Consider the following 70,800-nt stretch of genomic DNA (forward strand, 5'->3'; position numbering starts at 1 on the left):
GACTCATCAGACAGGATGATCTGTATTGCTATTAGCATCACTATAGCATCAGCCTGGTGCTTTGTCAATGCAGCCTTCAAGAGGACCCAGCAGGGCTACACATGGATAGAATGGCCCATAAAGAGGATTCAGCTCTGACTGATTGTGTAATACAGGATATGAATATTATTACTAATTACCAGACATTCAGGTGAAAGCTTATTATAATGTCTAATTAGATATTTTTCTGTTGCAAATCAGAACAAAATTCAGCTGTGTAATCACATTTCCTGGAGAGACTCTGACAGAAGGCACCGGGCACAGAGACGGAAATCCTCTTGAATGTAATAGTTCTCGGGCCATTACCCATGAGTATTCTTTATTTATTATTAATGCAGATTGTTTCATGAGTGAAAGTGTAGTTTCTAATGAGGTCTGTGAGGATGAGAGAGAATGAGTACAAGATAAATATGAATGAATCATGAATGGGGCAGAACCGGTCAGCCATTATGAACATTTAGACTTAAATATCGTGGTTAAAAGGAGGCAAGAAGTCACATGTCAAAGCATCTCTCCTCTTTAAGGTCTTGCAGAAGAAATAAAATGTTTTGCAGTAATATGTTGATTCACACTCACTCTGTGTATAGTTATATCCGGGGTGAAGTCAGTTGACACTGTGACATGATGTCACTGCAGCATGATGTCTAAACACATACATCCAGCAGCACTTCCAGCTTTGCAGGACCAGCTCTTTTTATAATGTGGTTAGATGTTTACTGAAATGTGCTAATAAAAGCCACTGGGTTATGAGTGAGGCAGTGTCAACACTGCATTCAGCAGAGTGTAAGAAATATCTGCAGCGCCCCAGGAACGAGTTCAACACACAGATCAGTGTGCCAGGATGTCACAACAATAATAATAACATACTGTAGATGTGCAGCAGTTAGTTCTATTAGAGAAATGTTATGAAACTATAGTCAACAAAAGGGCGTGTGCTGTTAGTCATATTAAGCACTGACGGGGATAGTTTTGTTTTCAGGTTTCATTGTGGTTGTTGTGTATATAAAAATGTATTATGGGTGTAAATTTGGTTTAAGGTTCTTGGTTGTCTTCCATTAGGGTATGTTTGCTGTCATATCTCTTAATAAAGTGTAGTTTTCTAGTTTATTTTTCTGTATTTCATTTCAATATGTGTCCATTTATTATAGTTTGCTTAGTTATCATATTGCAAAAAGCTAACAAACATATAACTTTATGACAATACAAGCAACAAGTGTAAAATAAATATTACAAATCACCTCAGTCTTTCAGAAAATTCAAATTTCTACACCTTGACGAATAGATCATTGATAATTGTATTATGTATGTTCATTTGTTAATCATCTTCCCACCAAGTTAATATCAGTGTATAGATTTTAATGACATCCTCATGCAGAGGAAACCACCACACTACAAACTGTCAATCAAATTAGGTCTTTCTTCATATACAGTATACAGAGTGCAGCAGTCCTGATCTCACCCTAGCTACAGTATTTTTACTGCTGCCGATCATACATATTTTATTACTCTACACTTAACAAAAGATTAGTTGCTGCACAAATGTATGTAAACAGTAAACAAGTATGTAAACATGTTAATGTTTAATTTATGGGGTCCTTCTGCACACTGTGTGCTCAAGTCAGGTTCATAATGTGAGAGTTTTTCCACAGAGGCCACAGATCCATTCAAACAAGAAGCTGTGTGTGTAAACTTTATCTTTAGCATGCTGGTGTAATAACACTTAGGGATAAATATATAAACAGGGTGAAGGCTGTATTCTCTGTATGATATATAATGTTCCTTTCCTTTCTTCACTATACCTTTTTTGTTAATGGTCGGCTACACTTGCTGCAGTCTGACATTGAGTTAAAGCTGCAAAGACACAGAGCTCACTAGAGTGTAAAACAATATGTTGTACTTTCCTCTGTGGAGTAGTATCTGAACAGAAGGTTATTAAAGAGGAATGAGAGGTGGCTTTTTTACAATACTCAGACTACTGTAGCATGGCAAAGATCTCTCACACTGAGGTGTGTGTATCACAGGGTCCTCTCTCCTGTGACCTTCAGCTCTTTGGTTAAATTGACACTGATGGTAAACCGTCTTCACAGGAGCGACAACATGAAGCAGGTTTGTAGTGTGGACTGATACAGCAGTGGGAGCAGGAAATGTGATTATTTTGTCTGAATCCCCCCCTCAGGTCCAAATGTTTAAAAGCTGTCAATAAGTGGAAAGCAGCTTGGGTAAGTTATACTGACCTCTGACCAAGCCTCAGGGCAGTCTCTGTAAATGTGGCCTTTTGGTTTGAAAGGTGAGGATTGACCCAAGATTTAAATACAACTTTAATTGTATTATGGCAATTGGAGGTCACATTAACATGGTCGACTGGCACGGCGAGTCGTCATTTTACTTCTATCGCCTTGGTCTGTGGAACAGCCTGAGGACCTGAGGTTTAAATACAAACTCAAGACCTACCATGGCTTTTAGTTAAGATACATTCATAGCTTCTAAATTCCTTTAATTATCATTCTTGTATAGTTTAACTCACTAGATTTTATTAATGTAACTGTTTTAGGTTGTATTCCCATTATCTCAGTTTCCTTGGTCCGTTTTATCCTTATTCGTGAGAGGTATATGTGCGTGGGTGTGTGTGTATTTGGTAGGATTGGACAATGTGGTAAAATGGACAAAGTTTTGTATAAAAGGGTGCTATATAAACACAATATGTATTGTATTATGTATTTATTATTGTATTTTCCACCAACTGCACATACAAATAATTTTAGTTTTACATTGATCTCTGAATGTAATGTCTGTCTGTGTTGGTTTTATAGTTGTCTAAAATATTTAAAATAAATGCAGACAGAAGGATTTTTATAAATAAATAGGTCAAATGTATCCATAAACAAAGTTATGTGCTTAATGATATGATGATATTATGATATTATGCATATACAATATGTATATATGAAACTGAGAACTTCAAGCCACCTTGCAGCCCACCTCTTCCTCCTCCTCCTCTCTGGACTGTGTCTGATTTCATCAAGATCATATGTGTGGTCAGTGATGGCTGCTCTGTTCTCTACCTAAAGGCTCTGTGCTGCTGCTCTGTGCATTCATGGAAAGCCTAAGGCAGGGGCCTAAGGCAGGGGCCTTAGGCTTTCCTGAATGCACATTGAACTGCAGAGATGTGTGCTCCCCCATAGACTGTATGTAAAAGATGGATGAAGGTTCATGACATCACCTGAGAAGACTTTAACTGATTGATACACATCATTTTTAAAAAGCAGGTGGGGCTAAGATTAGTTCACAGCATTGTAAGAAATCTGTTGATATTTTAACATGGAGACTGAATTGCTTATGGAGGCTCCCAGGACAAAGTTATACAGCCACTCAAATACAAATTGATTTTTTCTTAGACTGAAGTAGTCCTGACTGAATTACCTAATGCTTGCCCTAACTGAAAAATACTGCTGCATGACTCAGTGGTGAATGATGCAAGTTTCTTTTTCTCTGAACATCATATTGTTTAAATCAATACGAATGAGCGTGACTGCATACAAGGATATTTATACTGGCTTCAAGATCAACAACAGTTTGAAAACAACTTTTCTTCATTTTTTTCCCACCATAACTTCATTTTTTGATAAATTAGTGCTGACATATTTGAGTTAGTCTGGGCTATTTAGGACAAGTATTAGCCATTCCGCCAAATTAATTTGAATTTACTGATGTAAAACTTGCAGATCCTCCTCAGGCAGAGTCGGTTTCTGCCAGTCTGTCTGAGGAAGATCTCACTGCTGCATAAATACAAGAAGAAGTGATGACATAACATTAAAATTACATCAAGCCTATGATGAGACTGTGGCCTCCCCACTAAGATGATGTTTGAAAAACAGTCCTCCATTGTGTTGATGAGTTGTGTGTATGTTGTCCAAGTCTGCCCTCAGCAGATTATGGAAATGAACATGAAATTAACATACACATGTATTTTACAGCCTTGTGTAGCTTCATGTGGGATGTGCAGTCTGTACCTGTTCCCCCCTCAGGCACCATTGGAAGACTACACATTGCCGCATCAACAAACACGTTATGTGCAGCGGGGTCTGCTGACTGATTTCATCTATCTCTGAGTTCCAGAAAGAGACAAAGTTACCGTAGATGTATGCTGCGCAGATATGAATCAAAGCAGTGTTAACTGGAGTGTGAATGTAAAGTGTCTGCATCACTCTGGCTGTCACACTTTAAATAATGAAATGTCAGATGTGTGTGTGTGTGTGTGTGTCTTTGCAGTGCTGCTGCTGAATCCAGAAGGAGGAGGGGACTGTTGGAACACAGTGTATTTTATTTCATGTGCAGTTTGCTTGAGAAAGAATAGCTGCCTAACACATTGTTCTCAATCTAAATTTCAAGAGTACACAAATGATAAATCAGTATTATTTATCAAAACAAAAACAAAAAAACAACATGGCAGGGACTTAATGATTTGCAACATCAGCCTATGACATTAAAGTTTGGCTTCTTGCAAAGACTGTGCTTCAGAACATAAATGAGTCTCTGAGTGCTAAGCCCAGTGGCAGTGCTTGTTAGCAATGTTATGAAGTGTGTTGGTGCTGATAGAGCATCCGTGCCCAGTTTTAATGAGTCCTTCTGTCCTGTGTGGTAGATAAGTGGTGCGTCACATTGGTCTGGTTTCAGCCTGTGATTATGTGTGTCATTAGGATAGTAGTGACATGCAGGTTTGCTATGACCTGACATCAAATACTAATCATGGATAAGCACACAGATAGTGTCGTGTAATTTTTGAGTCTCTATTATAAAACTGAAGACTGGTGTGTGTTTTCATGATCATTTCCCAAGATACACCTGCCTTAGCATATTAAATAAGGAAGTTTGAAGTTGGAAGCATGTCTTAGTCTTCTGTTTAAAGGGCCAGATCTCCTTATCTAACCATCTTTGCAATTTTCATCCTGTCAACTGATTGTTACAGTCTGCAGGGAGTGCTACATACTAACCATGATCAAACAGGCCCTCAAACAGAAACTGTCAGTGTTATCTCGTGGCACTATGTTAAAAGTTTTGAGGAGATTAAATGAGCAGCCTGTTCCTTAATTTAGCTCGTCCTCCCCAAGAAAGTGGCAAAGATCTCTGTAGAAATTAGTTATAAAACCTGCATTTGTGCATCTCCTTTGAGGTTTATATATATGTTTAAATAGCCAGTAAGTTTGTCATTTACACACAATCTCTCTAGAGATTTCATATTTATTCAGCAGTCCTTAAATCTGTTGCTTGAGGTGACTCTTTTTGTGTCCTAGGTGTGTTATTGGAATCCCTCCCTCTCAGGCAACTTAACAGTGATCATAAAATAGATAAGATCAAATAAAACGGCAGGGATAAGCCTGAAATGTAAGTACGTTTTCCATGTGGTTAAAAAGCAATCATTCCCAGCTCTAAGTTATCAGAAAGTCTGAGACGAGTCAAGGGAAGGTTTCGTACTTCTGCACTGGCAGTTAAAAATTAAGTTAAAGTTAAACTAAGTCTTTTATTGTATTGTTGTTGAAGTGTTTTACAGTTCCATGGCTCTGGAGAAAGAAAGTGATGGACATGACAATGTTGCATTTGATGTAAGTATGACATTTAATTCACGTCACCACACATGTGATCTCTGTTGTTCTGTATGGACAGCATAACACTGGTGAGCAGTGATCAATATTTGAACTTGCTGGAATTATCTTAAGAGGAAAAGTATCAAATAATATTTATCATGTTTGGAATAAATCATTTTTAAAAACACGAAGTTTAATGTTTCCAGCAGAAAGCCAGTCATGGTGAGCTAATGAATAAACAAATGAACTATGTGTGAGGTGGACTTTGTACTGAGATTACTGGTGTGAATAATCTTTATACTGTAGCTCAAAATGAATCCCTCACTGCCTGTTGCATGTCTCCATGTTTTTCATATGGTACTGCAGATGGATGAGCCATTCAGTGATCAACAGGCAGGGCAGAGTGGTAAGACTTGTGTGGCTGAAGAGGACAGAAACAAGCCAACATACTGTGTGACTGATGTCCCTCCCTGGTACCTTTGTATTTTTCTGGCCTTTCAGGTGGGCGTAATCATGTTTTGATGATTTTGTTATCGCTTGGCTGGCTCGTACATTTGGAGAATAAAATGGGCAATAAAATACTGTTAAAATACCTTCATCATGTAAATGTGTAAACCAGAACATCACACTCATCTCATCCTGCAGCATTACCTGACAGCGTTCGGTGCCATCGTCTCCATCCCTCTCATTCTCTCAGAGGGGCTGTGCCTGCAGCATGACAGCCTAACCCAGAGTCGACTCATAAACACCATTTTCTTTGTCTCTGGCCTGTGCACTGTTCTGCAGGTCACCTTCGGTGTCAGGTGAGAGTGGGGGTTCATTCCACCAATCAGTATCTGTACAGGTTTATGGAGAAACTGGAGCTGACACAAACTCAAGTTGGGCCCTGGTACAGTCTTTACCACATTGTTGTGAGTCTGGAACACCAGAAATTAATGTATAAAGTATATATATTAACAAATATTGCAAAATCTAAGCCCCATAAAAAGGACAAGATAAACAAAAATATGGATTTTTATGTCTCTTTGTTGGTTTTTGTCTCACTACTGGATCCAGATCCATTATATGTTTTCTACTCTCTGACACTTTGTAGCTCTATGGTTAGTGCACCCTAGTAAACATTAGCATGACAGGGTTAGTGTGTTACCATGCTTAACCTAGTGTTGTGTCATAAACAACAGTTTAGGCCCACATATAAAAAAATAAAGAAACAAAATCACGATTATGTCACACTTCCCAGACTTCCGATCCTACAGGGAGGTACGTTTGCCTTGGTGACCCCCGCCATGGCCATGTTGTCACTGCCGGAGTGGAAGTGCCCAGCTTGGACCCAAAACGCCAGCCTGGTCAACACCTCCTCGCCTCTCTTTATAGAAGTGTGGCAGACCCGCATGAGAACAGTAAGCCAACACAAACATGGTGGACCCACAATTTCCTGATAAAAAACAAGCCGACAAAGACCCAAAGAAGCACTTCTGTGGAACTCATGATTAATTCAGTCGCTCGGCCAAAGAAAGAGTGGTGACATTAATGCTAATGTGCTCCATTACTGTGTTCCTGCCCACAGCTGCAGGGCTCCATCATGGTGGCCTCCCTCCTCCAGGTCGTGGTCGGTTTCTCTGGCCTCATCGGCTACCTTATGCGCTTCATTGGCCCCTTAACCATTGCCCCTACTGTCTCTCTCATAGGCCTCTCACTGTACGACTCAGCTGGAGATAAGGCTGGTAGCCACTGGGCCATCTCCGCTATGTAAGAACAGAAGCATTGCACTGCAGATTTAGCACTGACCTTCCATCTCAGGAGGTCACAGTCTACAATTGCAATAAAAAATAGACTCTGTCCTTTCATACTGTACTCTACAGCTTGTCTTCACCATTGTGATATTCTTGTCTTACACACAGGACCATGGTGCTGATCATCCTGTTCTCACAGTACCTTCGTCTCATTCCAATCCCTGTTCCTACATACAGCAAAACTAGGAAACTGCACACCTCAAAGCTCTACATCTTCCAAATAATGCCTGTATGCTGTAAATTACTCCCCTTAATTAATGCTTGTCTTTCTGGAGCTATAATTCCATTTGTAATGATGATACTGACACTGGTACTAATATTAGATATTTATTAGATTCTGCTGGGCATTGCGATCTCGTGGTTAGTCTGTTACCTCCTCACCATATATGATGTCCTACCATCGGACCCAGCCCGGTATGGCCACCTGGCCCGCACTGATGTGAAAGGAAATGTTGTGAGCGAAGCTTCCTGGATCAGGTTTCCTTACCCTGGTAAGCTCACATGTAAACTGACCAATGCTGTGTTTATGGGCTGTTTGATAGTCACCTCTTTATTCAGGGCAGTGGGGTGTACCAACGGTGAGCCTGGCAGGTGTGTTTGGCATTATGGCTGGAATAATATGCTCCATGGCAGAGTCTGTCGGTGACTACCACGCATGTGCCCGGCTGTCAGGGGCACCCCCTCCACCCAAGCACGCCATCAACCGGGGCATCGGTGTTGAAGGGCTCGGCTGTTTGTTGGCAGGCGCCTTTGGCACAGGCAATGGCACTACTTCCTTTAGTGAGAATGTGGCAGCACTCGGCATTACCAAAGTAGGATATATTTTTAGATTATAAACTAGTTTCTTTCATTGTTTAACAGTATTGTTGTGTGGCAACAGGTGGGTAGTCGCACAGTGATTCTTCTAAGTGGAGTTGTCATGATTTTGATGGGGATGCTGGGCAAAATTGGAGCCATCTTCACAACCATCCCCACCCCTGTGATAGGAGGGATGTTCTTAATCATGTTTGGTGTCATAACCGCAGCTGGAATTTCTAACCTGCAGGTGAATAACCACATTAAATACACATATATTGGTAGCCATGTTGGTAGAGTGCGTTACTGACCTTTTCATTTGTCAGTCCACAGACATGAATTCTTCTCGGAATATCTTTGTGTTCGGTTTCTCCATGTTTTCTGCACTGGTCATTCCAAACTGGATCATGAAGAATCCTGATTCCTTAGAAACAGGTATGACTAACACAAAAAGGACATTTCATAACTGTTCAACAAGGCTATACTACACAGATATCTTCTCTTCTTGTTTTTTTTTTTTATCTCAGGTATCAAAGAAGTAGATCAAGTGCTACACATACTATTGACCACCCATATGTTTGTTGGAGGGTTCCTTGGCTTCTTCCTGGATAACACAATACCTGGTAAGCTAAAGAGGAAAACTCACACTGATCAAAACAGATTTTCACTGATGTGAAACCTGTTGGAGGACCCAAATGCAGACAAGCTCAATTGTTTGCATGTTAATACTCTTCTAATAGTCTTTACAAACACCTTTCAGGGACTAAACGTGAACGAGGCCTAATAACCTTTGACAAAGAACATCTTGAAGAATCAAGTGACACCTTGGAAACTGAAGAGGTGTACGACCTCCCATTTGGCTTAAGTTTTTGCCTCGGACACCAGTCCTGGGTTCGTTACATCCCTTTCTGTCCATGGAAGGGTCACAGATCTCAGTACATCTCTGAAGACAACAACACATCTCAGAGACAGGGGAGTAAACACAGCGCACAGGTCATTGAAGAATGCACTCTGTGAGGTCTTTGAAGGTCTATTTCAGGTCAGACCTTTCTGTCCAGCTTTCAACACGGGATGCCAGCCTGCAGTGGGTTTAAAAATAAATAAATAAAACAATATCTGAACGTGAACGTGCCTAGCAATGAAATTATGAGGAAATGCTGAACAATCAGTAGTAGATATAGCGTCACTACGTTCTATCATTACTCAGAATTTTTTCAATGCCTCACAGCTGGTTATGCAGTCCCAGAAAGTAAACTACGATAATGTGCTCTCCTCTCTCCTCTTTCCAAAGAAATTACACTCAGCCTGTGGATACATTCATTATCACACAGTCCTATCTCTACATTGATGCATGCAGCTGTTTAAAAACCCACAGCAGAAACCCCGGAGCTGTTTCCTTTCACAAAAACAAACACAGATAACACATCTTCTCAGCTTTCGCTTTCCGTGCTGTCATCTCTCTCTCTCTCTGTTCATTTCCTCTGTCTAACCGGCTCTGACGGGCAGGTACTATATGGTGTAATGCTTTGATCTGTGGAGCTTTCCCCCCTTTGGCTCATATTGACCAGTGGTCAATGGTTGGCTGCCCACAGTAATGTTATTTCAGGATGAGCTGCTGAGTGTAATTTGCACTTTGAAAAGCCCACCTCTTCTTTGACTGTCTGGATGGACCTCAATGAGAATACATTACAGACTATTACATTGTGTGAGGTGGTGCTCACTGTAGGGTTTTATGTAACACTGCGGCATTGTACTTTTTTCTTTCTAAGTTTTTTTTTTAATATATAATCTCTTATTGAAATCAGCATTCTGTTATCTATCCACTCAGCTTTGAGCCACTTCATGAGATCAATTGTAAGCTGTTGAAAGATCAAATCTGCCTCACCAAGTTCTTTTTCTGACATGAACTGTAAATGAAGATGAAGATGTGGATTCACCACCAGGAGGCACACTGTCCATCCATTCATTCAAATGCATGAATCATCAAGAAGGTGTAACATACGGTAAATGATTTTTCTGCTGATCTCACTTATTGGGTCCACATTCATTCTGTTGACATATTTTTATTTGAAAACTGTAATACGCATGGATAGGAACATGATTCATATCACTTGCCTGCCTCATGGGCTTGAATTCCATTATGACTGCTGCTTCTTTTTGTTTTGTATGTACCATATAAGAAACATACATTCTGTCCATTTTAACCCAACATTAAGAATACCCTCACACAACAACAGTGGGAAATCATCTAAACAAAGGCAGCCTGTTCATTTCCTGAGCTCTGTGGCCTACATATCTTGTACTTCAGTGTGTGGAGATGCACGATGATATCAGCCAATAATAAAGTCTTTTAAATGACACATCTCTATGAATGTTGACCTGCAGATAAGCTGAAGATGACTAATGCTCACCTCACCTCAGCTTATGAAGTTTTCTGTTTATCAGCACGTACTGTCACTCCATCCATCTTCTAAACCCACTGTGCCCTTTAGTGCAGGGTGACAGGCTCACACCAGGCAATTAAAAAGGTTTGCTGTGCTCCTGTTTGTATTAAGTGCTAATCGAACAGAGCTGAGAGTTTGCCCTGAACAGCTGCTTCTGGAGGCACAAAGGTTTTGAGGGTCACATCATCAGAAAGCCAACAAGTTTTCCTTCTAAATGAGCTAAAATAAACCAGGTGGGTGGTCTACATTATACTGTGATAACATCATTTAATCGCAGACAGTCTGCAGGACGACACAAGCAGGGGGTGCAAATCTCAGCAGGGTTCACTTTGGGCCTGCCGAGATTTGCATCCCCTGCTTAAATGTACGAGATGCCATCAGATAACCTCCACCATCCTCTTCACCACAAAACCCCAAGCTATTCAAAATCAAATCAAATCAAAAATAAAGCAAAAGAATGAAAAATAAATGGAAAAACAAGAGTAATTTAACACACATGTGAATGAATGAGCATAGCAGGCTGGTAAAAAATGATTCGTAATGAGAGCAGTGGCTGCTGAGAAATAGCCTGAAATATTCATCACGCTGCAGTGTCTCTTCTCACTCGTCGTGATTTTCTCTGTTTCCTTTTTCATCAAGTGCTCACGAATCCATCTCCAACCACCTCTTAGCATTGATCCACTGGTACAGACACACACACAGCCTCCAAACAATATATAAACAGAAGAGGGATTTTAACATTTAACTCGTCGAACAGCTATTTCTCTGGCACTGACAGACCAGAAATGACGTCTCATTCCAAAATAAAAACTCTGATTGCACTGATTAGCACTCTGCAGTGTCTGCCTCTGGAAGATATTGGATGATGCAGTGTTTCGTGCATGCTGTGGTGTCTGCAATTGGACACTAGGGGGAGCTACAGGCCAAACTCTGGTTTTGAGCTCCTGTCACATAACATTCATCAGCCAAATATCATCTGTTTCTCCCACTTTTTCCCAGTTAAATATTCACATTCCAGTTATGCAATAGGACGCTTTCGTGGAAAAGGTCTTTCCTGAGACATGACTCTACTTTTCGTGTGTTTTGGAAGTCGCAGCTAACGTGTGTTAACGTGATTATTATTATTAAAGATTTTCGCTAATGGTGTGTGAAGACTTGTCATCATTTTGTCGTTACGCATTGTCATTGTCTTCAACCTAACATTTGTTTCCTGAATCTGCCGGGGATGCCTGCTATTGCAAAACACATGCAGCTGGTGGTGCATTGTAAACACCACGTAAAACTGCTAATTGATCAGTATTACGATTGGTGCATCATCCTTTCGGTATTATTTTGGTAATAATATTTGTGAGTCCGTTTGGTGGTAAATAATAACAAAACTTACGCAACGTGCTTAAATTGATGGGGTCTATCCTAGCTCACGAAATTCACAAATTAGGAATTGGTGAGGCACATGGAAAGGTTGGGAAAAAGGGCTATCATGCATTTCTGTAGTTAGAAAATTTTTCCAAAAGTTTGTTTTTATCGCAGCACAGCAAGATGTTTTACAATTAAGTGTTCTTGTGCTTGTTGGGAGGTCAAACATGCCATCTCATCTTGTAATCTTTGTGTTTTCCAATGTACGTGAACGCACCAACGTTGACAACGGATCCGGAGCAAAGCGGTATGGACCAGCTTCGTCAAGCAGCTACCGGAAGTCGGAGCACAACGCCCAGTAGTCAAATTATGCTTTCAAAACAAAAGGTTACACTTCGGAGGGCGATTAAAAGATATGACACGCTCATGTTACCAGATTAAAAAACGTGCGTATAACGTTCCCGCTAAGGATGAGCCTCTATAAAATCTGGGAGCCTACAAAAAGTCAGACATGATCTATGTCTTAAACTTGCTGTCTCTGTCTTAAATGCATTATTTTTCAAATTAATATATACAGCGCACAGAACGGAATCATGGTCACTATGAACAGCTTTTTTATTCAATTTGCAATCTGACAAAAACGATTACTGTAACTGTTATCAGTGAGGCTTTATTTTGAAAGTGCCTCCCGGAAGTCACGATTCCACGTTGGGAACTTAACGCACCTGCCGTAGGGTTGTTTGTTGAAAACAGCGCTGAATCTTCGTTGAAGTTGTTTCGGTGATTTAACGTTCAGACGGGAGCCGTTTTACCGCATCACATAGGGCCTTGTACTTGTTATTACTTGTAACATATACATTTTTATGTAAGGTGAAGCTTCATATCTACTTTCTGTGTGCCTCGCTGTGCAGAAATGGCTTTTGTTGGACAGGCGGGTCAGAGGTTTTGCTTTTGCTCCGACAGATGCCCGTCAGTGGGATATGTGGAACCGGTTTTCCAGTAAAGTCTCGGCCCTCCAGCTTTCCAAGAGCCGAGGCATAGCTGCCGAAAATAAAGGTAGCTAATGTTTATTGTGTGTTTGTTTAGGTTTAGTATTAGTGCTAAGAAAACTATCCGGTTAGCGGTAGCTAAAATGCAGTTGCTTGACTCAGCTACCGTTAACATTAGCATTTCTTCTCATTTTTCTTCTCAGGTGATGCTATTTTGAAACCAGTTCGAGTCTTCAGCAGCCAGTGAGCAGACTAAGCACGAAGGTATTCTCTCTCTACCAGTATGTACTTCTAGCTTTATCTTTATGTACCTTTTTTTATCACTGGATGTCATATTTATATATACCACGTTGATGTCTTTTAGGTTGTTTACGCCGGTTTTATTTTTGTGTCAATTATGGAGACCACTCAGGTGACACTGTCTGTCAGGGGAGAAACATCTCCAGGTATGTCTGAAATTAACATAAAGGGATAGTTACTGTAACAAAGGAATGTACTTGTAGCTGTAGACATGGTCCTCCCATACACACACACACCTCAAACTGCTATTAAAAACAGGTAGCCAGTGTTATTTTCATTGTAAGCCTCATAATGTAAAACACTGCTTTAACCTTCCATAGGTGAGGAGATTGCTGTTGTTGGGAGCTGTGAAGCCCTGGGAAGCTGGAGCCATCAAAAAGCTGTGAGGTTACACCCTATGGGTGATCAGGGGTAGGTAAAACTTTATAGACAGTGCACCGCCTTAATTTAAGTCTGTGCATCCTGTGTAGCCACTGAAAAGCTGTAGATGGCTGTCCTCTAATTAGTTTATGATATAATCTTTTTACAGACACACCTGGACTGCTACCATCACTGTCCCTAAAGATGTTGTTTCCAAGTATCGTTATTTCAAAGGCTTCTTTCTGGAGTCAAAGGTGAGTCTCTTTACTGCGCTCTTGTGTAGCAAAGTCACCAATAATGTGCTAAATAACTGTCACAAACTCCACCTTTGATACTGGACAAGCCTGTAGTTGTTAAACAGATGAATGTAATCGTTTCATTTTGCTGTGCAGTTCTGATCACTGTTCATTTGCATCTTATTAGCAGAAAGGACAAACATTTTGTAGTCTTTTCCCCACATAGCCCAACGTCACCACAAACTGGAGTTCTAAAGGATTTATATTAGAAATCATTATTGGCCAAAGTTAAGGCTTTATGTAACTCTGCCTTTCATCAGTATTTCACCCTCAGTAACAGCTTTAGGTCACTGGTGTGGAATATCCAGACACCTGCCCAGCTAGCTTGCTCTAATTTAGCACATAAGCCTTTTCTGAACCTCCCCCGTGTTCTATATAGCAGTGTGTCATATAGTACCAGTACATACAAACACATTTTCCTAACGAAACATTTTGTTGTGGTACAGTTTCTGGTGACTTTGTCTAACCACAGGGTGCTGCTCTGTTCTTAGTTCAAGGGGTGGAGCTCACATTGTGTATGGCTGAATTGATTTGTACTGTACTGTGTTGTTCTGTCTTTATTGTGTGATGTTCATAGGCCTGTGCAAACGCATACTTGTCCGACTGATTCAAGACAGAACAAAGTTGGAAAACTGGAAAGTTTTCCAATTTCCATAATGATCTGTGTACGTTTTAATCATAGTTGAAACTTATAAGTTAATCATGTGCCAGTAGCAGCAACATTACTCGACTGGCCAATAGAGTTTGATTAATGCCTGGTACTGCAATATTCAATTGCACTGTTTTGCAATTTAAAAATTAATACATACATATTTGGTAACACTTATATTGTTGCTATAGTTAATGACCTCACTATAGCACTGATGTGAAAAGAGTCAATATATAACTAAAGAAATTTTTTCGTTTAACTAACAAATCCACTTTTCAGATTTCAACCCATGGTGGCTGACTGCCCTACCTGGGGATTGGTGACTATACCAGCTCTAATTCCTTTCTCACGCTCTGGTCCAAAGGTCGTCTTAGGGACCAGGCTGCAAAGCAGTGCAATGTATCTAATTTGAAATCCCTAACATTGTACCCAACATTGGAATTGCAGAGTGCAGGTGGTCCCTGTCAAGTGATAGTCAATATGTGGGAGACCCATCATCAGCCCCGCACGATGAGCCCCACAGGTATAAAACAAAACAAAAAATGGTTTGGTTAGGTTTGTGTGTCACACTCAACCCTCCCCCCCCATAGAGCTCCCATTCCCTGTCCTAGCCCAGTCAACACTAATGTAGAATCAGATCTATCCTGCTTTACTAAAGAGGGTTTGCAACATGAATCTCCATGATTCCTACCCCTGCAGTTTTCCTCCGTAAAGGCTGTAATTTACTGGTAGCTTCTGGAGCTTTTTGCTTATTTTGGCCTACGGGTATGTTTTTGTGTAAGCCCTTGCTGGAATAATCTATAAAGGAAACACTGCAGTTCAGTGGAGTCATGACCTGATACTGTAGATGGTGCTTTGTAGTTCACATGCTATTGTGTTACAAACAACAATGCTCATTCACAATGGGTTAGATTGTTACAGCCATGTGCACACCCTGCTTGATATCCTTTTTTGACCACTCTCTACCTTTGTTTTTTCTACTAAAACATTTTTATCCACTAAAACTTGATTTTTTTTTTACAAATAAAGGGTATATGTTTATGTTAGTTTTAGAAGTACCTTTTTAATTTCTTGGTAGTTTGAAACGAGCACATTCTATTGCGCTTGCTTCAATCAGAGTAAACCAGTGCAGGCTAAAATCTGACATGGAATTTTATGAATACTGGAAATGCTCTGGTTTGATCTGACTTTAATCTTTGTGTTGTTTTGAGCCATTGATCACATTTCTAATAATATTTTCTGTGGCTGCAGCACCACACCAGAACATTGATGATGGACAGTTTGGAATTCACAGTAAGTTGGATTAAATAACCATCTCAATAACTCTTAACCTCATGTAGGTTAACAGTACATGAAGGCTTGAAATGAATTGATTACTGATATAGATTACAGCACAGGTTTTGAGGTTGTTTCTTTAAAACTGAACACAGAGTTGTCTGACACCAGTTCTGCAGTCAGGATTCCTAAGAGTTCCGAAGTGGTCTATTGACATGCTTCCTGTGTGTCCTCTGCTTCTATAGATGGGGTAAATTGTGTTGATGCTGGTTGGCTGACATGCCAGACTGAAATCCGCCTGCGTCTGCACTATTCTAAGACTGCGCCAGTATCCATCACTAAGAAGAAATTCAAGAACTCTCGCTTCAGGTATGAATACGTAAAGACCAAATTTAACACAGCCAGAGAAAGCCCAGCCTGAAAGTGACAAGAGACAGATTATTACAGACAAACACTACTACTGCTACCTCAGTGTAAAAGAACACCTGCATACACAATTAAAATACAACAAAGGTAACATAATTTCATTTAAATAAGACTATGTCCTATATTTATCTATATAGGATCAAGCTGATGTTAGAGGGCATTGAAGAAGAGGAGGAGGAAGATGAGCTCAGTCCTTCATCTTGGCCCAAAATGACCACCACTTTGGAGATCAGTATGATCAGTCCCAATGGCTATAAATCACGCCACTCACAACCTGAGTGCGGATACGCACTGGAGCCTTCGCAGTGGACCGAGTACAGCATTCACACCATGGACCCTGACAACCTGGAGCTCACTTTTGAGTTCTTTGAGGTTGATCTCATTAGAATTCTGCCTTTAATTTTTCTGTTGAGTGACTGACAAATCTGGTTACATTTTGTCGGTGTTGTATCAATCCTCTCCTGTTTGTTTACAGGAGGATCTAGGTGAGCATGTTGTCCAAGGAGACATTCATCCAGGACATGTGGGCACAGCCTGCCTCCTGTCCTCCTCTTTTCTGGAGAGTGGAAAGGACATTGGTGTAGTAACACTTCCCATTATGAGCCGAAATGCTAGACAGACCATCGGCAAAGTAAAAGGTAAAAGTTTGTAGATATTTACTGTTTCAAATTTTGCTGAGTAGTCTGTGCTTAGAGTTACATACCTCTCACCTTGTGGTTCTGCTGTAGTGGATTACCTGGTAATCCGACCCATCCAGGGGCACCGGTGTGACATGAGCTCATCGTACACCAAGTACTGGAGGAAAAGAAGCACTGTAGATGTTGGTCACAGAGGAGCAGGCAGCACGCACGCAGCCAAGTGAGTCATACAAGCAATCTGTACCTGCATATCAGGTTAAACAGAAAGGGTTAATATAGTAGAAGCTGCAAATGAGCTGCTATATTGCTTATGTATACTAAGATAAAAGTTGATAATGAACTGAATTGTTTTTTGGTGCATCGTACATTTTGGACATGAGGGCAGTTGGCAAAACTCTGATGTGACATTATTATTGTTAAAATAAAATCTGACTTGTTTTAAGTGTTGTTTTAAATGATATTTTACAGGCACCACAGGATCAGAGAGAACACGATAGCCTCATTCAAAAGTGCTGCTAAGCATGTAAGTAAATAAGATGTTTATTACACAAGTAAATAGTACTTAGCTGTGGCATTAAAAAAAACCCTGCTTTACAGGGTGCAGCCTTTGTAGAGTTTGATGTTCACCTCTCCAAGGATGCCATTCCTATTGTATACCATGATCTGACTTGCTGCATATCCACCAAGAAGGTAAAGTAAAGGCGTGTTGTACGCAGCTCTTAACTTGGCTACTTTACTTATTACTAAGTTTTTCAGTAGTATAATTGAACAGGCCTGTTACAGTAAATGCACTAAATACACTACTAGGCATTCGTTCTTTGTTGTATTGATTATTCTTTACTAACTTGGCAGAAAAATAATGATAATAATGTGGAGCTCATCGAGGTGCCAGTGAAAGACCTGACATTTAATCAGCTGCAGCTTTTGAAGGTAAGTTTCACAAAGAGCCAAACAAACATACACACATGCGATTTTAGCAACTTGACCTCCTGGATACAGCCAATGTTGCAAAAACCTCCAGAACGGCAGTTTCTCATGTGTTGTCTAGACGTGACAAAACTGTAGTCTCAAAATGTGTGCGTGTGGCCCAGGGAAACTTGCTGATTCTAGTGGGAAACAGTCTGTATGTGTGTCTTAATCAGCTGAGACAGAATGTCTGACGTTTGTCTCTACTTGTTGATGAGGAAGTGGAATGCCAAAACATTTAGTTATGACAGTGCTACTGTAGACAGCTGGAGCTGAAACCAAACCTTTATGTGGATAGTAGTTGAATAAAGAAGCATTGAAAGACTTTATTGACAAGTCAAGTACGGTAACTCAGGTATTTTTTAATGTAATTATTAAGAGACCTAATTTTTGATTTGTTTTGTTGCTCAGCTGGCCCATGCCACAGCCATGAAAGGAACTGATCATAAAGGTACGCTTCCTTTTCTTTATTTATACCACACCCAGGACAGAGATTTAACTGGCTTTGTTGTAACTTCTTTTTTAACGTGATATGTGTCTTCATTTCTTTTTTGACACACATTCAGTTTTGGTACTTGGAGTATAATAGGTCTAGAGGAAATGTGTGTGATGTGCATGAGCAGTAACCCCTTTTTTATTGTTCAGATCTGCTAGAAGATGAAGAGGAAATTGATGAGCATCAGCCATTTCCCTCACTCTCACAGGTAAAGCACTTCTGTGATGATTAACATGAATTAAATATCATCCACTTCTTTTTCTTTTCATGTCACACTAAGACAATTACCTTTACAGATCTTTCATTCTATTCCTGAACATGTTGGCTTCAACATTGAGCTCAAGTGGATCTGCCAGATGAAGGTGAGTCTTCTAAAAGAAATATAAGTTGTGTGAAACTGCATTATCATTATCAGAATAACCATATGATTTTTTTTCTGTTTTGTCTTGACAGGATGGGTCATGGGATGGACACTTATCATCCTACTTTAACATGAACAACTTCATGGACATTGTCCTGTCCTGTATTCTGCAGGAAGGTGGAAAAAGACGCATTGTATTATCCTGTTTTGATCCAGATATCTGCACCATGTAAGTGCAGTTAGATTAAAGATAATTTCCTCACACTTGTTAATCTCCTAGTACAGTTATTCTTTCAACAGTTGCAGCAGATGCTGACTTTCCAGGATTCTGTTTTAAATATATGCTCTCCAGAAGCTCATGAAATCTATTTGTTTGTCCCTCAGGGTGCGTCGTAAGCAGAACAAATACCCCATACTGTTCCTGACTCAGGGCATTTCAGAAAAGTACCCAGAGATGATGGACATCCGGTGCCAGACCACTCAGATTGCCATCAGCTTTGCCCAGAGTGAAAATATTCTGGTCGGTGATATTTGAATAGCATGGTTTACATGTCAATCAGAATTCCTTTATTTATCCCAGAAGGGAAATTCTTTAAATACTGTATGTGATGGTCAATGAGTTGAATCAGTTCTTTGTGTCAGTCTGGTGAATGAATGGAAAGGCTTTAACATGTTTCAGGAGATAAATGAAGGTTGTTTCTTTCACTTGGTCCACTTACTTTCACCAACATAAACGTTCATCTGTTGCTCTTCCAGGGAATCAGTGCCCACAGTGAGGAGCTCTTAAAGCACCTTAACTACATTGGAGATGCCCAAACTAAAGGCCTGGTGGTGTTCAGCTGGGGAGATGACAACAACGACCATGAAACCAGAAGGAAGCTGAGAGAGCAGGGAATCGACGGGCTTATCTATGACAGGTAGGTTCAAATCCAACATGCATAGCTGTGGCTGCCACATCACTTTCTGTGGTGTAAATTGCACAAACACCTCTCTGGTTAATGTTGTGTTTGTGGCCTGTGTATTCACTGTGTCTTATCTTATGTAGTTTATGTTACAGTATTTTGCTTGACTTGTGTTGGGTTTCAATGACTGTCTGTGTGACATAAGCAGACGTGCTTTACTGCACACACATAAATGATTGACACAGATGTCTGGATCTGAACTGTAAAGATACTGTGTGTTTTATTAGTACACACAGTGTGACAGTGTGGTTGTTTGGGTCCCAAAACCTGCACTTATTGAACAGAGATAGTCTGCGCCTGAGATGCCTCTTATGTCACAGACGTTACAGAACTTATCTGGAAAAGTAGCAAAAATATTTGTAAACCTGGGTGTACAGACTTTTGTACTGCTTCCTTGACTTTTGACATACTTGACATGTTATTTGCATTAACATTCACTTTACATTAGGTTTATTTTGATTTATTTATTTTGAAAATAATATACAACAGCTTTAAACGTAGAGCTTTGTTTGTTTACTAATGAACAACTTTTGAGTTTTAAACTACAATTTTTTTAGGGTGACTCCTGATGAGGCCACATTGTTGGCTCTGACTAATTAAACAACCGTGCCTGTTGAATAACAGGCTGTTGCATCTTCTCTACATCATGTTGTGTCTCTGTCCTGGCTAACACCAGAGTTTATTGTAAGCAGGCCTTTTAGTTTCATCAGTGATTATTGGATTTATGGCTCTTTGACAGTGACGATACTTGGCTGCATCAGCATGTCTTTTGTGCATTATATAATTATATTATTCTTTATTATATAATCAGTACTGCAATCAATTGACCTTGTCTGTAGCTTTGATAAAAAGGAACTGATAATTCATTGACCATTTTGTTGGTATGAAATAATTGCACTAGTTGTACCCGTGTACCCGTGGGTGTGTTGCAGGATAACAGTTTTCCCTGGTCTCAGCAAACCTGCTCGATCAGCAGGGCCTGTTTTTTTAAGACATTTCAGTTCTGCGTTTTACTATACAGTGACATTTGCTCTATATTTATGTTTGCACTGTGGTCAAGACGTCTGCAGACCCCTGCAGAAAGCAGAACATAGACTGTGAACACCAGCATTCCCCACAGATTCCAGGTTTAACTTTATTTTACAGAATAAATCAAAAACACGTGACCTCTCAAGGTTGTTGTTATAACTTTGACTCTTTCTTACAGAATTTGTGATTGCTTGGCGCCATATTTTGACTCAAGTTCTCCAGATTCCCGTAATGTCTCTCTGGTTCCTGAGTTTTGTTGATTTACTCACTCAGCACCCCTTGGCTTGTTTTTGGTTGCCCCTCAGACACTACCTGAATTATTTTTTTCTCATTACAGCCTGCAGGAACAAAATAATGTTCCTTTACAATGATGCAAGACGGTTGACTTATCATTTGTTGATGAAGATTCTCAGTCATCCAGGTCATCATATGTAGAGAAGATTGAAGCAAGGCGTCTGGACTTGTAGAGTTTTCTAGAAGACGTTTCGCTGCTCATCCAAGCAGCTTCATCAGCAGCGAAACGTCTTCTAGAAAACTCTACAAGCCTTGACTTATCATTCTTCCCCTTTGATACCACAAGTGCTTTGATTGGTCAACTGCCATGTTCATCATTTTTGTGGCTAGTTTACTTAGCTTATAGCCAGATCACCAACTCTTTAATGCCTGTGTAATGTTTTGTTTGGACAGAATTTTTAAAGCATAATGGGCACCAAGAGTGAATGGCTTATGTAGCGCATGAGTTACAGTACGACACAGTGACTTCCCTATATGACTTCCCCACAGTGACTTACCTAACTGCTAGTATTGCAGATATCAAACTTAATCACAGCATATTTTCTATTATTTGCCCCTTTAAAGCTTGTGAATGATTTGCTTGTGTTACAGTCTGATTTCTTTACAAAAGGGGTGATTGCACTGGATCCCCTTTGGTTCGTGTAGCTTTATTTTGTGAACTGTTCGACAGCCAAACTTTCACACAATGACAATATGTATGAGCCCGACATTGGGTTTTCGATTGTTGGGTTCACAAAGCTGTCACAGGCTTTCAAAGCATGTATTCACTTAATACAATAGCTTGTTTACCCTCACAGACAGATGGTTAGTGCAGCTCATTTTATGATAGGGCCACCCTCAATATAAATAAGCCAGTACGCAGGCAAGGTAAACTCGCCTCTAACCTCTTAACAGTATTTTGTGCCAAGCCCTTGGGTGTTGCTCAATAAAGCGAGGTACATGACAACAAGATAAAAGCAATATGACATCAGAAGAGGACATTCAGTTCGTAGTTGTAATAAAACACTCAGACGTTATTGCAAGATTTGCAACCAGTGCAATCGTTCCCCTCACCAGATGCAATACCATTGATGTGGATGCATGACAAAATGTGTGTGGATTACTGTTTGCAACTGTAACAATATCCAAGATAAAATTGAAGAATATGTATGTTTCTTCAGTAGACTGATAGTGTCAATGTACCATCATATTTTAATGTGTGGTGATGACTGCTTCTAAGGAAGATGTTAACTAATTTAACAGAATGAGTTTCTTCACACTTTGGCGACGTGTAGAGTTTGGTTTGTAATAGAGCTGGCACAAGTACACACTGACTTTCATTGTAACTAATCTAACACTGATTTTCTTTGTAGCATCTGTGAGGACCAAGGAGAACAGCTGAACATCTTCCAGGTAGAGGAGCAACACTCCCTGCAGGAGGTTATTACAGAAGAGACCCTGAATAGCCCTACTTGTTCCTGCTACTCCGTCCCCTGCTCCGTGGCACCCTGTATTGCCTCCAAGGTCCATGCTGGAAACGCTGAGTCTGATTCTGGAGTCAGCTCCTCATAAATATGCCTCTGTGTCTAAACTTCAATACACATGTTTGCACATTGGGAGAACCAAGGTGGGAATGGATGGATTAAACATGTACTATCTAAAGAACATAAATAGAGACAGAAACGTTCCTCTTTCTTACGCACAACAGTATAACAGTAAACTTCTCAGTTCAGGTCTGTTGTCATGTAACCTCACAGTTTTATTGTTTATACTTTAGATGAAAGACTGACATTCAATGTTTCCCTTTCACAGAAGTTTGTTAGTTAATGGATCAGAACAGTCTCTGCACAGGTCTCGGTAATAGTGTAACAGTGTTAAAGCTGCAGTGCAGGATTTTTCTATTGTATAAAAAATGTCTGTGACATTGAAGTCCTCGCCAACCAGGTTCACACAATGCTGGTTAAACATCAACACCAATGCAAGTTTTAAACGTGGTGTTGGTGGCAACATTTTCACTCTGGAGTACTAAGCAGGGACACAAAAAGTTCTGCACTGTGGTTTTACTATGAGAAATTGCACATCACAGAGGATATTTATTAAGCCAAAATCTCATTCATAGTCTTAAGTGCTAAATTTTAATGCATATGATATTTTAAGGGTGTGAAGGTGTGCATGTAGCCATCATTGTACCTTAAATGTCATTTTTATTTTCTCATATAGGAATGTTTCCGTCATTTTCTGCAGTAGATTGACATATAGTGTATACATAGAACCAGTAGGTGTGCAGTTGGATGACATTAATAAAAATGTTCTCTGCAGAAACATACATGAGCTTTTCTGATTAGTGGCTATTATTATGGACAGGAAACAAAACTATTTGTATGTACTCTAGCTTTCATTATTTTTTAAATTACCTGACTCCTGAAAGCAGAAGAATGTTTTTATTTACGAAACATGTAGAAACATGTACCACTGCCTTAAGGGATAAAGTTGGGTCTGCTTTTGTTCATAAGTAATACCTCACCAGTCACCAGTTGAAATGTGTGTACAAAAGGAAGTACTTCTGTCCTTTCAATCTTATTCACACAATGAAAAAAATGGTTCTGGCACCAGACACAAGTATTCTGATTATCTGTCTCCTCACTACAGACTACTGATGGATGCACACATGAGTCTGTATATCTGTATGATTGAAAATGAATGAGCAAAATGTGTGGTAGTGACTGCCATGTAATGTAAATAAAATCAAAACCTGTATTTGCTACTTTGTCTTTGACTTATTACATACTGTTTGGCTGCCAGCCTGGTATTTCTCCATAGATTTGGATTGTGCTTCTATAGTATTTTTAATGATAAAATAAGCACTAAAGTAACTCTCTAGACCTTTTTGTAATGCTGCTGGTGTTACAGCTAGGCCATTATTAGTAAATGATTGGCTAGATAACAGCATAGTTAACAGTAACAAAGACCACATCATATCAAGTTTGTTATCCTACAGTTTTCTTGGGCAGTATCTGCATGAACCTTGGAAGTTTATTTATCACTCATTGATTGTATAATTGCAGCAAACTGCCATGAAATCAAGTGTGCATAACAATGTTGTGACAGCATATGTTACTACTCTATATGTATAACAATAAATTAACCTTAAAATTACATTTAACAGTTAAAAAAAATAATTCCATGTGGCAGGGTGTATTTGTTGGGTTTTAGCGCCCTCTGTTGTTCAAAATAACATTGTGCGCTCTTGAATCAGACAGAATATATTTTGTATTTTAATATTGAGAAATCTAATGATGAGTAATGATCATCATTGAGTAAAAATGATGTAACATTGATTGATAATTACTATGTAAAATTAATGACAAAAATTTCCGCCCGCAGCTCACATGACTTTCTTATGACTAAAAAGCATGACAAAATCAAGTGATGAAAGAGATCCTGGTGGTTAGCAGTGGAAGTATATTCTGATAAAATCGTTAAAGACAAAGTGAGGGTCAGCGAAGCACTTTCACACACACACACAGATTTAAAGCCATACTGCAAGGTAAAAATGTGTTTTTCTTACAGCTGTGACTTAATCAATGTGAATGATATGTAAATGAAGGATAATGGCCTTTAGTTTAGGACAAAGACTTGTTTTCTCTTGTTGATGAAGATTCTCAATCATCCAGGTCACAATAGCCAATGGCCAACATTTCCGGACCTGATGGATAAACAAAAACAAAAAACAAAAACACAAGGAAACAAAAACAAAAACTAACAAAAAGCACAAAAAACAAACAATATATGTTGTATGTATAAGTTTCTGTAGATATGTGTTTATGAAAGTTACTTTATTTTAAAATTACTATAATATTACCACATTCCCATAAGTAGCTGTAAAGCGTTATTGATATAATACAATTATAGTTTTGTCTCCAAGTTGTTATTAGTTAGGCAACACACATATTTATTCCAATCTGTTATTTTATATTATTATTTATATATATTAACACAGTTTTTTAGAAGTCCTTAAGTAAAAGACAAGCTTTTTATCTGATTATCCAAGTGTCTCCCAAATAATTGTGAGATTTTTTTAAGCAAATTTGTAGTTTTCTTTTATCAGATTTGCTACTTTAATCTCAGAATATGCCCCACTTCCGGGTCAGTAGTATTTTTTTTTCAATGGTCCTAATACGCCGTCGTAGTATATTACGTAACACGAGCGTTAAAAATAGCTTCCGTTTCAGTGGGATTTGTAGTTTTTTGTGTCTAAAAGTCAGCGGTATTTGTTTCATGGAGCACTCGATTTCCCACCATGCACTGCTGTTTTACTAAGCCACTGACTGGTGCACACCTACGCTAAATCGACTGTAATCCCGACTGTACACAGCTGAATCCTCTGCGGGTTTTTTTCTGCTTCAGTATAAGTTTGTTCCGAATAATACAGAAAAGAAAATGGACAACTCTGGGAAAGAGAAGGAGGCTATTCAGCTAATGGCCGACGCTGACAAAAAAGTCAAGTCTTCTGGCTCTTTTCTGGGAGGGATGTTTGGAGGGTAAGACAGCATTGCACCAAAGAACAACAGCTAGCAACCGCTAACTGTCAGCAGCAGCAGCAGCAGCAGCAAAGTTAGCACGCAGCCTGTGTCTGTACAGACTCACAGTTACTTATGTTAGTTTTTACGAACAAAAAAACGTTGAAGAAGTTTATCTAAACACTAAACTAGAGTGAGATGACTTGTGACGCACAGTGCTGTGTAGTAAGCATTGTAGCTAAATTAGCTGTTATTAGCTGTCATTATTGTAAACAAGTCAGGAGATCACGACTCTCTCTAGGACATAGCCTTGGCCTTGAAGCTACGCAGTTGAGCGTTTTAGCATAGTTAGGAGGGTGTAATGTCCGCTTTTTAGTTAGTTTGAGTCTTTATCTTTAGTTTCACTTACTTTCCTCATTATACCAACGTACACCTCGTAAGTCATAAATGTTGTTGTTGCTTTGTTGAATGAACAATGTGGTTAAATTCAATGTCAACTCCAACAAAGGGTTTCTTACTTTAAATGTGAAACAATTGTTTTGTGGAAAACACCCTCCTTAGAATAAAAAACACACACACATGATCTAATCCTGTCATAATCCCAGAAGTAGTAACGCTGTATATTTTTTCTTTGCTTTAACCACAGTTTGCTTCAACAGTGATAAATTGTATTATATTGCTGAACCTAGAAAAAATAATTTGTATGTTGCACCTTGTTACTGAGAACAGTTTTATTAGCACAGGCCTAAAATACATGAAAAACTGCAGTGACCTTTATGTCCTCCCAGATGTTATGTTCCTGCAGTTCAGAACACTCTATACTGGTAGTTCTGTCTGGCCAAGCAGTGATGTAATCCTCTGCCTTGATTGAGTGACCATAATATTATTACAATCACTGGGAGCTCCCAGGGGTCTGCTTCTGCTCATGGAAGGATGGATTTTATTAAGCCAGTCCAACAATCCAAGCGTTGTGTCTCTTACAGGACGTGACCTTAACAGGGTCTGTTTTTTCCTCCCTGTACTTTTATAGAGGCCATCACAAAGTGGAAGAAGCATGTGAGATGTACTGCAGAGCAGCCAACATGTTCAAGATGGCCAAAAACTGGAGCGGTGCGTTTATTGTTTTTAACCTTCATATATTCACCTTCATAAATTTAACACACTCGTTGGGCCATAATGTTTTTTGGCACAATGACTGCAAAGTGCCACACTTTGTTTCAATTCTGAACAATACAGTCTGTTTGTTTGAACCTGCCCTTCTTTCTCTTCAGCTGCTGGGAGTGCATTTTGCAAGGCGGCGCGTCTCCACATGCAGCTACAGAACAAACACGACTGTGCCACAAGTTTCATTGATGCAGGAAATGCTTACAAGAAGTCTGACCCTAATGGTAATTATGTTTAAACATGCCAGCTTTTTCAAACTATCATTTAATGTCTTTCTTTCATACTAGTGACATCATACTAGTGACACATTTTAAAGTTTCCTAAATGCTGAAGGCCCACTGGAGTGAAGAGAAGCCTGTACTAATGCAGCATGTCCACTGTCAGACAAAGCGTTATCATAGAGGATACATTTTACCTTTAAATTCTCAAAGTTTAAATCTTGCTACGGCTTGTTAGTATTGATGTTTCAAACAGTTTATATTGATGTTGTGTAAGATCAGTCCTGTGTAGGTGATTTATAGATCTTTCTGTGGCTTGTTGAATATTCTCCTAGGCACAGAATTTGTTTTGTAAGCTGGGTTGCTCTCTGAGCTGTTCCGTTTTGTAGTCACATTTGACAGGATGTAACATTTAAGTAACTTATTGTTTATAAGAAACACGCTATTTAATTCCACTGATTACTCCATGCTTCCTATGTAGAGCGATGCAGAACAAAGCTAACATGATGTCTAACTGTTCCCTCCTCTTCCCTTAATGCTGCTAAAAGAGGCAATCAAGTGTTTAAACGCTGCCATCGATATATACACAGACATGGTAAGATGCACATAATGTGTTCATCTGTGTTCTGATCCACAACAGTAAATCTGGCCATATCATTTTCATATTTGGGGAAATGTAAGTGGTTGTATGTGGTTTTTCTTTAACTTGATTTTAAGATACAATCACCTGCATTGATGTAGCATATTAAATCTCATATCAACACTTTCAGGTAACATTTTGTTTATTCAGTGTTGATATCTGGATCAAATGGCCTGCTTGTTATTTCCTTTAGAGATGTTTTTATAACCTTGTAGATGTGAAGCCACGGGCTACATTTTGACCTCTGCTATCTGGACTGAGATTAGAAACACAACTCTGTTATTGACTTGAGAGGCATCTGTGGATAGCTCCATCTATAGTGATGATTTTTCCTCTCCTCCTCCTGTAGGGAAGGTTCACCATCGCAGCCAAACACCACATCAGTATTGCTGAGATCTATGAGTCTGAACTGGTGGATATTGAAAAGGTAATACTAGCAGATGATCCCACCAACCATTGTTGACACTGGGCTTAAAAAAGCTTGTTTGTTTCTAGAAACATAATATATAGTTTTGTCGTTTTTGTCTGTTTTAAAGGCAATTGCACATTATGAACAAGCAGCAGACTACTACAAAGGAGAAGAGTCAAACAGGTACTGTGCCTGTTGTCTGTCTTGTTTAGCTTTAAAATCTGATACAGCCTGATGAGAAACAACAAGTGCTTTTTTAGTTTCCAAAATTATACATCTACCGTAAACCCCTAGTGTGAAGACTGGGCTAAGACTGCAGGATTGTGGGAGTATTTATTCCTGGCTAAACACAATAGCAGGAATAGGATTAGAGCCTGGGACCTTGGTTGGTTGGTTCAAGCCAGACTACCTGCTAATGGGAAGGGTTTACAAGTCCAGTCTCAGACCCACTGAACTGCTGGGCAGCCGTGATCCAGACACTCATTTTCTGTACATTGTTATCAAATTAGTTGATGGAGCTGGACACTCATTTTGACCCACAAGTCACACGTTTGTCTCCACCTGTTCATAGAGACATGTTTGACTCACAAACAGCAGCTGTCACTAATAATGGATAAGTAGGCCAACATGCACAAACCAGAGCACAGGAGCTGGATTAACTATTCATTATTATAATTAAGTACACCTGGGCTGCGATCGGTGTCATCATAGCAGCAGTGAAAATGGACCTGGATGCATAGAGAGTACATAGGATGATAAACAAGGCTGTGGCTGTTTTTGTGTGTGTTTTAATGCATGTCTTATTCACTGAGGAGAATAGTTTATAGCATTTATTCTGTATACCTTCAACATATTAAATACATCAATCTCTGGTAAAGCTGAATACAAATTTAAGAGTTCAGTTTTGATGCCCCCCTTTCTGAAATGTGTGCTATATTTTGTGAATTTCTCCTCAGTTCTGCCAACAAGTGTCTGCTGAAGGTGGGAGCGTACTGTGCTCAGCTGGAGCAGTACCAGAAGGCTATAGAGATCTACGAGCAGGTGCGTGCTCTACTTCCACAGTATGATGTGCGTCAGGCTTGCACTTTCTTCATCGTGATACATTTTGCATCATCCGATTGCATCTAGGTTGGAGCCAACACAATGGACAACCCATTGCTGAAATACAGCGCCAAAGAGTATTTCTTCAAAGCCTCACTCTGTCACTTCATTGTCGACGAGCTCAATGCTAAGGCAAGTTTCTACCTCTGTGGTTCACTCTCGGGATTTGGAATAGAGAGTTGTGGTGGAATTGTTTTTTAACATGCTTTTGTCTCCCTCCACAGATCGCTGTTGAAAAATATGAAGAGATGTTCCCAGCTTTTTCGGACTCCAGAGAGTGCAAGTTGTTGAAGGTACCTTACTGAAGAATCTGACACCTTTTTTTATCTTTAATCTATTCAGTTTCTGTGAGTAACCCACTTTTTCTTTAAACAGAAACTTCTTGAGGCTCATGAGGAACAGAACAGTGAGGCTTTCACAGAGGCAGTAAGTAAAAAAGTTTTTAAGACTTTAAATGAGGGCAAGAGTTGCCTCATCTCTGTCTTTTAGTTTGTGGTTTTTCTTATAGACCTTGTGGTCAGGAAGGTTCAAAGTTGGATCTCAGCTAACCATTTTGTCTCCCAGGACTGTTAGCTTATGTCAGTCCAGTCCAGAATGGTGCAGTGCATCACCATATCAGCTGAAAGTGAAGTCAAAGTCAGACTAAGGTCTCATGCCGAATGAAAGATGTTGGAATAAAAAAGGTGCTTTTAATGTTTATACAAATGCTTGCACTGTATTAAAGAAAATGGATGAAGAAAATTAGGGTAATGTGCAAGTGCTTTTAAAGCTGTAATTTGTCTAATGGCCATCAGGGGCAACTGCACTTAAAAGAAGACAGACTGTACAGATGTCTGAAAAGAATATTAATCCTCTCTTGATTTATCGCTTTTATTATAAGGACACAGGGAGAATAAGTGATGGGCGACAAGTGCACCACTTACATAAATGTCTATAGATATAGGTTTTATCAGGTGTTACAAAGGCTTTCATAAATTAACTTATAATCAGGCATTAATATAAAAAAGAGCTCATTATGTGTCTGATTGTGTGGCTGCTGCAGGTAAAGGAGTTTGATTCCATCTCTCGTCTGGACCAGTGGCACACAACCCTCCTGCTGCGCATTAAAAAGACCATCCAGGGTGATGAAGGAGATCTGAAATGAAAGAAACCTTGGGGTAAAAAATGCAGCATGGAGGGACTAATTTATTACGCATGCTTTCACAAATACACTCAGACCCAGAACAACACACACACACACTGTCACACTCGCACTCACTGTGTACGGCATCCGGAGAGGAGTGTCTGACGATGATTTAAAAAAATTCCACTGCTCACCTGCTATACTGTATCTTTGCTTTCCTCACAAGCATATCAGAGTCTAGTCAGAATGTAAATCCTCTTGCCCTCACCTCTGTTTGGAGGCTTGCTGCATACCTTTTTCTGCTGAAATCTGTCCTGGGGGGGGTTTCAGAACGGTATATTGTTAGTATTGACCTGAAACACTGCATGTTTTGTACCATTACTATTGTTTCCTAGTCAGGTGCAGCTTGTTTTTTTTAATCTAGTTTAATGTATAGTTTGTTTATGATTATTTAAATGTACAAAATATTTTCATGGTGTGAATGGATTTTAAAGAATGTATCAGTATCCTAATTTGTATTTGTTGGAATAGATAAGAGATAAATTGATTTATTATAGCCACAAATTCATTTTGTTACCGTTTTAACACTACAGGGAGTGACTCTTATTAAAAAAGGACTCTTATGATATGCACTAAGTGTAGACTGTTAAACATTTGTACCTAAACCAATTCATGATTTTATTATTTATTTATTTATTATTACTTTAGGACTAAAGAAGTAATGATGCTTTGAAAATGCTAGAAGCTGTAATTTATCAGTTGCCTGTACCAACGATTGAAAAACACTGATACTGAACCTCTTCCTCCTTATTCCCAGGACAGTCATCCTGGGGGTAATGTGCATCTTCAGTCAGTCATCTTGTATTGTGAAGATGTCATTTAAGGTTTACTGCTGCAGTGCACCTTCCAAAAGGCCAGTTGCTAAAGCATGTCATCGTGTATAGTTCGCTGTTGTGTACATTCACTAGTGTTAGCCAGACCAAAGTTTTTACAGAAGGGTCAGTTGCCCTGTGTGCCCAGCTTCTTCCAGGTGGATGGATGATGGGCTGTTGATATGATCTGTATGCTCGTGTACGTGGAAATTAATAAAGGTATAATATCTCATATGGGCCCTGTCTGTCGGGAGTGTCCATTTGTCCTAAAGGTACTACAGTGCATGGATAGGATAGATTGGTTTAGCAACATGTTTTCATTCAACAAGTTTTTATTTATGATTTATATTCACATATTAGGTATTATGGTATTATTTATTACACCATAGTCAAAGCTCTGTAACTTAAGAAAGGTTCATAGAACACCACCTGGTCAAACATTCAGACACTGGTAAAGCCAAAGAATATATAATATGAGGTATTAAATTACAACCAGATAAAAACACATGTTCACACTCATCTCCTACACGTCATCTTGATCGGAGACTACTATATGTTCAGCTGTCCTGTGCTGTGTGTCAGCCGTTTGTTCTTTTTCACAAACATTCTCAGAAACAACCACAGTCTGGATACTGGTCTGCAAAGTCTCAGATGTGTCCTTAGTGTCTGGAGCCAGAATAGTTTGAGAAGCAGCAGCTTCCAGCACAGACGATGTAGAGATAGTTGGAATCTCTGAGACAGACGCCAACAAGCCATCAGAAACAGGAATAGAAAGAGTGGGTACAGACAGAGAGGTGGAGGGGGCTTCAGAGGACAAGGAAACAGGGTGAGCTATGGACACAGGTACAGAGAAGGGGACAGGGATGGCTGAACCATCCAATGCAATGACACTGGTCCCTGTGCTGTCAGAGGTTACAATGGGCTGGATCTGCGTGCCAGGTGGAACCTCAGTGTGGATGACAGTGATCCCACCCAAAGCGGTGTGGCTGACAAGAGCGATGGCACCATGACTGGTCCACTCAGGAGGGAGAGTAACCGGCTCGGTTGGAACCACAGTGGAGTCTGTGGGGGTTCTACCATCACCGCCACAGCCTTTCTTAGCTGAACTCTTTTTCTCCCCTGCTCTTGCTTTTTCTGCCTTTCCCTTTGTAGAAGATCTGGGTATCTTTTCCTCCACATTTCCCTCTAGCACCACCAGGTAGGTCTTCCAGGGAACATCCGAGTCATGAATCTGAAAGTTAAACAAGCTGATGTTACTGCCATGGCATCACCATTAACATGCACATTGTACAGCAGAAGAGGCCCTGCTCACCGCGGTGTGCCTGCGAAGGGTGGACTTGTCTGTAAAGGTGCGGTGACAGAAGCCGCACATGTAGGGCTTCTCTCCTGTGTGGATGCGTTGGTGCCTCTGAAGCGCATTGATCTGAGTGAACTGTTTGTCACAGTCTTTACAGTGGTACGGACGCTCACCTAACATTCACCAACAGAAAAATACACCATTTATATTTCTGCCATGATTCTTACTGTGAAAACATCAATCAATAACGTGATCCATACAGCTACCTGTGTGTATTTTTAAATGCTGGTTAAGAGAGTTCCTCTGAGCGAAGCCTCTACCACACTGTTCACACTTAAACGGCTTAGAGCCTGTGTGGATGTTGGTGTGGTGCCTCAGGTATTCTTTAGATGCAAAGCTCTTCCCACAGGCGTCACACATGAAAGGCTTCTCTCCTAGCATGAGGAGCAAAAAAAAATCACGTTTTTAAGCTGTATGACAGCTTCAAGAATCAATAAAGAATTTTAACCAAGTTTAAAATAATCATTTTACCTGTGTGGGATCTTTTATGATAGGACAACATGTGCTTCTGAGTAAACCGGGCGTCACACTCATCACATGCAAACGGCTTCTCTCCTGTGTGAGTTCTATACATGTAAACATGACATCACATTACAGTCATTTGTATATACTAAACATAGGGCATGGTACATTTAAAGAGTATGGTTATTTTTGACATTAACCCCCAGTTAGCCACTTCTTTGTTTTGCTTTTTAAATGATGCTGAGGTTGAATTTTTACCAGTCCTGCTCTAAGCTCTGTACCTGCAATGCATCTTGAGGGCAGCATTCTGGGTAAATCTGGCCCCGCATTCAGTGCACTCATACGGCTTTGTGCCTGTGTGTGTCCTTTCATGCAACAGCAAGGCAGTTTTGGAGCTAAGCCCCTTTCCACACTCCGTACAAATGTGTCGCAGATTACCGGTACGCTCGTGAACCTGAGAAGGAACAAAAAATTACAGGACATGAAGTTGCTTTACATGTAAATGTTATACTGCATATATGTGAATTGCGAAATAACTTTATTTTCACCTGTCTTTGATGGCGGACCACATCCTTTTTTCGTTTAAAAGTCTTTGTGCAGGAGTCACAGGTGAAAAGCCTCTCATTATTGTGGACGTGCTTTTCATGGACCTTTAGATTGCTGCGGTTAACAAAGGTCTGCGAGCAGGTCTCGCAGCGATAGACGACATCTGCTTTTACTCCGTGGTACGTGCTGACGTAAGAGACAAGGTGTAGAAAAATGAAACAAATACGCTAAAAAATACATAGGACATACACTCAACAAAAATATAAACGCAACACTTTTGTTTTTGCTCCCATGTTTCATGAGATGGACTTGAAGATCTAAACTTCATTCCAGATACACAATATTACCATTCCTCTCAAACATTGTTCACAAATCTGTCTAAATGTGTGATAGTGAGCACTTCTGCTTTGCTGAGATAATCCATCCCACCTCACAGGTGTGCCACATCAAGATGCTGATCTGACATCATGATTAGTGCACAGGTGTACCTCAAACTGCCCACAATAAAAGGCCACCCTGAAATGTGAATTTTGTTTCTGCTTTATTGGCGGTCTGGGGACTCAGAACCAGTCAGTATCTGGTGTGACCACCATTTGCCTCATGCAGTGCAACACATCTTCTTCGCATAGAGTTTATCAGATTGTCTATTGTGGCCTGTGGAATGTTGGTCCACTCCTCTTCAATGGCTGTGCGAAGTTGCTGGATATTAGTGGGAACTGGTGCACGCTGTCGTATACGCCGGTCAAGCACATCCCAAACATGTTCAATGGGTGACATGTCCGGTGAGTATGCTGGCCATGCAAGAACTGGGACATTTTCAGCTTCCAAGAATTGTGTACAGATCCTTGCAACATGGGGCCGTGCATTATCTTGCTGAAACATGAGGTGATGTTCATGGATGTATGGCACAACAATGGGCCTCAGGATCTCATCACGGTATCTCTGTGCATTCAAAATGCCATCAATAAAATGCACCTGTGTTCTTCGTCCATAACAGATGCCTGCCCATACCATGACCCCACCACCACCATGGGCCACTCGATCCACAACATTGACATCAGCAAAGCGCTCACCCACACGACGCCACACACGCTGTCTGCCATCTGCCCTGAACAATGTAAACCGAGATTCATCCGTGAAGAGAACACCTCTCCAACGTGCTAGACGCCATCGAATGTGAGCATTTGCCCACTCAAGTCTGTTACGGCGACGATCTGGAGTCAGGTTAAGACCCCGATGAGGACGACGAGCATGCAGTTGAGCTTCCCTGAGACGGTTTCTGACAGTTTGTGCAGAAATTCTTTGGTTATGCAAACCAATTGTTTCAGCAGCTGTCTGAGTGGCTGGTCTCAGACGATCTCAGAGGTGAACCTGCTGGATGTGGAGGTCCTGGGCGGGTGTGGTTACTCGTGGTCTGCGGTTGTGAGGCCGGTTGGATGTACTGCCATATTCTCTGAAACGCCTTTGGAGACGGCTTATGGTGGAGAAATGAACATTCAATGCACGAGCAACAGATCTGGTTGACATTCCTGCTGTCAGCATGCCAATTGCACGCTCCCTCAATGCTTGTGGCATCTGTGGCATTTTGCTGTGAGACAAAACTGCACATTTCAGGGTGGCCTTTTATTGTGGGCAGTTTGAGGTACACCTGTGCACTAATCATGATGTCAGATCAGCATCTTGATGTGGCACACCTGTGAGGTGGGATGGATTATCTCAGCAAAGCAGAAGTGCTCACTATCACACATTTAGACAGATTTGTGAACAATGTTTGAGAGGAATGGTAATATTGTGTATCTGGAATGAAGTTTAGATCTTCAAGTCCATCTCATGAAACATGGGAGCAAAAACAAAAGTGTTGCGTTTATATTTTTGTTGAGTGTAGTTCCACTCTGAAGGGTTAATTTGTTGTAGGAGCATCTTATAGTAATTAATTAATTAAAAATACATATGACCAGCTTTTAGGAGATCCTACCTGCAGAGTCTCATCACACTGTAATTACCAGAGTGACATTGGAACAGGGTGCTCCTTAATTTCAAAGAGTGGAACTATATTAAAGTTCCTGATACATTTCAGGGAACTATGGGGTCAATCAGTAAAACCCAGGAGCTGTCAGTTACCTGATGTGCTTCAAGTAGCTTTTCTCATAGTGGAAAGTCCGCTGACACTTGTTACACAGGAACTGAGCCTTGGATGTTCTTTTTAAAGCAAGCTGCTTTTCACCTCCATTTTCCTCCTCCTCCTCCTCCTCTTCCTCTGATACCAACAAGAAGTTGTCAGGATCAGCACTCTGCTCGTCATCATCGGGTTCTTGGTCTCCCCCATCAGAGCCAGTCTTCCCCGGTGAAGACTCATCTCCCTTGTCGTTCTTATTCTCTGGCTGATTCTCTGCTTCAGTTCTGTCCTCATTCTCATTTGTGTCTTCATTGGTAACTTTGTTGTCACTGTTCAACGCATCTGTTTTACAATATAAGTGACTTTGAAGCACTTTATGGCCGATCGGCTTCCGTTTTAGCCTTCTTCCTTGTGTTTTTCTATTTGGCAATGTTTTCTTGGCTTTTAATCTTTTAGCAGGAACTTCTTCATCTGGGCCCTGTGATGAGACTTGCGGCTTCAGAAATAAGGGCGTAGTTTCCTCTTTCCCCGTGGTCTTTGCTTCTGCTTTGTTGGCATGTGATTCCACTGTACCCAGACCCACAGAGGCAGATCTCTTCTTTGTGGATTTCTGTAGAATCCCTGTAGTCAAGGCTTCACCACACACCACAGACAGATCTTCACAGTCTAGAAACTGTGCCACTTCTTGAACATCAACAATCTTGTCTGTGGCGACTTCAACTTTACCAGTGTACACAAATTCTAAAAACTTGGAGAAATCACTGGAGTGCATATTTGAGAGTGATAACTTATCCCGGGTTGCATCCTTAGACAGAAGAATCTTCTTGAAGTAGCCGCTGGCTGCAGCGAGCATCACCTGGTGGGCCTGAAACTCCTGCACATGTCCCTGATAGTCCACCTGGACGGTGACGTCACTCAGCTGTCCCTGGAGCCTCAGTTCATGGAGAGACGACAGGATGTTGTCATGGTGCTTATTGGAGGTGAGATGGACCACTTTGACCCCCATGATTCATTTGTGCTGCTGAGAATAACAAAAGGGTGAACTTTGTAATCCTCTTGTACTTTTACATTGTAGAATATTGTAAGGTAGATCTTATCTCACAGGAAGTGAGTTGTATTTTTTTATTATGCCCTCATAGTTTAATAATAAAGGTTTAGAAACTCTCTCGAGAAAGACATGCTAACAAATACTACCAGGGTAACAGATTAATGTGCATTTTATGTATTGTAAAAACCATTCATCCCTGGAGTCGGTAAAATGCTAACTATTAGCACCGCGGACAACATGGTAAACAAGCTAAGCTAGCTTAAAATGACCCGTCAACTCGTAAGCCACCGTGTGTAAATGCGATAATACAAGTCCAACCTACATCTTCACTACACTACACACAGTACGTGAGTAACGTGAAGCAGGCAGCTAACTACACGGAGCAAGTTTTCTTACCGTAAGCTTGGTAAAATGGCAGCCCTTCACAAATACTCCGTACAGCGGAGGCTACTTCCTGCAGCAGTCCCTCGCTGTGTCTTTGCACGACATCCGGTGCCGATGTAGCGGACTTGGAATCAGTTCTTCATCACATCCGTGTTCAAAATCTAGAGTCGCAGAGTGTAGCTGCTGATCCTAGGTTCGTTTGAGCGTAAGTGCATATGATTTGCGCGTTAAGGCGTTTTACATGAAAGGTATTAATGTTAAGTTAATGTAGCTAGCTAACATTTGTCGATAGGTTGACCGTTCCACTACAGTTAGCCATAGCATGTAGCATGTCTTACATTGCTGTAATTAGTAATTTATTACATTCGTTTTTTTTATATTTCATAGTAAAATAGATGTAAGGTCAATCAAAAAGAGTAAAAGTTAGAGCCTTGTGTCAATACAGCATCGTCTCTGAATTTTAAATAGTTTATGATGATACCGTAAAACAGGGACGTACATGCATGCATTATTCCCTCATACCCACACGGCGGCGCCATTACACCGGTGGACGTTGTATCCGCTTTTCTTTAAACGCAGTTACTTTGCATCTTTACAGTTCACATTTTCAGTATCGGCAACTCCCAATGTGGCTTTAATAATATTCGTAGTAGTAGTAATAATAATAATAACAACAATAATAATAATAATATGAAGCTGCAGACAACTTCAAATTGCAGTGTTGTGTGGAGGACTTTTAATGGAAAATCAGGTCAACCTGCTGAAGTATGAATTCATTTGCATTCGTACCAACATATATTATCTGCATGACTGCAAAATGCAGTATTTCCAGAGGTGGATGGAAAGCTACTTGAGGATTCACTGGGGTGCTGTTCTGCAGCTGCCAGTGCTTTTCTTTTTCTTTTCTTTTTTTTTTCCTTCTAGAGGAAATCCATATACCTTACATTTGTCTTAATGAATTCTGCAAGCTAGCGATCTGCTCTGTTCCGGTGACTCATGCTGCTCTCTGGACTAACACTGCGCAGACTTCAGATCTGACCTGGAACACCGTGTTCACCTGGTTTTCATTACATTCACTCCTCTACCATCCACGTTGCCGTGTTCTATATATTCCACATTATATGTTATAGGACCATGCTGATTCATCATCACATGATACACAACATCTGCAGATGTAGTGATGTGTAACTGTAGAAAGCATGGATATTAATATGGTGCAATAAATAAGGGAACATTTCACAAGTTGGCCTTATTAGTCTACCTGTTGTTATAACTGTGTCACATAAGCTCAGCTGGTGCTATGTGTTACTGTCTATGGTAGCTGAAGCCATCTCAGTGTTTGTGGTTAGTGGTGTTGTTCACAGGATGTTCTGTCAGAGTTAATGTTTCTTTGTCATCGCTGGCTGGCATGTGTAATCATGTTGACAAAAGTAATGCTGCATCACTGAGAGAAAAGGTCAAACAGTCATTTCAGGAACATGCCATTCACACTGCTTTCGGTAGTGATATAGGCTGACTTTTCACATGGCCCTGGGGCATTTTTTATGTTATTAAAAGGTGCACAGGATGCCAGGTGGCAAAACTCTGCAGATGTTACCAGTCCATGGTGTGTTTAATAGCTGGCTACATCACCCGGCCTTCCAGTAACAAATTATATTCCCACAGATACATCATCGCTTTGTCAGTGACGAAGGTGAGGTGTAAATGTGTGCTGAAAGGTGATTTGCTCAGCAAACAAAACAAAGCTGCCGACTTTGGGTCATGTTTGCACTGCTATGGGTAGACTCCTCCACACTACCGAAAATATCTGCGCCGGCATTCCACAGTGCACAAACAACATAACAAAATGTGCACTGTGCGAGAAAGAAGAGTCAAAGCCAAGGCCGACTTTAATTTAAGGCTTCAGAGTGCACGCACACTGCAAAGCACAGAGGGATTCAGTAGTTTAGTGCTGGTGGTTGTCTCCGGGTTCAGTTTTGTGTGTTGGATCGTAACAACACTTTAATTTGGATGCAGTGAGGGTCAGTCGGTGTCCTTGCAGGACCTCTCTACTGCTTCTTAACAGGGCTGACTCAGAGTCCCTGTAGATGAACTGAACCAGTGATGGTAAACACTAGAACTTTACATGAAACTCTGGATAGTGATGGTCCAAGAATAACCGCAGCATTCTCGTCTTGCTTCCCCTTCACCACACAACTGGTGCCAGACCAATCACAAACCAGTGATTGGTCTGCATGCTGTCTTTCCCTACCCGTCCAGTCAGTGAACTCTGTTAACAAAAAACACATTTCACAAATTAGACCTAACAAACATCAGCACTTTTGTTATCGATGGCCTGCTCCTGCTTCGACTGTACTGATTTATGCAAATTTGCAGCACGTTTTAGTTGATTTAATAAATCTTCACCCATATTTGCGTAAAGAGGAAATTGGTCAGGAGTCAAATATTGTTCATGTTTGTGCAGTCCTATCAAGGCCAAGGACCCTTTGCCAGGATACACACAGGGCAGGCCAGGGTTGTCTATGTCAGTCTCGCCTAACACTCCAACCAAGCATCCTACCCCTTCTCCCCTCACGCTTCCTTTTTAGCTGGCTGGGTGCCACACCACATTTAACTAGTCCAGAATCTCACTGGAAGACTCTGAAACCTCAATGTAACATGCAAACCCAATGATTCACAAAAATTGCAAAAGGCTCTCCACACCATAATGTGGGAATGTGCTTTTTCTTGGCTAGGAATGATGAGAGCTTGTGCAAAAGGACACAGCCTCTCACCCATTACTAGAAAAACAACCGCCTGTTAGTGATTAAATTTTGAAAGCAATTGAAGGGACCCGTGTTTATGTAGCAACGCACCCGCCTGTGTGTGAATAGGTGGTTGTAAAATCTAAAAAAACGGTGGAGATGCTTGTTGCAGATGTGAAGAGTTTCTCTGCCAAACCTGACCTTATGTCTGAAAGTGAAAAAACAGTTGTACATGGCACACACACTCTAGTCTCTTGGTTCAAAGTGCTGGGTTCACGTCTGCCATCTGCCTGACCTGTTTTTTTTTGTGGACTTTGTTGTTCGGGGAGTCACTGTCAGTTAGCTTGTTCTGGATGTGTAGCACACAGCTGGTGTGTGTTGCAGCATCACACCAAAGTACATGCTCTGAAGTGCATGAACCTGCATACATCACAGTGGCGATGGACATTCAGTCACTAAGAGTACATTCAGGTGGTGTTGTGAATGCAGCCTTGCATGCAGGGGTTCAGTTACTTCCGCCCATTAATGCATGTTGGCTTTGTCCATAAGAAGAAAACAACACATTTTGTCTTTGGAAATGCAAATTGTGTATTTAATTACATATAAAGAGGTGAAATCAGAAAGCAGCCAATGGAAACACATGTGGAGATGCAGTCTAATGCCAGATGATCACTTGTGTTTGGATCAGCCATCCCATATTAATGCCATGGCCACTGTAAGGTGCGCAGTTGCTGCTGTAGCATTTAGCCCTGGGTACAGCCAAACAGGCACATGTATGGCTGTAGGCTATTACAAACTACGATACTCTCTGCAATGTTCTGTAACTTTTCCTACTTGAAAAAAGTATAGTGTAAAAACATCCTGAATGGTATCTGTACTCTCTCCTTGAATAGGCTCCATTTCACCAAACAGAGATGTTTTTCTTCTTGTGCCTGCCCGGTTCGGAAAATACTTTCCTTTCATTGATGAAAAGATATACGGCATTCAGAGATGAAATTACTTTCCAAATGGCCTCTGACTCACCATCTCTATTCCCAGCGCTCTCTCACTCTCACCCTCCCATCCTCACCCCCCCCCCACCTTCACTTGTCCTTGTGAATGTTCTATCTATTGTAACTGTATACAGCACTTAGCACTTCAGACGGCAGACAAACCAGCTCAATGGTGACTGCCCACTCTTGTGATGCTCATAAATAGACTATTTGTCCAGGCTTACCAATCACCTTACCCACCAAGCCTGTGTGGGTGCTTGTGGACATTGTGTAGCCTGTACAGAAATAGATTCCCACTTCTACTCGTGTGAGGGTGGATCTGGGCCTCTAGCTTTCAGTGAGTGAGAGAGAGAGACCAGTTTGTAACAAAAAAAGATGTTTGTCACTGAAAATTAGCAATAATGATTCATCCGGTCTATCCCTTTTATACTGTGGGATTTTTTTTCATCCATTTGCATTCTGCAGCACTCGAAAACAGGTGGTGTCACCTCCGCAGAGTTTCCCAGAATGCAACACTCTCCCTGGCTGTGTGGGACATGACCGTCAGCACATTCCTGGAGAGCTGGATCCCCAGAAGCAACAATTCCTCCTTCCTCTCTTCCCTCCCTTCCTTCCTGCCGCCCTCGTGTCTTCTCCTTTGCTTCCGTGGATTGCATCACTCGTCTGCCTCCTGGCCTCCTCCTCTGCTCGGACCCTTTAATCACATATGGCACACACACACACACACACACACACACACACACACACACACACACACACACACACACACACACACACACACATTCACATACACATAAGTGTTTGTAAACCACAGACACACATGAATGTGGACACACACACAAACCCACTATGGGCAGAATGCACCCTCGTCAGTCCTCATACTGGTTTCGTGGCTTCAGTTGGAATTTTATGGTTGGTTTGAGCAGAGGATTCTGGAGGTTTTCCAAGCTGCCCTCCAAAGACTCTACTCCCCTTGTTCTCTCTCTCCATCTCTTTGTTCCTGTTCTCTCTCTTTTTCTTTTCCTCCTCTCTTCCCTGTCCCCCCTCCCTGCTTCACCCATTCGCCCTCAAGGTCAGAAATATCCTGTGGTTTAGGTTTGATCCCCTTGGATACATGCCTTTGCTCTCTTACTCTTGCTGCCTCTCCCTTCCTTTTTTGTCTTGCCTGTGCTCACTCAAGCACACACACACTCTTACAGTAAGCATACTACACTACTCCAAGTATTTCCATACAGGAAACACATGGTGGGATCAGCATAGGCGTGCCCTGTAACACACACACACAGTCCCTCACATCAGGGGTCAACAGGCCATCCGGCATGTAACATTCAGGAAGGAACAAATAGTCAGAGTTCTCCAAGCTGAAGTCGTCATCACTGAAGAGCTTATTCATCTCACATCAGTTGGTTCAGTGACAGTAAATAATGAGCGATCCCTAATTTTTTCCCATGAAGCCACTCAGTCAGCTGGACTTCACTGGTCCCAGCCAGGTTAACCCTGTTCCTCTGGGTTCACCTATTCTCTGTGTTGTGCAACATGGCATAGGTCCAGCACTTGTGCAATAACAGGGGCCTTGGCAGGCTGAAAGAACGCCAGTTCACCAGTCATCCTTTCATATCCGCAAGCTAACAGAGGAAAACAAAGTCTTGCCTAATTAAAGCTCAGATCCTGAGTCTCTGGAGTGCGTGTGTGTGTCATTCATAGTCACACAGATGTTCACTTTATTTTTCACTAGAAAATAGTTTGGATCGTGTCCATAAAAGATGTTTGTTTTCCTTTCGACACATTTTTTTAATCCAACTAAGAATTTGAGAATTGTGGGTTTTTTACATTTTGAACAAATTGTACTAAAGTCCTTTTTTAAGCAATTCCACGTCTCTCAACTAATGTTTTTATTCACTAATCCCATGTGTGAAATACTGACATAGAAAGCTAAACACTGAATTTCTCATAAAAGAGTAGCTATTTCTTTAACATTTGTTAAGAAGGCGCAGTGGGCATTTTGGGGCAACTATAGGCACTGAGGTGAGTCAACAGCAGCACTTGTATGGATAGAGCTGTTTGAAGGGGCACACTGCAGATCTGTTTCAGACTGACGCTTTAACAGGGAAGAACAATCCCAGTAAAATAAACCACAAATGCTTCTTGAGAAACACTGCACCCTACTGCTCAGTCTCAGCTTGTTGACACAACTGCTTGAGACAGATTGTTTTTCAAATATGCAACCGGTTTTCAAATATACAGTGTCAAATTAACTTTGGGGTTTCCTCCCAAAGGTCTGAGTTCTCTATATTGCATTTGTCCATTTTCTTTGGGTAGCCTCCCAGAAGTGGAGGAGACGACCACAGACATGAAAATACCTACGTGAAGCGAAGCTCGACCATATGGCCAGCTGGCTCAACATAAAGTCTGCATGTAGACATACACTAATATGGTAAGATGGTTAAAGTGATCACTTTAACAATCTTTAGAACATGACTTTGTGGAATGAAATGTTGGGTGGGTAAATCGGGGTATTTAATGAACAACCAAGACCTTGAATGCTGACCTTTGTGAATTCCTACAAACCTTCAATAATCCCAAGAAACACAGCTTTAAGAGCCACCATTTTCTTTTAGTGGTCTCCCTTAACATCCTTTTGAAAATGTCCAAAAATGGAGAGGAGTGAGGAAAAGGAGCACAAGAGTGGGGGGAAGAGAGGGAGGGAGATCTGACAGGCTGTTCCAGCGATGAAACCCATGACTGACACATTTACTGTGGAACAAGACAAGTACGTGAATGTGTGAGAGAGATAGAAGCAGACACTGGAAGGACAGGATAGGAATAATTCCTCACTCAAACACACACACACATATACAGTATGCACAGAAAGTGAAATGTTAGCAGATAGTATCTCTCTTGTCAGCTGAGTGCGGTCACAGGACCGAAGCTCCCTAATTTCATTCCAAACCAGGCTGGGTAGGAATTTTGCAGGGGCACCGGCATCTCCGCAGTCCCACAGTCCTTTTTATGCCCTGACCGTAAGCCTTCATGCAGACACTGATTTGTCACTTTTTCCGTAATGAGCTCTCATTTGATCTACTGCCATCAAAACGGCCCTCCGTCTCAGACAACTGTCACTGTTTATCCATATTATGAAGATAACAGGGCCATCTTCTGTGGTTTGGCGGTGTCAGATGAGTTGAGCGTGGAGGAGACTGTCAGAGGAGAGGAGAATGATTCATTGTGTTGCTCTATAATTGAATGATCCAGCATTCATCGTGGGCATGATGGTGAGATCATCCCCCACCATTAGACCTGCAGGCTTTTGGAACTGAACTGTAGGACAGCAGCAATGTGCACAGAAAGTGCCACGCAGCCTGTTAAATGGTAAACTTTTCCAATGAACATTTTCTAAGCAAACTCTAAGTGTAATTTAGAGTGTAACCCCGATCTGAATGTCATTAAGCAGCAACATGAAAACTGTTCCTGGAACAAACATTAAACATGTTATTAGACAAATGTTACCCATCCGACTGGTACTAAATGTAGTTTAGCAAACCTGAAAGACACAAAGGTCTCGGGTAGCTGCAGGCAGAGCTAATCTTGTTCCATACAAAAGTTTTTATATACATAGAACAAACAAAGCTCAGGTGTAAATCAGTGCCATGTACAAACTGGAATTTGTTGATTTTGAGTCCAACAGCTTTTCCAAGGCAACCCCGAGGTTACCAGATTATTGTATATATTACAGAAAAGTGTAAAGATAGACTCTTCAAAATAAGTAACGTAACATGTTGTAATGTGTAAACTGATGGTGTCCCCTATAGTTAAATCAATAAAATGAAATATTTAACCTTTAATATATAACATTAATTAAATCATTATCATAAATAAAGCATTAAATAAGCTACATTTACACACAAATTGTGTTTTTGGTAATAATCTAGAGAACCTTTAGCAGCACCTAAAAACATCAATAGAGTCTGATTGATATGTTCCCTAGGGTTAGACTGTTTGTCTAAAATAAATGGTCAGTTATGTTAAGTGAGTAATAGCAGGCTACAATTACATCCATTACCCTTTAGGTCAGTCTGCATTTAGAGATTTGTTATTTGTCAAGTGAGCTGGGAGGTTCTTTGTTAGTGTCAGAAGGTAAGATGGGGAGCTTGACCTCGCTAAAGATGCCATCTGTAAACTGTCTATGTCTGCAGTACAGTTCAGTACAGCCTGTCCCAGATACAGTACTCTCAGAGCTTCATAGATTCTCTGCCATCACTGACATGATAACTGCTGAAATTTTATGAATCATGTGGGATTTGCCTGTACTCTGTCCTGTGCCTCCCTTTTAGATAATGTCTTTAATCATTTCACACAGTTTATCACAATCAAAGTCAGACAGCAGTTTTTGTTTATGCTTTGGTAGTTGTGTGTGTGTGTGTGGTGAAGTAAGTGTGGGGGTCACCTTGACTTTGCTGCTGCAGAGCAAATCAGTAAGTTAGAAGGCAATCTTTTTCACATTTGTCTAGCCAGTCTCACATCAGAGCACAAAGAAGCAATTTACCTTCTCAGCACTACACAAAGTAAATACACAAGCCGCAGTCATAACCTTGCCTCCTCCTCCCTCCGGCCCCCCACAACCACCACCACCACCTCCTCCTTCGCCTTCGTCTGTGTGCACGAGTGATAAAAGGCACGAGGATGAGGTACACAGGTAAATGGACAAAATGATCCAGTTTGTCTCATTAGAGGAAAAAACATTATGTTCTTAGCAATGCTGGCAGAGCCCGGTTGTCATGGAAACCAAGCAGCATTGTCACAGACTGTTTCCGTGGGGCTCTTGTCTGTCTGTCTCTCCACATTTGCTCTTCATCAGGGACACACAGATCACTGATATTCTACACCACGAGGCTATGAGTCATACACATCATCCTTTGCATCTGGAACGAAAAGCTATGGGGGAAAAAACAAGGCGCACACACACACACACACACATATCAACTCGATAAGCCATGAAAACACACACACACACACACACACACCTTTTACTTGTGCATACACTCCAGATCTGCTACGCACAGAAGGTATTTTCAAACCACTCAGACAGCACACGTAACATGCACTTCTAAGGTTTTGCTTGTGTGGCTCTTTCAGAACATGACAGATGTGCAGCGCACTGTGCAGCCCTCATTTCTGAGTGGTTATGTGGTGGTTTGTGATCTGGACCATTTCCCCTCATTATATATCAGTTAGATTATGTGCTTTAATCGCCCTTTAGTCTGACTGATCAGCTGATGTGCTCAGTGTGTTTCCTGCTTATCTAGGCCACCAGATGTCAAAAATCTGGGGCCTCATGGAAAAGCCAGAGCAGCATCCTCAGCAGCAGGCATGCAGGGAGAAAGAGAGAGAGAGAGAGAAGTAGAGAGAGGAGATGACTGATGCGGAGGAGAATGCCAAGCTTTGTAAGGAGAACAGAACCTTTGGTGGGGTTTTGAGAGGGGTGAGATATATGTGTGTGCCACAGATATTCTTTTCAGGTGCAGCAGGTGATTTTCATTCTTTCATTCCTGAGAAAGACACACAATCACACTCAGCACACACACACACACCCTGAGGTGCAAGGTAGAACAAAGTGATGAGTGACCCACTGTCTCATCGTTCTCCTGCTATTGCCCACAGCTGTTTCATCAAAGTCTCTCTTCTGGAAACCCTTCCTGTGCTTGCCTGATACACACATTATATGGACACACACAGCCACACACACACTTGTTTTGTAGTCATTTATCTCTACTCTTAGCTTCATCTGGCTTCTTATCTCTTTGATTAGACACACACACACACACACACACCATCATCACCCCTGGTATCTCCCTCAGTTTTGTTTCTTCTGCCTCTCTCCTTCGTTAAACTGACATTAAGTACATATGGCCGTCTACATTCTACATGTGCATCTATGGACGATGGATGAAATCATGTTCAAAACATCTAATGTGGATTCTGTGTCACAGAAGTCTTTAATCATTACAGTTCTTCCTCTGCATCGTCTTCCCTCAGCCACTCCCACTCTACTCCTTAAATGTCATGTTCTTTCAATGATTCTTAAAGACATAAAGGCAAAAACTATCAATTTTTTCTTCACTTATCCTGTAGTGCTGTGTATCTAGAATATTTAATGTAAGATGCATTTAATTAGATGGCACAATGCTTGTAGTGCCAAAAAATTCTAATTTAAACAGCAATTTTTTTTCTATTAATCAACATCCAGTGACTGTACCACTGTGCAGAAAAAAGCGTGCATCCTCACATGACAGCAGGATTGTGCTTGTGACAGGGTGTAAACAGCGCCAAATGCAAGCTTGGTTGCTGGGTGTAGTTTGGTACTGGTGATATTTTATTTTGTATTTTATGTAAGCCATGTTGTTCCATCATGTTTCTGCTATATATACCTGTGTAATAATGCACATATGTCTGTGTGTATTTATGTACACTCGTGGGTGTTGCTATGTCTCTCTACTGTATTTATTGCATTTATTGCCTTATGTCGTCCTTATCTTATTTTTTCTTTCTTGTACACTGCTGCTATAACAGCCTTATAATGAAATTAATATAATCTTAATCTTAATGTCAGAAAGCAGGATGGAAATGCAACACTCTGTAACTCAGCCCCAAAACATTTATACGGTAATTAAAAAACTGCACAAGAAGTCACTGGAAAAGGGTGAACTGTCCCTTTAATGTTACAAAAACAAATTTGTACTTGGACATATAAATAATGCATTTAAATCAATCAAAGAATTCTTCTTAAGCAGCTTGACCTTGACAAATGTGTGTAGCTTTCTTTATTTTGCACCAGTTATTCAAGTATAAATTTAGATTTTTCACGCAGTGCATCTCACAACACAGAGTTATTTAACAAATGAACAGACTCTGGAACCACAGTTGGCTGTGACCTTCACCTACAACAGACAGAGGCATTGGGACACATACAGAATTTTATTTTCCATCCTGCAACTGCCTCTTTCCAAAACCATCTCTATCCATCTTCCAGTGTATTAAATGAACTAATGAGGTGTGAAACTGGCTGTTATATCCACTGATTGCAAAGTGTGGGGCAGCTTCCATAACAGAACATTATGTTAACATGTAAAGGCTGCAATTTTGCAGCCAACTGCAAATCAAACATCGGTTAACAAGAAAGTTAGAGACTCTTCTATGAATCTCAGTGGAGTCCTGAGCTCAACGGTGCATAGCTGATGAGTTTCCTGCCTATAACTGCTTCCAACCAGTCAGCCAGCCTGCCTGCCTGCCTGCCGCTCCCTGGCAAACCAGCCCGTGTATGACTCATCAGCAGAGAGCATGTGATCATTCTCCTAACGCACACACACATATACAGTCACACTTATCTGCCAGGGGCTTCCCTCCCCAACAACATGCATTAAGACATCCCTGACAGAATACAGAAAAGGAAAGCCCTTTGTGTGTGTATGCGTGGTAGAATGTGTGTGTATGATGAGTGCATGGCTCCTCTTGTGTGTGTTTATGTTTGGAAATATTGTATTAATAGCTGTGTGAATGGGATTGTGTTGATTTTCCTACAGGCCAGATGAGGGATGAGTCATCCTGGATGGAGACCCCATAGAAGACTGGCAGGTTGGTGAATCACCCTGAAAAGAGAAAAGCTCAAACAAAGGATGATCTGTGTGGTGGTGTGTGTGTGTTGTGTCCTTTCATATGCATGCAAATTCAATATACAGTACATGAATGCATGTAATGAGGCCATATGCAAACATATGCTCTCATAATATCTGTGTGTGTGTGTCTCAACATGCATGAGCGTGTTGGTGTATTTATGTGCGTCCTGTGGGTAGACGGCTCGCTTTGAGCTGTTTTTGTTTATCCTCGCAGACTCGGTATATGCATATATCAAAGAAATGCCACAGGGGATTGTTGACTCTATTAATCCAATCTGCAGGAGAGTATTCTTCATTCCACACCCTCAAAACGTACACTCTTTTTCAGCTCGATGAAACAATATGAACGGCATAATGCAACACGCAGGCGAGCATGTGTGGCGATACGCAGATGTGATTTAGATGATCTCATTATTTTCATGTCAGATGTGTTTGCAGCGCAGGAAAGTGTGACTGCAAATGCCAGAGAGCACTTCATCGAGGCTAAATTGATATTCTGGTGACTTCAAATCTGTATCATCTGTATTATTCAGAAGTCTTCTGTGCCTGGTGAGGAAACACCCTAGATTTTCTGTCAGAACTGCATTGTTTAAAGATTCATTTTGATCATTTTCGGATTGCTACTTTCATAAAAACTGCTTTGGAGGAATAAGGGAGTTCCCAGTAGAAAGTGTTTTTGTATTTTTTTTATGATGCCTCACCACAACTTCAACTAGTCTGTGTCAACTGAGGCCGCCTGAAGGTTTCATCCGTGTTATAGTTATACATAGAATTCACAGAAGCCAATGAGTGATTGCAGTCATGAATGCGGCTGCGGTTAGTGCAGTCAAAGTCTATCTCTTTACATTAAGATGATTGATCAGCTAGGCGGGACGCTCGGCTGATGATGAGGTAGTTATCTAGAAGAGACAACAGCAAGATCATTAATCTTCCCTCATGATGACGATGCAATGATGTGTGTGTGTGTGTGGCAAGGTGACTGTGTGTTTTTAAAGGGGTGAAAGCTGCACTTGTTTGTTCACAGCAGCACTGATGAGGATTTATCAAAAAAGGAGCACTCTACTATCTCTCTCTCTCTGACACACACACAAACACACACTGATTTGCTCTCCCAAGGGTCACCTTGAGCTGCACAAATTGGCTTTGGTTGGTTGAGGTCTCAGTGCTGGCAAATTAGTCAGGCACTGCATGGCTTTGAAAGTCTGAACTAGACTCACTCTCACTCTTTTGTTCTCTGTCCTCAGCCCTGCCTCCCATCCACTGTTTCTGATGCACTCTTGCTTGTTTGTTATTATTTTCTCTTTAATTCTCCTTGCTTGTCAAATCAGTATGTCACTCACTCACTCACTCACTCACTCACTCACTCACTCACTCACTCACTCACTCACTCACTCACTCACTCACCTCCTCCTCCTCCTCCTCTGTTGATGAATGGAGTGGAAAGTATCACTAGACGCAGCTGCTGTGGCATTTCTTTACTCATTCATTCAGAGGGCTGTTAAACACAGTTCCACTTTCCAACTGTTACTCTCGCCCTGCTGTTTGTGAGAAAGCATTGCTTCAGCGTTACTTATCATTGACTGCGGTGACTGAGCTTGTTTGGCCCAGCTGACGTGGAAGAACTCGGAAAAGTGCTTTCATTTGTAAGAAGAATGATACAGCTGTGTCACTAAAGTAGCCAAGACTATTAAATCTCCGGCAAGCCACTCTGTCTGTGGAAACAAACACATTTTGTAGGTGACATCTGTGCACCTTTGAAAAATGAATAATATTAGCAGGTGTGTAAATAAAAAGTGCATCAATAAAAATGTTCCTCTTTGCATGACAATGAATATACACTCAACAAAAATATAAACGCAACACTTTTGTTTTTGCTCCCATGTTTCATGAGATGGACTTGAAGATCTAAACTTCATTCCAGATACACAATATTACCATTCCTCTCAAACATTGTTCACAAATCTGTCTAAATGTGTGATAGTGAGCACTTCTGCTTTGCTGAGATAATCCATCCCACCTCACAGGTGTGCCACATCAAGATGCTGATCTGACATCATGATTAGTGCACAGGTGTACCTCAAACTGCCCACAATAAAAGGCCACCCTGAAATGTGCAGTTTTGTCTCACAGCAAAATGCCACAGATGCCACAAGCATTGAGGGAGCGTGCAATTGGCATGCTGACAGCAGGAATGTCAACCAGATCTGTTGCTCGTGCATTGAATGTTCATTTCTCCACCATAAGCCGTCTCCAAAGGCGTTTCAGAGAATATGGCAGTACATCCAACCAGCCTCACAACCGCAGACCACGAGTAACCACACCAGCCCAGGACCTCCACATCCAGCAGGTTCACCTCCGAGATCGTCTGAGACCAGCCACTCAGACAGCTGCTGAAACAATTGGTTTGCATAACCAAACAATTTCTGCACAAACTGTCAGAAACCGTCTCAGGGAAGCTCAACTGCATGCTCGTCGTCCTCATCGGGGTCTTAACCTGACTCCAGATCGTCGCCGTAACAGACTTGAGTGGGCAAATGCTCACATTCGATGGCGTCTAGCACGTTGGAGAGGTGTTCTCTTCACGGATGAATCTCGGTTTACATTGTTCAGGGCAGATGGCAGACAGCGTGTGTGGCGTCGTGTGGGTGAGCGCTTTGCTGATGTCAATGTTGTGGATCGAGTGGCCCATGGTGGTGGTGGGGTCATGGTATGGGCAGGCATCTGTTATGGACGAAGAACACAGGTGCATTTTATTGATGGCATTTTGAATGCACAGAGATACCGTGATGAGATCCTGAGGCCCATTGTTGTGCCATACATCCATGAACATCACCTCATGTTTCAGCAAGATAATGCACGGCCCCATGTTGCAAGGATCTGTACACAATTCTTGGAAGCTGAAAATGTCCCAGTTCTTGCATGGCCAGCATACTCACCGGACATGTCACCCATTGAACATGTTTGGGATGTGCTTGACCGGCGTATACGACAGCGTGCACCAGTTCCCACTAATATCCAGCAACTTCGCACAGCCATTGAAGAGGAGTGGACCAACATTCCACAGGCCACAATAGACAATCTGATAAACTCTATGCGAAGAAGATGTGTTGCACTGCATGAGGCAAATGGTGGTCACACCAGATACTGACTGGTTCTGAGTCCCCAGACCGCCAATAAAGCAGAAACAAAATGCACATTTCAGGGTGGCCTTTTATTGTGGGCAGTTTAAGGTACACCTGTGCACTAATCATGATGTCAGATCAGCATCTTGATGTGGCACACCTGTGAGGTGGGATGGATTATCTCAGCAAAGCAGAAGTGCTCACTATCACACATTTAGACAGATTTGTGAACAATGTTTGAGAGGAATGGTAATATTGTGTATCTGGAATGAAGTTTAGATCTTCAAGTCCATCTCATGAAACATGGGAGCAAAAACAAAAGTGATGCTTTTATATTTTTGTTGCGTGTAAATGACACAATGGGAAACTGTGGGCCTATACTTTTTTCCACCACAACATTATGACGGATGCATGTTAAGACACCTTCCTGTCAGAACCAGCAATAACTTTTTTTTTTTTTTTGAATTTGAGTATGTTGTCTCCCATCATGCATCAGTAAATCTTGTCCTCCCATGCTCTCTGCTCATCGCTCTTCCTTCTGTGGGCCACTGCAGACCCCACAGAAGCAGCAGCTTTGGAGCCTGTCTACCTACTTAAAAGCACACAAAACACTTCACACTACTTCACATTCACCCTTTCACAGAGGCACATCAGCATGCGACCAGGAGGGTGGATCGAACTGCCAACCTCACGGTTAGCAGACAAGCGCAAGCATGCCATACCCAGTGACAGGTGCCATGTTTGTGTATGCTAATTTGGGGATTTTGATTGTGATTTGTTTTTGTTTTGTTGCATTTGCTTTTATTTTGTTGTATATAAAACAATGTTAAATACATATGCATGCATACATACATTTACATACTTAAGCACTTGGTCACAACATATTAGTTTTGCTAATAAAGAAGAACTTTAGCTCAGGTTGCAAGAGCATTATTTTCAGTGTATATTTTGCAATATACCTGTATGTATACAGTCAGCTTCATGACATATACGTCTAGAGAGCACTGAAACAGTGCTCTCTTTGATGGAGACCAAGTGAGTCCTGCATCTTTTGTCTTGCCACTGGCTGCGTTGGCATGGAAACCCCAGCAGAGAGGGGAACACTGTGGTCGATCAGCAAATGGGTCACATGGAGAGGGAAACAGGCACAGGCACACACACACACACACACACACACAGAGTTGTATGGCAGCCCCTGTAGCATCAAGTGCACTGTTACAAAGTAAAGAAACTCTGACCTATTTCACCACCAGGGGAAAGAATGGACCCCTTTCTTTTGCACATGCATATGTTGCAACATACCATACAGTGAAAGTATAAGCCAGGGGCCATGTGTTTATGTAGTTCTTTATATATTTACATGATTTCACATGTTATTTAATTGTAATTGCAAAGGAAATGCTGTGGAGTAACTATTGTCTAATTAGTATTTGCCTCAGTGTCCTGCTGGTGGTGCTGAGACAGTCAGGAGGAGAGTTAGGAAAAGGCACCAGCCTCCCTTCACCTACTGCTAGAGGAGAGCCCTGCACAGTGACTCATTACTGGTTAGCAGAGAATGTTCACTGCAGACAAAACCACAGGAGGAGGGAACAGGAGAGCAGAGGAGAAGAAAGGAGAGGTTACAAATGCGGCAGTTATTCAGATCTCTCACTAGATGCCCTCCTGACCAACACAGTGTGTACTTGGATCAAAAACACTTTGCTGTTATGGTCTCCAAACCAGACAAAGATTTAGTGTTACAGGAGTTCTGTGTGTCTTGGTCTACTGCCACATCTTGGTGACCTTGTAAAAGTTTCTGCGGGGCAACGTGACGCAATAAAAAGATCATGTTTACTGCAGCAAAGTCTGGAGGGGGTGGGGGGGGGTTACTTCTCTGTTTCACAACCTTTAGCAATTAGCAGTAAATAGTGATACAAGTGATGTAAATAGATGAATAGATGCATGCACACACACACACACATTTCAGTATGTCTGTCTGGCTGGCTCTCCTGCGTGGTGCAGGGCTGGCATTCAGTTACATCATTCTTCAGAGAACGGAAGCTCAGATTACAGGAAAGGCAAACACAGGCCTCTGGGGTCTGCATGAGTGTGTGTGTCTGCATGTCTGGGTGTGCATTTGCTCTCCCTGTATGCTCTTCTTATATAACCAATCAGAATGCCCGACACGTTTCTCTAGATGGATGCGATTTCGTTTGGGTTCAGATTTCATCATTCAGTTTGACACACAGTTTGGGGGCTGTTTGTATTGTTGAGATTTGGGTGAGCAATACACACTTTCACCATGCACCTTGTTGAGATATTCCTCATTACATGGTGAATTCATTATGTGCTCGGGAAGTATTCTTACTATTAAATAAAAAAAGTTTAAAATACATTTTGTTAGATGTAAATACCACTAAACATATTGCAGCACCTGTAAAATGGGAATTAAATGAGTGAATAGTGTTTAATAGTTTTTGTCTGAAGAGGTCATTCGAGGTCTGCGCCTTATCTCACACGCCTCCGTTATAATCACTGCGTAAGTCCTCTGCATAATCTTAGCTCAAAGACAACATATTAATCCTTGATTTCTCTCCCTGGTAGGTAGATAATACACAGGCATTAGAGCAGTTAACCACGCAAAAGGCTGCACGATTACCATGGAGACGTACAGTAGCTGAGAGCATCACCGTCAGGCAGGTTTAACAGGAGATAAAGCAGGAGTCAGGACACTGTGCTCTACGGTTCACCAAGCAAGTATTTAACAACAGGCGTCTGAGTTACATTATTACTGTATAATTAACAAGAGCAAATGGGCTCGCAGATGATCAATAACTCCAGCTGAGACTATGGTGACAGTCTGTCTTTCATTTGTCTCATTTCTTTCTCTCCGTCCCTTCATCCCTCCTCTTTGCAGACGGTGGAGCTGAGATGAATTTCGCAGTCTGTTTGAAGCTGAGTTTTTAGCTGTGTGTGTGTGTTAATGGGTACAGTCAGTGTATTTCTGTATGCTACTGCTGATGCTGCCATTTCTCTCTCAGCACCTCCAGAGCTGGCAGGCTGTCATATATGTCTGCTGCTCCCTGCTCCCCTGCCACTCAACAGCTTTCATGGTCGTGATATTTGAGCTGACCCCATTGATTATGTGCGTCACAGCTCTGCTACATATAGGAGGAGGGAGCCCGCTCAGCCCCATCCACTCAACACACTGTAAACAGAGATGCACTGCTGCACCTTTTGGCTCACACTTTGAATGATGGAAATGTAATTTCACACTGTCAACAACAAGGTCTAATGAAATCTGGTGCAGTCAGTCATGTAAGACAAAATGCAAAAATGCATATTTCCTTCTTTGCACCCATCCATATATATATATATATATATATATATATATATATATATATATATATATATATATATATATATATATATATATATATATATATATATATATATATATATAGCTGCTGTCTGCTTTCCACTTTGAATATTTCAGTTTCCACATTTGCCAGGAATTGAATCCTAGCTTTAGTTGTAAACTGTCTACATGGTTTGATACCACACGTAACAAAAATGAGGCAATGTGCTAATAAAAGCCTAAGCCTGCACTCACACGTTGATATGCTGACTTGATTTTGCCCAAATTAGGTCAGCATCGCACATGACTTCAGAGGCTAGAAGAACAAAAACCACACACACACATTGTATTTTTTCTCAGCAAGTGTTCAAACTGTTTTACAATCTTTTACATTTTTGGCTAGAGCAGCAAGTTCTGCTCTTAATTAGCTCAAGAAATAGTGCAATTTTCCCTTAGGCTTTATTAGCAGAGAATCAGATTGAGCTATGATTAATCTGTGTGGTGGTAAAATTGAAGTTAAAGATCACAGCGTACTGCACACGCTGAATTATTGTGCTTTAAGACACGAGCTGAGGCTAATTCACAGGAGGACAGGATGGAAACTCCCTCTGAGTGAACACAGACTGAAGTGGAAAGGAGAGTCTTCAGCAAGGTGACAATAAGCTGAGAAGACGGCAGTGATGAAGAAGTGTGTGCTGATGGTTGATGTCTGGTACTAAGGCATTTATTTCAATACTGTAACCCTTTATATATCACAGATCTTTTTGCCATGGCAGATGTTGTCCCCTGTTGTTGCTTCCTCTACATTATCTGCTTCAAACGTGCCTTAAATCACATTCTCTGTATCTTCTTCTTTAAATATATCGGATGCATCATGATTTTTTTCTTCTTCCTGCTTTGAATTCTTTGAGAGAAGAAGATGATAAGAGAGCAGAGCAGAAAAGGGGAAGTGTGGGTAGACTATGACACTGAGACAGGCAGAGATAAACTTTGGCTTTTAGCTTTGAATGAATTATATGAAATAAAAGGTAGACCGACTAAAAAAATGTGGAAGGAGAAAAAAAAATATGTTGAGTGACCTGAGGCGAGCTGATGGCGATGAACAGCGCTCTTAGCAACAAGAAGATGGTGTGTTCAGCCCGGCAACAGAATACATTCAAGAGCATTCTGTCTGGACACATCTACTGTATGCCATTTAGAGTTATATCAACTTTTTATCATTGTCCAAAACTTTAAGGCCTCAGAAACACGACAGGGCATATAGTGACCTTTATTGTTGACAACTAATGCATTAGCAAGCAAGAAATGAGGCTACATGAGCACTCATAGCGTTGATGCTGTGGCCACATGGCATTTTTTTCCTTCATTTACACTTTAATTAAAGGTTCTTAAACTGATTTAATTTAAATGCCTGATTAGAAAACAGTTTCCTGATTTAATTTATCTCCATATAAGATAAGATAAGATAAGATAAGATAAGATAAGATAAGATAAGATAAGATAAGATAAGATAAGATAAGATAAGACTTAATCGTTAGCTAATGAAATTAAGTTGCTGGCATAAAGGTAATATTCATTCCCCTTTCAGCTCTGTTGTTGTCGCCACTTTTTCTTTCTTTCCAGGAGACTATCTTGCTTTTTGGCAGTTGGCTTCTGGAACAAGCTACTTGCTAACATAGCAACAGCAGCTGCTGTGCTAAAGAAATATCAGAAGTTTTTATTATAATAAAAATGAGTTTTAATTGCAGATGAAGTGACTGTATTATTGTTGTATTGTCTGCCTCGCTGTTTGAGTTCATGTTGGTGCTAGGGGATCATTTTTAAATGCCAAATGGAGGAGATGTATGTAAAGTGTACGCAAAGTTCCCTGGTGTAATGCACGCCGGCCGCCATTTGTAATTTGAGAAGCAACGAGACAGAAACAATGTGGCAGGCTGCTGTGATCCAGTGTGAGGATGATGTATTATTTCTTTGGAAGGATGAGCAGTTTGTACAAAACTGTCACATGCTGGCTATTAGCCATCTTTTACTGCATTGCAGTGTATCAGCACTGCAACAGTGTAAAGGAATCAAACATTTAGCAATCTGTGTGATAAATATTAAATGCAGAGAAAGTGAGACTAAATAAATTTTACACTGTGTCGCCCCGGCGCTTCAGACGACATTCATGGGGTGAATTATTCACTGAGGCTTCCTGATTAAAAAGTGATTAATCAGTCCATCCATGCTGGCCCAAATGGAAACACAATCTTCAAACACTGTAGCGAGGTATTAAGGTTGGTTGGAATATATGACGACAATCTCATTATAGAGGCCAGCAGCATGTAATCTGCCTCTTTTTTTCCCCTCCCCTTCTTCTTTTTCTTTGTCTCGTTTCACTTTTTTCTCTTGTTCCTGCAAATATGCAAAGGAGGCATTTCCACCTATGCTGTAATTAGCACGAAACATGCAAAGCAGGTCAAAAGTTGGAATTTAATAAGTTTCATGTTTTCAACAAAATTGGTTTTTATTGAGGTGCCTCCTCCTCCTCCTTCTCCTCTTCTTCCTCCTCCTCCTCCTCCTCCTTCTCCTTCTCTTTGGTTTCTGGATACATGCATGTTTAATTGCTGATCCTCAAAGCCGCTCTTGAAATAATAAATTAATCTAAAAGTCATGTTTTTTTCAACAGTCACACCCTTCCAGTGAAAAAGTCATTGTCTGAACTCATCTAACCTCTGATTTCTGCAGTACAGACGGTCTAATGTTTGCAACACATTCTTTCAGCGTGTCAGTCTCTGAAACCCACATCTATTTATTAAACTAGGTCTGCTGAGTCACACACACACACACACACACACCATGCTTCTGGCTTCACCTAATGTGTGTGTGTGTGTGTGTGTGTGTGTGTGTGTGTGTGTGTGTGTTTCTGAACTGTAGATGTCTGCGAGCCTGCATGCACATGCCTGACTCTTTGTGTGCGTTTCAATGAGTACTCATCATGTCATTATGAAAGCACACACACACACACACACACACACACACACACACACACACACATCATGTACTCCTGGGATAATCTGCTGTTGCCAAGCATTAACCCTCAGGAGTAAGGCATTAGCTTTAACTCATGAACTACATTGCTAATAAGTCGAGGGGCGATGGTAATGCCCCTCTTGAGAGTGGCTGTGATGTCATGCATTCAAATAGCGAGTGCGACCGATTTAAACAGGACGAAAAAACAATAAAGAAGAGAAAGTGCTGCTGTTTCTCTGCCTCATGCCCCCAGAGGATGACCCCAGCAAGACAGCATTAAGAGCTGAAGGCAGAAAGAAGCGCTGTGGTCGTGATGACAACTTGCTTTGTGGAAAAGAAAAAACAAAACACGTGAGGGTGTGCATTGGTAAAAACAAACACAAACAAACACAAAGGCCATCATGTTAATTTTGCAGACACATTCCACGCCCACGTCACTTACAGACAGGTAGACCTGTTTCAGCTTATGCACACATAACTTATTCCAGGCTTCATGTGATTGAATTAACAGAGAAGAATCAGTTTAACCTCTGTGCTCTGAAGCAATGAGCAGCAGTTCATGTCCTCCTTCTGCCTGTCTGAGTGGGACGAATGAATCCAGCATGGCTTCCGAGAAAATAATCAATTACCATCCAGGCGTTAAAGCAGCCCTTCAACTGAAATGGTTGAATTCCAGTGACGCACTGGGATGGATACGTTAAGAAAGCAGGTGATAATTACTGCGTCAGTAAACTTCATCTTATTACTGTAAAGCTCAAAGGATTAGCATGAGGCCCTGTTCATAACATCCACGCTCTGCTTTTGTCTTTGTGGCAGCAATTTGTTGCTAAGGGTTGCACATACAGTACACATCTGTTCTCTCAGAAATCACAGGACATGAGGCGGTCTCATCAGTTTGGAGAAAGGCTCATCATGTGCTTTCTACTGTATCTTTTTCTGAGCGCAGCTTGATGCCTGAGCGAGCCCCGGAGTGAAGTCGGCCCTCATCAGCCGCAATCAAGGTGAGGTGCCCCCTCTCCCCTGGCAAAGCTGAGCCACCAGCCACATGTTTCTCACTCACTGCCCTGCCTTGCATCATGTTCTGACGATAGCCACAACAAGAGACAAGAGACGTAACGCTGGAAAGACAGCGGGGCGGCGGGGATGCAGGGCTGAGGCAAAAACTGCAAAACTTTGCATCAGAACTTTTTAAGACAGGGTGTGGAAGATTCCAGAGACATCAATTAATAAATATGAACCACCTCTATATAATGTCCTCTGTATATATACATTTGTAGTCTGTCCTAATGGCATACAAAAATATTGATTGCCGCTGTCATGCTGGCTTGAGTCAAGCAGCTATGATAGGTGTGTCTTCTTTGAGTTTGTATCCAGCTATGATGAATGGGAGTGCTCCGGTACTCCCCCATCAGGAGACAGGCTTTCCTGTGGTCCTGTCCATTAATGCATTATAAATGAGCCCACTCGCATCCTCCGAGAGGCATGTGAGGCATGCAGGCTGCCGCAGACCAGCGCTTCCTGTCTTCCAGTAAGGAGCGGCCAAAAACACGTGACCCGGCCGGCAGGAAACCACGTGACCCAGCAGTCCAGACCACCAGACCAAAGCCTGACTGCAACTCCACTGTACTGGCATACAACCTAAAGCTATGCTTCTTTATCTCTAGCTTGTTCATCCACCGAGACAGTCAAGAATCTGCATCACATTTTCATATTCGGCATGTATCTGACTTGCAAAAGAGCCACATTGATCGGCAGTCGAGTCTTCTCTGAGTGATGGCTGGCCTCGGTTGGCTCTCAGACCCCATATCAAAGGCTTGATTTTTGGGATGCTTTCTCCAGGTATTAAGCAGAAAGGAAAATCCTGTCCTTTTCATCTATGGCAAAGTTACAGTGATACCACGTTTGATGTCTGAGCCAAGGACTCTCAGCTAAGGCACTGCAGCACTTTGAAGTTGCTTGTTGTGCGGGCACAGTTGAGAATTCATTTAATGTTCTGATAGTTGAAGCGCATCACATGATGGGTCTAAGCATGAAAGCTGGAGATCTGTCAGGGTGGGAATAAAGATTTCTCTTTTAAACCCCCCTGGCTCTGTGCTGTGCAGCCGCCATATGCTTTTCGCAGCTTTTCGGTGATCATTCTAGTGGCTTGCAATCTCTTTACATATATATGGGGCACAAACATTAGGCAGACTGGAAGTATGAAAGTCTTTGCTGTGATGCACTTTCCTTGGTAAAGCCTCAGAGCATGAGCACATGCAATACACACCACAAACATATAAACACACACCTGCGCGCACACACACGCAAAGTTGCAGTGGGAGAGTGGGAGCCACAATGGAAACTCTGAGTCATGAGCAGTCCTCTGCCATTCTGAACCTAAATCATTGTGGCGTTGAGTCACCACAGGGCTTCCTGTGTGTTCATTTGTATGTCTGAGAGTCAGTGTGTGGACGAGCACACGCTCAACCTACAGCCAGACATCTGCGTATTTAAAGATATGAGAGGTTTTATTTTGTATGTGCAGACCTTCCCCGTCATATATGCTCTTGGATTGTATATAGTACACATAAAATCAACCACAAGAGGAAACCCCCTTTTTATGAGAGCAGTGGAAATGTGAGCGTATCCTGTGCTGCTGAAGTACTACAGCATTAAAGAGAAAAAGTAGTGAAGTGAAAAGATGTATGGAGGACAACAGGAGAAAAATGAAGAGCAGCGAAGAGAAAAGTAAAGAAGTGAAAGAGAGAAGAGAAACTAACCTGTGCTCCTTATGTGTAGACTTCAGCCCAAACACGTGTCTGGTGGGCAGCTTGTCTTACAGATCGAGGGTGTAGGCAGTCTAGGATGCTACAAATAGCAACACAGAGGGGGATTTTTATGTCTCTTTTATTACCTGTCTTACACATCCTCTCCTGCGCAAACCTTTCTCGTCTGAGAACACGCTGGCCTGCATCCTACGCTAATTCTCGTCGCTTCAGTCTTCTGAACGGCTCTCAGAGCTCAATGCCGTTCTGATAGTAGGTAATAGAGTCGACATGTCAACAAGACTCTGGTCAGCAATCACACATTTTCCATAGAGATAATGAGGGCTTTTAACATTCCTCTTGCACCAACAAGATTGTGCAAATGTGCACGCAGGCACACACAGTTTAAGGGGATATATAAGGAGGGCATTATGACCTGTAGCTGCGCTGATATGTGTGTTTAGGGTCGCAGTGTGGCTTGATAAGCACGGTGAAATAAAAAATGAATGCATTGTACGTTTGTGTGTGTTTGGCTTCATTTTGATGCTATCACGTAGCTCTTGGCAGCAGGCTAGCAGTCATGGTAACATAGTTTGCCGCAGAATTTAAAGATAGCATTTATAGAGCAGTCACCACCCAGATATATTGCAGATCGCAGAAATGAGAAGGAGAGCTGCAGAAGGAATGGAAAACTTCAGTCCAAAGCAGCGTTTGTGGCCGTTCTCAGTCATTTTTAAGCAATCATAGAATATTGTGCGGACACCAAACATCCATATGAGACCAGAGTAAAGAAATGTTTTCAACTAGTTGTTAAAGTCTAAAGTGGGGCCCGAATTGATTTGAAAAAAAAAAACTCAGTAGGAGTGATGATGAGACAGGAAGGTGGGAGGCTTTGAAACTGAAACCAGCCCAAATGGAATCAGATGCATGTTCAGCCAACCGCCAATCAGCCTACTGCTGGCTGTCTAAAAGCTTCTGACCTTTGACAATTAGAAGGATATGGAAATAGTTGCCTAACAGGTTTTGTATGCACACACCACATGCATGCATAAGAACACACACACACACACACATAGATTCTTGGCTGTGGTGACTAAGCAAACAGAAGTTATCAGAAGCATATCTCAAATGTGCTGTAGTGCTGTGGTACAAAACTGATTCAGCCTCAAGTGTGCCACATTGGTGGAAGATTAGTTTATTATGTGCTTTTCTCACCAGAGAAAGCAGGTAGTGACTGAACATTTTGACTTTCCTCCACAGGCAGGCAGACCAGGAGGAATGAAGCGGCTGGCTGCCTCAGATGACTCATCCCCATTGATGAGCTTAACAGCCATCAATTCCACTCTGGGGAACAGGGCCCAGCACTCTCTCCCCCCCACCACCACCACCCGCCACACTTCTACCCCGGAGTAGGCTTCCTCTTCTCTCCTTCTCTCCTAGCAGAAGGCCTGGAGCTTAAATTAGAGCTCTGGCAGCTGGCCATGTAAGAGAGCAGCAGTGAGCAGGCAGCAGCCATTCATTCCCCTGGAAGTTCGACTCTTTGTAACACAGAGACGGGGCCGGGGGCTGGCTCAGAATGGGCCAGTTTTTCCACAATGGAGCTGAACGGCTTTCCTCCTGCAGAAAGGTTCCATCACAGTTTGAGAAAAAAACTGCTGTCAGAATGCAACTCAGCACAATTTACACACTAGCTGGTGGTTGGTCGTGTGAAATGTGTTGCTGTTTCAGCTCATTTTAGCATTAAAACTGTATCAGAAAACAACGAAGAGCTTCATTTTTCCACATTAAAACAAATATTTACTTCACTTTTTACATTGACCAGAGCTTCAGCCTTAACACACAGTGCTGACCAGGCCAATCAGAGCCAGGTAAATGTCTATGTAGTTTGCAATCCACTTGTGCTAACTGATGACAAAACCCACACTGATGGTGATGCACCTATATTAACTAGGAACTTCCTCTTACCAGAGCTGAAGAGGAGAGCAGGGTGAAGGCGGCCATCTTGATGGTCATTGTGCTACTCGGTCTAAATGAGGCGAAGTGTTCTATACGCTTTATACAGATATTCAGTGATTGAGTTATAACTCTTCCTGCCACAAGGGGGAAACAGCTGTTTTACACTGTGACTTTAAGGGGACCCATATAGTTAATGGTAACGTAATCCCAAAGTAATGACAGTAGGTATTTATTTGTCATTCTAGTTAATTTCTTGTTGGATAGAGTGTGGTAACAGATGCACACCCCCAGATTTGTTTCGTTGCCATTATCATGCTTTAAAAACAACTTCGAGGTAGTGTGGAGGCCTCACTGCAGCATGCGTAGTATCTTATATTTTGATCAGCTGAAATCGATACATGAAACACTATTATTACACCAACATCTGTGATTCACTGTATATATTTGATATTTTCCTTTTCATGCGGTGCCTTTGTTTTCAGAGTGCGATGTTATCACATGTCTGAGGAGATTGCTTTCTGCTTCGCTCAGTCATTTTCTTTGGCAGTTATTACATCTGAAGTCAGAGAAGTCACCCCAACATATTGCACAGGTTGTTGAAAGCCATCTGTTAGGCTTCATACAATGTATCGGCCCGCTGGACCTCACGCCACATTTCATAGCAATAATACACCACATCCAAACTACGTCCCCAAAGTAATTTACAGACCAATATCTCTGACAGGTGGACAATATGTGGCGTATCTGATGCAGAAGACAAGCGGATTTTTAGGTACAAAAGGTACATGTCTCTTTTGAAGCAGCATAATTGGTCTTTTTTGCCATCTATTGCAGCAGCTGTGTAGTCTCTGCTATCATTGTAATCCCTGTTAACATCCTCTGCATTGCTTTGGTTATGTGAAAGCAGAACCTGGACGTTTTTTTCCAAGCAGCGGATCATCGAGGCAAAATGGTGATCTCAGCGGTTCAGGTTAGGATGTGACTGCAACATCTGTTTAGTCTGATGGAGAGCACTGTGAAGGAAATAGCTTCCTCCTCTTTCCTGGACTACTCACACAGTATAACCACATGACAACATCCACCTAAGGATTATTATTGGCTGTATTACGCATTTCCAAATGTCCTGTTATGCTTTATTGTTATAAACAAAGATAAGAAAACATGCATCCTGCATTTTTTTTACTGATTAATTTTAATTATGTTACAACAATGCTCATTTACAGGTCAATTCTCAGCAGGAAATGGATAGAACTTTCCAAGGCTGCAATAATTACATCATGCTTGTGTTATTTGCATCTGTGTGTGTGGAGCAGTGTGTGTAGAAGAAAAAGTAATTAGGTTTGTACGGAAACAGTCAAATAAAAATGGAAAATAATGAGTCTGAATCTGTGGGTAAAAAGATCTTTGCATCGCCTTCTTGTTGTTAACACACTGGTGGGGATGTATGGTCATAATGTTAAAAACAGAAGGGGAAGCAGGTAGGCAAAACATTCTCTTTTGCTTTTATTTGCCTACACACACACACACACACACACCTGTGAGGTCAGCATTAAAGCACTGCAAAAAACCCAATCAGCAGAAAGGGACAACTAAGGAGTCACACTGAGAAACCAGCAGATGAGCTGTTCTCATCCTCTGCCTTATCTCCTCATCTGTGCTCCACTTGCAGAGGTGCTCCACAGAACAGGGCTGCCTGCTCTGACAATGAAAAACCATCAAAGACACAAACACTGAGATGTTATCTCAAGTGTCTGAGTCGCATGATGTCCCACACACGGCTGTCTTGTTTTAGTTGAGCAGCATTAGACTTATTTGTGAGCCATCAGTGGAAGAAATAGAAGATGAAAAACAGCATTTCATGTGGTCATAGGCTGCACTGATGTTTAAATACATTAACTCGGGCCCTGCTCTGACTGCCACGGGCTTTGTTTGTTTGACATTGTCAGCCTTTGTTAGCCAGATATGGTAGAAAAGGATCATTACTGCCACAGCTAATGCTGCTAATTTGCTTACTGTGACAGTAATCGCAAGTCCTTCACTTCACTGCTTCCCATTCTCCTTCCATCTACCCTGTTTGTTTGTCAGTCTTTAGGCAACATGACAGTCAGAATAATTGTTATCTTAGCAGCAGTACATTCCCTTCATCTGAACATACATGTCATATTTAAAGCAAACAGCCTACACAAGACATTTTTGTACTGCGACAGAGGGTATTCCCTTTGCAGTTCTCTTCATTTATTCTCTCATATTTTTTTTAAACTAAACGACGCATGCTGTTATCTGATAAATGTGCTGCCCTAAGTCTAGTTTGGCCTAGATTCTCATTTCACAATGATAACTTCCCCTTTCAGATTTCACAGCACAAAGGGAGGCTTCTTGTCTATTTAGATTTTTCTTAAAGGCACTGTCGAGAGTAAACAAGGAGAGGGCCTTGTTTGTTTGAATTGATTGTCATGCAGCAGTTATCCCTGCTGTCTTTAACAAGGGGATTGTTTGACACCCACAGTATAATGAGTGACTGCACAGAAGTGGGATTTCAAAGCTGCCTTATGTTGTGTGTGTGTGTGTGTGTGTGTGCACCTGGGAGTGTGTGGTGGGTACAAACACTATGGCTTGTCATATGAGACAGAGATACACTACAGGCAGGAAGTTGACTTGAAGTGATGAAGTGGAGTAGCAACTGATGTCCTCTCCAACACTTCATCACTGTCTGCTTCAGCGCTGTGTCCCCACCTTAAAGTCTGCTGCTGCTGCTGCTGTGTGGGACTCCACCTGTCTTGATTGTTCTGCACTATAATAGCATGGAAATAATTGCACAGTGGTTATTATTTCTCTAAAATTGAAAAGAGGCAGAAGCAGCTGCCTTGCCCCAGTGGATTTCATTTGTATGGATTTCATTTTACTGTTGCGTGGTCTAAAAGCTGTTTCAGAGGCTGTTCTGCCCCATCAGGCAAAAAACATGGAAATAACGCTGTTGCATGTACAATGAATGCAACATAATGAAGCGGTAATTCACTTTAGATGCTGGAAATGGCAGTAAGCCCACCATAATCATGCCATGATGGAGTTGTGTGACTGTGAATGATGCATGGTATCGCAAAAAAAAAAAAGAAAGAAAGTGAATCACGAGCACTTGCCATAATTTTCTTTTCTAAGCAGGCATGAAATGTACCTTTTGGCACAAAAATCGCTCTTAAACTGAGCAGAATGTTCTATCCCAGGAGATTATAGAGCATGGCGTCCTGTATTTCACTGTGTGTGTGTTTGGACTGTGTTTGTGTTTATGTTTGCAGCCATGTACAATATTCCCTGGAGGAAGGAGACAGGTTGCCATGGCAGCGGCTTGAACATTGCGTGAATTGTAGAGATAAGTGTGTGTGAGTGTGTGTGTGTTCTCATGCAGGGGCCAGACGAGAACAGTGTGCTCTTGTCATTTTATAGCTTATCATAAAGGCTATGAATTACTCACATAGAAAAGTTCATAGCCAGAGAAGTGACCCTCCATAATATGAATATCATTTCAGTGTTACCACATTACAGTCACATTAGACACAATGCAATAGCTGCCTTAATAGCCACTTGAAATGGTTGTATGGAAAAAAAACAGTGCTGGTGCAATTGATACCACTGATTCAAGCACAAAACTGACATTCAGTCTGTTGTATTCATTCAAAGGTTACTGAGAAAGACTCTGTAGTATTTAAAGAGCCATTTGCATGTGATAGTGTGTCACTTACAGTCCATTTCCCTGGTTTTTGACAGTCCAATAAACACCTTTCTCGATCAATATAGAAGGCATTCCCCAATGCGCACCTTCCATTTAACTATTTAGGTACATGACATGCATTAGTGGTGCATTTGCTCCCACCAAAAAGTCACAGTAATTCAGCTTTTCCACATCTGTAGCCATCTGTAGACTCCGCTGGGGTCAGGCCATAACTGGATCTGGATATTTTTTTTTCTGAGTGTGAACTCCGCGAATCCAGATATATCCAGCTTGATTTCAATCCACCATCTCAGAGGTGGATCTAGCCGGATTGGCTCAAATGTGGCTCAGGTCTGAACGCAAATGCTGCTAGTAAATCCGGCTAGTGACGTGACGCTGTCCTACCGTGGTCTGAACAGACTCTGTATATTACGAGGCGCCACCTAGCGGTTTGGAGGACCACAAACAAGCTGGATTAAGCTAGATTGAGCGTAGATATGCATGTGGGACAGATTTGAAAATAGGTAAAATAGGTAAAATAATGTATCCAGCTTAAAGTATGGATTCAATCCTACTCTAGCTGGATTGACTTCTTGATTGTGAGGCATCTGTGTGACAGTTCCCTTTGTTATGTGAGGCTCTGCGGCGGGATGTGTATTTTGTCATCATGCTTCCATACTGTCCATGGTCTCGTCATGAATGTGGATCCCCTACTGATGGTTGCTGTTACTGCTTGCCAGTTCAATGTGATGAATCTGAGTAAACCTACAACCCCTCTCTGCTGTGAGCTGAAGTGAGCCACCAGGTGTTGATTTCTAGTCCTATAAGGATCATCTAAAGCTACAGCACTAGCATATGTTTTGTAAGGAGGATGCATCTCATACTGCCAATAGCACAATGAGGTATATGATTATAACACTGCATATTCTCCTAGTCTGTACCCATGCTGCCAGTATAGAAAAAGTTCTGACTGTGCCTTGCATCTCCAACATGTCAAGTGTTTGGCAATTTTAATAAATCTGACAGTTTTTTTTTCTAAGGCCTCAGGCAGTTCCATGCAGGTGTAGCAATGCCAGAAAATATTCTCTTCACAGGGAAGACAATATCTGCTGTCAGACAGAGCACAGAGGAAAGACATACCAAGATGATGAAGGTGATGCCGTGTTTACTGGGATTTACTTCCTTTTTTTTCCTGGCAGTTTTGACATGTCATGCAAGATGCCTTAATGTGCCTGTCATATTCAAATATACATGCTGCACGGTATAATAATATGTCTCTCAAACAGCCAGACATTTAGCTTGAAGACACAGTCACACCATTGTCATCTAAACCTATGAACTGTCACATGAATGAGGCATGAAGAAAATGCCTTTTTTCTCTCTCTCTTTCTTTGCAGTGCGCCATTTGGAGGGATTAGACTGCTACAGCTGTGTGATTTCACTTCAGGAGCTCTAATGTATGACTATTAATAACCTCTCCACTTATGAGTGAGTGAGTGAGTCACCCTGTCCAGTGACAGAGCTGCCACAAGTCCTCACTCAGCTGTCTGGCTTCATGAAGGAGAGATCCAAGCCAGTGACGCCAATCCCTGTCTCCCCCTCAAGCCAAGTTCCTTCCTCTCCAAATAGAGGAGGTCTTGCATGCGCGACCTGCCACTCAAAGGCTCTCACACTTCCTGCCGCCTCGGAGAGGAAAGCGGAAAAATGTCTCACAGAAATAAAAAAAAAGCTCTTCAGGCAGTACATCCTGAATTCATCAGGACGTTTTCAGTTTCATTTGTCTTGCAGGACGTAACTGCTAGTCAGGCATCAGCAGGTTGAATTAAGGTCAGTGGAAGTCGCAGTGTTTATATGATCTGCTGAATTGTCCCTGTAGGATTCCTTACTGCTGACTGGGCTATTTTTATATAATGTGTCCATTAATTACTACTTATACATTTCCTGTGCTGCCCTAATTAGGCAAACTGTATAGGTGGGGAGAGTTGTTTGACAGGCACCAGAGGTTTACATGCAGTTGATACATTTTACTGAACTCAGGACTTTATTTTGCAGCAGTACACACATAGGAGAGCAGCCCATGAGGTGGGTGGTCCACAACAGCAATGATATCTACAACACTGTGAATATCAGCCACTAGTCTCCTTCCTAATCTTAAGGGAACTGACATTTTGGCCGTAGAAAAACTGCATAGACACATTCCTGGGTAAATATATGGGTTTTGTAGCAATGTACTATGATGTGAGATGTCAAGAATCTGGTCTCCTGTGCAGTGATGGTGACCAGTCTCACAAGACAGGCCCTTCTTTCCCCTTTGCTGTAAGAAGCTGCATCCCTCCCCCATACTTTAAATTACTTGCTACCTTACATCATGAACATAAGACATGTCTGTGTGTGTGTAGGTGTGATTTTCTGACCCACTTTGATCAGCTTGCATCATATCTCTTTTAAGGTTTTAAGACTATGTGTTGCACTTCACATTCAAATGATTGAGACTGAATTTTGTAGACAAAGAGACCTTCTAGTATATGGTGGATGTAGCCACACAGGCTCAAAGCCACTTATTATTTGTGAAGCTTGTCATTTTTTTGTGCACATATACATATTTTACCATATAAAGTTGCAAAAGTTCACGTTGGAAGGTAGGAGGGGCTGCCAATGGCTCCGCCTTTAAAACAGACCTTCACCCCAGGAGTACCAAGTTCACGTCCTGGTTATGCCACTGTTGCTCTATTTTAGTGAAGTGCTTTATGACTGTCTTGTTTTTAACCCGTGGTTGTGCATTAAAACACAACTAGGATTGCAGACTCAAAATTCAAATGCATTGCTTTAAAATGTGGGCCCGTAATTTAAAATCAAATGCCTATTTTACATTATGGGATGAGACTATAGGTTGGATATAGCACTGCATCCATCATGATGAAAATAAGCACGTTTGAACCACTCAACATATATAGTGTAGAGTATGGTATGCATTCCCACAGAGCTCCCCCGTTGTATAACATGTCATTTTAACTGGTAGATCTGATTACAAATGGATAATTTAAAGCAAGCTTGAGGGTGTAATTGTTCTGTTTTTTTGTCTGATTGCGATTGTGTGAGAAGCTGCTGCATCAAGCAGATTATTTGGCAATAATGGGAAGACTGTGGGCATCAATTATCTAACCCCACTCTGGCTCTTCTTCGTTTTTCCATTCTCAATTCTGCAGCTCTGTGTCCCTCTCTTTCTCAGCTCGGGTTGTCTGATTATAGCTTGATGTCAGGAGCTTGATTGTATTTTTTTCCTCCTGCTTACAATCAGATGTAAAACATGTTCCTCTGTCTGCCTCTTCAGCTGGCATCTTACTGAAAGAGTGTCCCATACTCTGGGATAACACATTGTGCTGTTACCCTTTTCTTTGTCTCTCACTCTCTCCCCCTCTCATCATGCTCTCTCCTGCCGCCTGCGTTTCCAGCCCTCGTCCTCTCTGCATTGCTCTCTCCTCTCACTGAATGATCTCATTTCTCCTGTGCCTCTGCATCTCTCTTTTCTCAGATGATTGAATTTCTCAGTGGAAGTTACCCACAGGGTGTGGATGTGACAGCACTGATTCTTACTGGTGTCAACATGAGTTAGCTATATCTGCCTTGTGAGAGCAGGAAATTAGCAGCATTCTGAATATGAAGTCCATGGAAAAATCACTTAATTGATCAGGTTCCATGACGCATTTCTACTAAATTATACTCCGAAGTGGATGTGGAAAACACTGTGAAAATTAATCCCTGTAACCACAACATTACAGGGAAAAAGTGACCTTAGATCATTTTCTAGAGGGCAGCACGGTTTATTAAGATGTTGGTAAGTAACACAGCTCCAGGGATTGAGAGATGCTCACCCGTCTTCGTTGACCTCTGTCGTCTTCCAGGACACATCTTGTTTCAGTTGTACATACACACATTTTTCATTGGAAGGCACTGCTGGGGCATGCAGGCATGTCTGGAGAGCTGATGAGCCTCAGTGGATTTTCTCGAGTGCTGCTCGAGTGAGTCACACAATGTATCAGGGAATGGGGGCAAAAGGAATCTTCTGGGATTATTATTCTGATTCATGCACAGCTGTGGTTTAGGCTTAACAGAATCCCCATTTGGGGTTAGAGTGATGAGCAAATGCAGCAGCAGCAGCAGCAGCAGCATCAATAAAAATGCATGTGTTGCTGTGTTTATCCAGCTTGTAGTAACCTGTAACATTCGGAGTTCACATTGCTCTGACAACAAAAGTGACAACAAAAGTGAAGCTATTGTATAGAGAAGAATGTTCCAGCAGAAAAACAAAGTGGGTGGCTCGCACACATTACATCGCAGAAAACCCAGAAACATACATACACTCGAGGAGCTTGTGGGTGCAGCCACATTCTGCAACTGTGAACTACCGTTTCTCAGATGAGAGGCCTCTGTGTGTGAAAAATGCATTTCCATGTTGCGGGGGCTTCTTCAAGCAGAAAGGCAGATTTAGAATAGTGTGTGTGTGTGTGTGTGTGTGCTGCTACTGCCT

General features: G+C 41.5%; 4 protein-coding genes across 9 annotated transcripts; 3 read left to right on the forward strand and 1 right to left on the reverse strand.

The window, feature by feature from the left end:
* Nucleotides 1-5,627: 5,627 nt before the first annotated feature.
* LOC114428499 (solute carrier family 23 member 1-like) lies at nucleotides 5,628-9,558 on the forward strand. The gene is made up of 12 exons (XM_028396952.1): nucleotides 5,628-5,639; nucleotides 5,988-6,122; nucleotides 6,267-6,424; nucleotides 6,862-7,021; nucleotides 7,189-7,370; nucleotides 7,523-7,643; nucleotides 7,749-7,905; nucleotides 7,973-8,226; nucleotides 8,295-8,459; nucleotides 8,536-8,644; nucleotides 8,737-8,832; nucleotides 8,970-9,558. Exons 2-12 carry the CDS (start codon nucleotides 5,988-5,990, stop codon nucleotides 9,224-9,226), a joined length of 1,794 nt encoding a protein of 597 aa, XP_028252753.1. The 5' UTR covers nucleotides 5,628-5,639; the 3' UTR covers nucleotides 9,227-9,558.
* Nucleotides 9,559-12,715: 3,157 nt separating this feature from the next.
* Nucleotides 12,716-23,355, forward strand: gpcpd1 (glycerophosphocholine phosphodiesterase 1). 5 transcript variants are annotated; one of them, XR_003669590.1, is made up of 23 exons: nucleotides 12,733-13,065; nucleotides 13,202-13,262; nucleotides 13,363-13,444; nucleotides 13,619-13,709; nucleotides 13,828-13,912; nucleotides 15,051-15,126; nucleotides 15,855-15,896; nucleotides 16,124-16,247; nucleotides 16,442-16,676; nucleotides 16,780-16,942; nucleotides 17,033-17,162; nucleotides 17,411-17,465; nucleotides 17,540-17,632; nucleotides 17,795-17,872; nucleotides 18,320-18,359; nucleotides 18,554-18,612; nucleotides 18,701-18,766; nucleotides 18,858-18,994; nucleotides 19,150-19,285; nucleotides 19,522-19,682; nucleotides 20,788-20,854; nucleotides 20,935-20,984; nucleotides 22,403-22,492. XR_003669590.1 is itself a non-coding variant. In XM_028396942.1 (22 exons), the coding sequence occupies exons 4-22, from the start codon at nucleotides 13,396-13,398 to the stop codon at nucleotides 22,599-22,601; spliced, it is 2,019 nt and encodes a 672-aa protein (XP_028252743.1). In that variant the 5' UTR covers nucleotides 12,716-12,874; nucleotides 12,973-13,065; nucleotides 13,202-13,262; nucleotides 13,363-13,395; the 3' UTR covers nucleotides 22,602-23,355. The 5 variants fall into 5 exon arrangements, 4 of the variants coding, with proteins under 4 accessions (XP_028252743.1, XP_028252745.1, XP_028252746.1 ...); XM_028396942.1 differs by lacking the exons at nucleotides 20,788-20,854; nucleotides 20,935-20,984 and having other exon boundaries at nucleotides 12,716-12,874; nucleotides 12,973-13,065; nucleotides 22,403-23,355; XM_028396944.1 differs by lacking the exons at nucleotides 20,788-20,854; nucleotides 20,935-20,984 and having other exon boundaries at nucleotides 12,730-12,879; nucleotides 12,973-13,065; nucleotides 22,403-23,355.
* A 2,031-nt stretch (nucleotides 23,356-25,386) lies between these two features.
* Nucleotides 25,387-31,276, forward strand: napbb (N-ethylmaleimide-sensitive factor attachment protein, beta b). The gene is made up of 11 exons (XM_028396953.1): nucleotides 25,387-25,570; nucleotides 26,580-26,659; nucleotides 26,821-26,937; nucleotides 27,480-27,526; nucleotides 27,921-27,998; nucleotides 28,108-28,163; nucleotides 28,937-29,021; nucleotides 29,109-29,213; nucleotides 29,306-29,374; nucleotides 29,457-29,507; nucleotides 30,124-31,276. Exons 1-11 carry the CDS (start codon nucleotides 25,470-25,472, stop codon nucleotides 30,223-30,225), a joined length of 891 nt encoding a protein of 296 aa, XP_028252754.1. The 5' UTR covers nucleotides 25,387-25,469; the 3' UTR covers nucleotides 30,226-31,276.
* A 114-nt stretch (nucleotides 31,277-31,390) lies between these two features.
* gzf1 (GDNF-inducible zinc finger protein 1) lies at nucleotides 31,391-37,098 on the reverse strand. Of its 2 annotated transcripts, none has more exons than XM_028396939.1 (8): nucleotides 37,002-37,098; nucleotides 35,563-36,578; nucleotides 33,444-33,627; nucleotides 33,177-33,349; nucleotides 32,905-32,999; nucleotides 32,640-32,807; nucleotides 32,389-32,546; nucleotides 31,391-32,307 (listed from the first exon to the last, which is right to left on the reverse strand). In XM_028396939.1, the coding sequence occupies exons 2-8, from the start codon at nucleotides 36,561-36,563 to the stop codon at nucleotides 31,600-31,602; spliced, it is 2,487 nt and encodes an 828-aa protein (XP_028252740.1). In that variant the 5' UTR covers nucleotides 36,564-36,578; nucleotides 37,002-37,098; the 3' UTR covers nucleotides 31,391-31,599. The 2 variants fall into 2 exon arrangements, with proteins under 2 accessions (XP_028252740.1, XP_028252742.1); XM_028396941.1 differs by having other exon boundaries at nucleotides 35,563-36,575; nucleotides 37,002-37,088.
* Between the last annotated feature and the right edge of the window lie 33,702 nt (nucleotides 37,099-70,800).

This window comes from Parambassis ranga, chromosome 24 (genome assembly GCF_900634625.1).
Source record: "Parambassis ranga chromosome 24, fParRan2.1, whole genome shotgun sequence".
In the NCBI taxonomy this organism is placed as follows: Eukaryota; Metazoa; Chordata; class Actinopteri; family Ambassidae; genus Parambassis; species Parambassis ranga.

What these genes read in the sequence shown, in the direction of transcription:
- napbb (XM_028396953.1), top strand. Translation starts at nt 25,470, where the DNA reads ATGGACAACTCTGGGAAAGAGAAGGAGGCTATTCAGCTAATGGCCGAC. An exon ending in CAAGAAGTCTGACCCTAATG is followed by an intron (nt 26,938 to 27,479) that starts GTAATTATGTTT and finishes TGCTGCTAAAAG; the next exon opens with AGGCAATCAAGTGTTTAAAC. An exon ending in CTATAGAGATCTACGAGCAG is followed by an intron (nt 29,022 to 29,108) that starts GTGCGTGCTCTA and finishes GATTGCATCTAG; the next exon opens with GTTGGAGCCAACACAATGGA.
- LOC114428499 (XM_028396952.1), top strand. Translation starts at nt 5,988, where the DNA reads ATGGATGAGCCATTCAGTGATCAACAGGCAGGGCAGAGTGGTAAGACT. An exon ending in ACATCTTCCAAATAATGCCT is followed by an intron (nt 7,644 to 7,748) that starts GTATGCTGTAAA and finishes GATATTTATTAG; the next exon opens with ATTCTGCTGGGCATTGCGAT. An exon ending in TCCTGATTCCTTAGAAACAG is followed by an intron (nt 8,645 to 8,736) that starts GTATGACTAACA and finishes TTTTTATCTCAG; the next exon opens with GTATCAAAGAAGTAGATCAA.
- gzf1 (XM_028396939.1), bottom strand. Translation starts at nt 36,563, where the DNA reads ATGGGGGTCAAAGTGGTCCATCTCACCTCCAATAAGCACCATGACAAC. An exon ending in TCATAAAAGATCCCACACAG is followed by an intron (nt 32,808 to 32,904) that starts GTAAAATGATTA and finishes TCCTCATGCTAG; the next exon opens with GAGAGAAGCCTTTCATGTGT. An exon ending in GCATTTAAAAATACACACAG is followed by an intron (nt 32,547 to 32,639) that starts GTAGCTGTATGG and finishes GGTGAATGTTAG; the next exon opens with GTGAGCGTCCGTACCACTGT.
- gpcpd1 (XM_028396942.1), top strand. Translation starts at nt 13,396, where the DNA reads ATGGAGACCACTCAGGTGACACTGTCTGTCAGGGGAGAAACATCTCCA. An exon ending in GACCATCGGCAAAGTAAAAG is followed by an intron (nt 16,943 to 17,032) that starts GTAAAAGTTTGT and finishes GTTCTGCTGTAG; the next exon opens with TGGATTACCTGGTAATCCGA. An exon ending in AGTGGATCTGCCAGATGAAG is followed by an intron (nt 18,767 to 18,857) that starts GTGAGTCTTCTA and finishes TTGTCTTGACAG; the next exon opens with GATGGGTCATGGGATGGACA.